This window comes from Lampetra planeri, unplaced genomic scaffold (genome assembly GCF_965212315.1).
Source record: "Lampetra planeri unplaced genomic scaffold, kcLamPlan1.2.h2 scaffold_321, whole genome shotgun sequence".
In the NCBI taxonomy this organism is placed as follows: domain Eukaryota; kingdom Metazoa; phylum Chordata; class Hyperoartia; order Petromyzontiformes; family Petromyzontidae; genus Lampetra; species Lampetra planeri.
The window spans coordinates 9,550-77,160 of record NW_027615144.1 but is presented as its reverse complement, the minus strand read 5'-3'; the positions used below and the strand labels follow the sequence as shown (position 1 = coordinate 77,160).

The window sequence follows — 67,611 nt, the reverse complement described above, 5'->3', positions numbered from 1 at the left end:
CCTGTCGCCAATGCAGCCGGGATCTGTGAGTGGCACCGCGATAAACGCGGGCCACGTGGGCAGAGGGCGGGAGGGAGGGGAGGAGAGCCGCGGGGTTTCGCGGTCGTGTGAAACAAACAGCAGAGTGCGCCCACACCACTTTGTGTCCCTGTAAACACGGGAGGGAGGGGTGGGAGGGGAGGGGTGGAGGGGAGGGAGGGGAGGTGAGGGGGGAGGGGAGGGACGAGAGGAGATGGAGGGGAGGGAAGGGATGGAGGGGGAGGGAGGGGAGGGGATTGGAGGGGAGAGGACGGGGGGAGGGGAGGGATTGGAGGGGAGGGAGGGGAGGGGGAGGGATTGGAGGGGAGGAGGGGGGAGGGAGCGGAGGGACGAGAGGGGGGGAGGGAGGGGACATGTCAACGTCTCGCCAGCTCAAGAACAAACGAAGGGAAACCCCGAGCACAGCGCCCGTGCAGTGGCTGGTCACCGCGCCGCTCACCCCCAACAACCTCAACTTTACAGTCATCAATAACCTACTCGTCGTCGTCATCGATTTCCAATTCATCGTCATCAATGTCATCATCGATGCCAATCAACCATCATCGTCAATCATAATTGTCATCATCGCCATCGATGTCTCGATCAGTTTCCAACATCAGCAGCGATATATAATGTCACCGGCACAATCATTCACTTTCATCCACGTCAGCAGTCACCCGTGGACCGTCAACCTTCTCGTTTAGAAACCAATGACAGGCGACCCCTGCCCCCAATCCAACTCACGGGGAATGATTTTTCCGGAACTCAGCCCCGAACAGCGTCATCTGACATTAAACCCCCGCTCTACGGCCGCATTGTTAGTATATTATTATACTCGTAGGAACCTCCTGGTTACACCACAGTCCACAGGGGATTATTGTGTCCGCCGTCGTGCAGGGAGGGGCTGGGTGGGGAAGGAGGGGCTGGGTGGGGAAGGGAGAATGGGGAGGGGCTGGGTGGGAGAGGGTGGGGAGGGGCTGGGTGGGGAGGGGCTGGGGTGGGGTGAGTGGGGAGGGGCTGGGTGGGGAGGGTGGGGGCTGGGGTGGGGGGTGGGATGGGTGGGGCTGGGTGGGGAGGGGAGGGGGAGGGTGGGGAGGGGCTGGGTGGGGCTGGGTGAGGAGGGTGTTGTTGGGTGGGGGGTGGGAGGGGTGGGGATGGGTTGGAGGGGCTGGTCACCCCGTGGTGCCCTTATTAAACTCAACGTTTAACCTACTCACGCCCGGCTTGTGCCCGCCCTCACAGTCGGGCATATTTGCGGAATACACCACGCCGCCGTTGACCCTGCAGGCCATTGACCGAGCAACCCAACGTTCCTACCAGCTCCCTCCGTAGGAATGCGTTATTCTGGTGATGGTGAAGGTGATGATGATGCGGATTCTGACCGGGCTCATCATTGTAATCTTCAACATTATCCATTATCTTCATGATCGACGTCGTGATTTTTCTGTGATCGTCATCCATGTCCTAATCATCTCGCAATCAGCACGAATTTCCTCTACCATCTGACGAACCATCATGGATTATAACGATGGTTATCATATCCACAATACAGCAATCACGATCATCATCATAATTTCTGTGTTGTTATCCCCAGTGACTTACACAATTTTAATCAACATCATTGAAAACTAATTTCTTTAGCGCTGCTTGTTGTGTTTTAGTTTGTTGTCCTTCCCCCACACCTCCCATTAGCACGGCTGCCTACGTGCGGTGCGAAAGAAGTTCAACGTACATCACCGATATCCGATACATCTTAGCCATGATCATCTTCCTTGTTGTTATCATCATCATCAGTTTCTTATCGAATAGAATCGATCATCATCAATGTCCGTCTCGACAGTCACCACCGTCGTCACAGTCGACATCTCATGCAATTTCGATTTTATCTTTCGTGACTGCAGGGGTTCATATTCTTGGTTCTTTCGGTAAAGTCACGTAGAAGGGAAATAATCAAATAATAAAAATATAAAACATAATAAAATACAATTCTCACGGACGTTTCGACTCGCAACACAAGCAATCGTCATCAGGTGTGAAATCCACACAAAGAAAATTGAAAAAATTAATTTTCCACTATTTGTTTTTCTACTATTTTGTAGAAATAACCAAGAATATCTCTTCGCAATGTGAAGTATCGTCACGATCACCGCTGCCTCTCTCTCGTGCCACTCCGGAGGGCTCGAGGCGAGTTCACCGCAGGCCACGAACCCGCCCGGGACCCCCCAGAGGTTCTCAGCGCAGCGCGCGGACCCGGAGGCGGCGTTAGCGAGCGCCTATTGAGGACATCGCGGACGAAATCGAATCTCAATCCCCCCCATCCCCCTCCCCTATGATACCCCCCCTCCCCCCCACAGTCTCCCCCCCCCCCCCGTCTCCCCCCCCTCCCCCCACAGTCCCCCCCCCCTGCCTCCCCTCCCCCGTCTTCCCACAGTCTCCCCCCCCTCCCCCCAGGTCTCCCCCCTCCCCCCAGTCTCCCCCTCCGTCTCCAACCCACCCCCCACAGTCTCCCCCCCCTCCCCCCCACAATCTCCCCCCCCCCCCCGTCTCCCCCCAGCCCCCATCTCCCCCCCCCGTCTCCCCCCCTCCCCCACCCAGGTCTCCCCCCCCCCAACCCCCCCCCCCGTCTCTCCCCCCTCCCCCCACAGTCTCCCCCTCCGTCTCCAACCCACCCCCCACAGTCTCCCCCCCTCCCCCCACAATCTCCCCCCCCCCGTCTCCCCCCTGCCCCCAGTCTCCCCCCCCCGTCTCCCCCCTCCCCCCAGTCTCCCCCCCCCCCGTATCCCCCCTCCCCCCACAGTCTCTCCCCCTCCGTCTCCAACCCACCCCCCCACAGTCTCCCCCCCTCCCCCCCACAATCTCCCCCCCCGTCTCCCCCCTGCCCCCGTCTCCCCACAATCCCCCCCCCGTCTCCCCCTCCCCCCGCGTCTCCCCACAATCTCCCCCCCTCCCCCCCACAGTCTCCCCACCTACCTCCCCCCCCCCCCCCCCCCGCGTTTACCCCCCCCCCCCCACTCCTCCCTACCCCCACCCCCTCGCTCCCCCGGTCTCACCTCCCCCCGGTTAATTCCATGACCACCCAACCCCCCCCCCCCCCACTGTGGGTCCCCCCGCCCCTCCCGTCCACTCAGCCCGAGGTCTGCCCGGCAACAGCGGACGGTACACCGAGGTCAGAGTTCAGTTGAACTTCTTTGTGTGTGATGTGTGTGTGTGTGATGTGTGTGTGTCTGCTGTGTGTGTGCTTTGTGTGTGCTGTGTGTGTGCGTGCTGTGTGTGCTGTGTGTGTGCGTGTGTGTTCTGTGTGTGTTGTATATGTGTGTGCTGTGTGTGTGTGTGTGTTCTGTGTGTGTGCTGTGTGTGTGTGTGTGTGCTGTGTGTGTGGTGTGTGTGTGTGCTGTGGTGTGTGGTGTGTGTGTGTGTTCTGTGTGTGTTGTGTGTGTGCTGTGTGTGTGTGCTGTGTGTGTGTGCTGTGTGTGTGTGTGCTGTGTGTGTGGTGTGTGTGTGTGTTCTGTGTGTGTTGTGTGTGTGCTGTGTGTGTGTGCTGTGTGTGTGTGTGCTGTGCGTGTGTGATGCTGTTTTTCTGCCCATCAACAAGCCGGGCTGGACAGCGCGTGACGTCACCGATCGGGGATCGTAGCGAGAAATTCCGTGCGTGCGTGCGTATGAGTGTGTGTGTCCGTGCGTATGTGTGTGTGCACATAGCCTGGCACAAGCGTCGTGGTGACGTCACCGCCACTTAGTGGCGAATGGCGGTTGTTGTTGTTGTTTGCGCCTGCATTATGTGTTTGTGCATGTGTTTGTGTGAGTTTGTGTGTATGTGTTTGAACATGTATGTATGTGTGTGTGAGCTTGTGTGTATGTGTTTGGACATGTATGTATGTGTGAGCGTGTGTGCATATGTGTATATGCACATATATGCATGTGTGTGTGTGGGGGAGCGGTGGCGCAGTGGGTAACGCTCTGCGCTACGAAGCCGGCGACCTGAGTTCGATTATCTGAACCGGTCCTGGGCTGGGCCTCCTCTAAGTCTACTCAGCCTCAAATGAGAGACAAAGGCGGCCGGCCTGATGCTGGCCACCCACCCCCTCGTGTGCCGTGCCGACCTTCATAGGTGCTTGCCCCAACAGTATGTTAAGGCTATACGGGGGATCTTTGCCTTTTATGTGCGCGTGGGGGCAAGTGAGTGGGGTGAGGGTGCGTGATTGCATGTCAAATTAATGATGATAATAGTGTGGTAATGATTAAATAAAAATGTAATGATTATTACGTTTGCTATTACCCATCATGTTTTTGGGTTTGTGTATCTGGTAATTGAGGGACTGTTGTTGTTGTTGTTGTCTTGGTGTTAGCTGGGAGTGTTGTTGTTGTTGTCTTGGTGTGGTGTGGGGCTGTTGTTGTTGTTGTCTTGGTGTGGTGTGGGATTGTTGTTGTTGTCTTGGTGTGGTCTGGGACTGTTGTTGTTGTTGTCTTGGTGTGGTCTGGGACTGTTGTTGTTGTTTTGGTGTGGTCTGGGACTGTTGTTGTTGTTGTCTTGGTGTGGTGTGGGAGTGTTGTTGTTGTCTTGGTGTGGTCCTTGGAATGTTGTATTCTGCTGCCTTGCCCCATAGCTTGCATTTGGTGTTGGCAAATTCGACAGGCATGTCTATGTTCTTGTTGCAATGTGCACGTCTATACTTTATTATACTTTGTTTATATCGACGACTTGGCTCTCCAACACACAACCGGGGTAGTGCTGTACTAGTAACAAATTGCCACGTTCCGTTTCCGTGACAAAGCTTACTAATTAGCTGTGTCGGGTGGTGGCGGGTTTAACGACACATTCAAATTTACGCAATCTATCCCAAAACACCTCTATTATGGGTTATATTGGTCGCGAAAGCCTACGTGTTAAACGGACTAAAACATTTCTACGTATTGACTTTAGTTCTGCTCATACGTTCATTTATCGGTGGTCGTTGTGGTGGTGATGATTGCATGGTTTTCAGGCAAACGTAACCACACACAATGCAAGTAGTATTGTCCCAAACATTCCATATTTGACGCGAAAAATATATATTCCTGCAGATTACTCAACTGGCATTACACACGGCCGCAAAGCCCTTTCCGCCCCCCTTACTTAATAATGATAACTATACTAATTACGATTATAAATAAATACACGAGTAGATGATGCTAGTGCTGCTGCTGCTGACGCCGATCACGTGATAATAATGCACAGCAGTGCTCGGAGTCAAACCCTAGGTAGGAGGTAATTTCTATTGTTCGAGGAGTCATCAACATCCCAGCTGGCTTGTACAGATGGCCTGCGATGGGTGAGGCATGTAGAGGGAGGGGAGGGAGGGGAGGGAGGGGGTGGGAGGGGGAGGGAGGGGTGAGGGATACGTGAGAAGCGATGGGATCAGGGAGGGGGGTGGAGAACAGGTCCTGAGGCCAGACCTATGACCCTGGGTTGTTGTTTTGCTCCGTTGCAAACCCTTTCTTAGAGTTTCAGCTTTTCAGTTTCATTTATTTGGTATAACCCTGTGAGCCATTCGGCTCTTGAATCGGGTGCAACCGCAGCAAACAAAAAACATGAAAAAAACATGAACAAGAAAACATTTTGGAGTGACTATGTGACTAAGTGCAAACAGAAAATACAGGAAAAGACGCCAAAATATTCTACAAAAAGCACCGTACACCAACGCTGGTGCAAGTCAAACAACAACAACAACAACCACAAGACAACTTAGATTAAGGCCATCAGTCTAACTGCGTACTACAACAAACAAACATGGCCAAACCAAAAAACGTTTCGAAATCACCAAAATGAGAGAGCATGGCGCATGAAACTGAACTAAAACTATTCAACTATTCTTATTTCACCAAGTAAGACCCACTGAGCTGAAGAGCTATTTTTCAGAAGCGTCCTGGCTATCACAAATGAGACCTCAACGAAGAGGGCCTTATCAACGCGTGGGCATTTATAGCAGTAGCCCAATACTCTAAACGCAACGTTGACGTTTAAATGTGGAGGGAAAAATCGGAGGACCGGAAGAAATATCCACGCGACCGCAGGAAAAACGTGCAAACTCACAAATATACAGGATTCAGAGTCGGACTCGAACTCACGGCGATGGAGTTAGCATCGGCCACCGTGGCATCCTTAGCTTGCCTCTTACGAGTTTGATCATGGCTGCTACATCATCATCATCATCCTCCTCTTCTGATCGTTCACTGCCTTCTGCTGTTGTCATTGTTGTCATCATCATCAGACATCTGCCACGATCAATCCTGCGATGCAACAATCGGACCCAGTGATTGGTGCACAACCTGGTCCTGCACCTACCCAGCTGAAGCCACGCGGAGATCCACAGACTTACAAAGTCCCACACACTCACAAAGACACACAAAGAGACCCACACCCTCACAAAGAGACCCACACACTCACAAAGAGACCCACGCGCACACAAAGACACACACAGAGACCCACACCCTCACAAAGAGACCCACACCCTCACAAAGAGACCCACACACTCACAAAGAGACCCACACACTCACAAAGAGACCCACACACTCACAAAGAGACCCACACACTCACAAAGAGACCCACACACTCACAAACAGACCCACACACTCACAAAGAGACCCACACACTCACAAACAGACCCACACACTCACAAAGAGACCCACACACTCACAAAGAGACCCACACGCACACAAAGACACACACAGAGACCCACACCCTCACAAAGAGACCCACACCCTCACAAAGAGACCCACACACTCACAAAGAGACCCACACCCTCACAAAGAGACCCACACACTCACTAAGAGACCCACACACTCACAAAGAGACCCACACCCTCACAAAGAGACCCACACACTCACAAAGAGACCCACACACTCACAAAGAGACCCACACACTCACAAAGAGACCCACACACTCACAAAGAGACCCACACACTCACAAAGAGACCCACCCACTCACAAAGAGACTCACACACTCACAAAGAGACCCACACACTCACAAAGAGACCCACACGCACACAAAGACACACACAGAGACCCACACCCTCACAAAGAGACCCACACCCTCACAAAGAGACCCACACACTCACAAAGAGACCCACACCCTCACAAAGAGACCCACACACTCACAAAGAGACCCACACACTCACAAAGAGACCCACACACTCACAAAGAGACCCACACACTCACAAAGAGACCCACACCCTCACAAATAGACCCACCCACTCACAAAGAGACTCACACACTCACAAAGAGACCCACACACTCACAAAGAGACCCACACCCTCACAAAGAGACCCACACCCTCACAAAGAGACCCACACCCTCACAAAGAGACCCACACCCTCACAAAGAGACCCACACTCTCACAAAGAGACTCACACACTCACAAAGAGACCCACACCCTCACAAAGAGACCCACACTCTCACAAAGAGACTCACACACTCACAAAGAGACCCACACACTCACAAAGAGACCCACACCCTCACAAAGAGACCCACACGCACACAAAGACACACAAAGAGACCCACACCCTCACAAAGAGACCCACACCCTCACAAAGAGACCCACACGCACACAAAGGCACACACAGAGACCCACACCCTCACAAAGAGACCCACACGCACACAAAGACACACAAAGAGACTCACACCATCACAAAGAGACTCACACACTCACAAAGAGACTCACACACTCACAAAGAGACTCACACACTCACAAAGAGACCCACACCCTCACAAAGAGACCCACACTCTCACAAAGAGACTCACACACTCACAAAGAGACTCACACACTCACAAAGAGACTCACACACTCACAAAGAGACCAACACCCTCACAAAGAGACCCACACCCTCACAAAGAGACTCACACACTCACAAAGAGACTCACACACTCACAAAGAGACTCACACTCTCACAAAGAGACCCACACCCTCACAAAGAGACCCACACACTCACAAAGAGACCCACACGCACACAAAGAGACCCACACACTCACAAAGAGACCCACACACTCACAAAGAGACCCACACACTCACAAAGAGACCCACACCCTCACAAAGAGACCCACACGCACACAAAGACACACAAAGAGACCCACACCCTCACAAAGAGACCCACACCCTCACAAAGAGACCCACACGCACACAAAGACACACACAGAGACCCACACCCTCACAAAGAGACCCACACGCACACAAAGACACACAAAGAGACCCACACCATCACAAAGAGACCCACACCCTCACAAAGAGACCCACACCCTCACAAAGAGACCCACACCCTCACAAAGAGACCCACACTCTCACAAAGAGACTCATACACTCACAAAGAGACCCACACCCTCACAAAGAGACCCACACCCTCACAAAGAGACCCACACCCTCACAAAGAGACCCACACCCTCACAAAGAGACCCACACTCTCACAAAGAGACTCACACACTCACAAAGAGACCCACACCCTCACAAAGAGACCCACACCCTCACAAAGAGACCCACACCCTCACAAAGAGACCCACACTCTCACAAAGAGACTCACACACTCACAAAGAGACTCACACACTCACAAAGAGACCCACACACTCACAAAGAGACCCACACGCACACACAGAGACCCACACGCACACACAGAGACCCACACTCTCACAAAGAGACTCACACACTCACAAAGACACGCACACAAAGAGACCCACACACTCACAAAGAGACCCACACGCACACACAGAGACCCACACGCACACACAGAGACCCACACCCTCACAAAGAGACTCACACACTCACAAAGACACGCACACAAAGAGACCCACACACTCACAAAGAGACCCACACCCTCACAAAGAGACCCACACCCTCACAAAGAGACCCACACGCACACAAAGAGACTCACACACTCACAAAGACACCCACCCACTCACACAGAGACCCACACACTCACAAAGAGACCCACACACTCACACAGAGACCCACACACTCACACAGAGACCCACACCCTCACACAGAGACCCACACACTCACAAAGAGACCCACACTCTCACAAAGAGACTCACACACTCACAAAGAGACCCACACGCACACACAGAGACCCACACACTCACACAGAGACCCACAGACTCACACAGAGACCCACACACTCACACAGAGACCCACAGACTCACACAGAGACCCACACCCTCACAAAGACACGCACACAAAGAGACTCACACACTCACAAAGAGACTCACACACTCGCAAAGAGACCCACACCCTCACAAAGACACGCACACAAAGAGACTCACACACTCACAAAGAGACCCACACGCACACAAAGAGACCCACACACTCACAAAGAGACCCACACGCACACAAAGAGACCCACACACTCACAAAGAGACCCACACCCTCACAAAGAGACCCACACACTCACAAAGAGACCCACACGCACACAAAGAGACCCACACACTCACAAAGAGACCCACACGCTCACAAAGAGACCCACACACTCACAAAGAGACCCACACGCACACAAAGAGACCCACACTCTCACAAAGAGACCCACACGCACACAAAGAGACCCACACACTCACAAAGAGACCCACACGCACACAAAGAGACCCACACACTCACAAAGAGACCCACACCATCACAAAGAGACCCACACACTCACAAAGAGACCCACACACTCACAAAGAGACCCACACACTCACAAAGAGACCCACACCCTCACAAAGAGACCCACACACTCACACAGAGACCCACACGCACACACAGAGACCCACACACTCACAAAGAGACCCACAGACTCACACAGAGACCCACACACTCACAAAGAGACCCACACACTCACAAAGAGACCCACACACTCACAAAGAGACCCACACCCTCACAAAGAGACCCACACACTCACACAGAGACCCACACGCACACACAGAGACCCACACACTCACAAAGAGACCCACAGACTCACACAGAGACTCACCCACTCACACAGAGACCCACAGAATCACACAGAGACCCACAAACTCGCACAGAGACCCACAGACAAAGATCCCCCGTATAGCCTCAACAGACTGTTGGGGCAAGTGCTGTTAGCGAGCACCAATGAAGGCCGGCACGGCACATGAGGGGGTAGGTGGCCAGCACCACGCCCGGCCGCCTTTGTCTCCCCAGTGGCGATGTTTACACACCGCACCAGGTACTGATTTGAGGCTGAGTCCACATAAGGTGCGGTGGAAGGACAACAGATTAAACACCCAAAAAGCTAATTTTGATTTAAAGCTTTCGTGACTGCAGGGATTCATCTTCTTGGTTCTTTCGGTAAAGTCACGTAGAAGGGAAACAATAAAATAATAGAAATATAAAACAAAAGCAGTTGGAGAGAATTGAGTTTTCACCTGATGACGGACGCTTGTGTTGCGCCCTAAACGTCGTGATTTATTTTATTTTCTACCCACGTGACTTTACCGAAAGAACCAAAGAGTTTTGATTCCTGCAGTCACGAAAGCCCCAAATCAAGAATGAATTATTTATATGATGCCGCTGCTGCTGTTGGTTCAATGAAGGACACTGAACGTGGTGGCCTGTGTACGTGCCAATTCGTGTTTAAACCCTCCCGATGGAGGTGACGCTGGTGAACGCCGTCATCTCGGCGAGATATGATAACTTGGGTAGCAAAAACCCTTTCAGAGTCTTAGATCCACAACAACAACTACGTCCACGCAATCTGGTACCAGATAAAGCTGCCCCGAGTGAAGGCGGCTTGTGTTGTGGCCACCGAGAACACGCGGACATCACGGCGGCATTGTTTGTGTTGTGTTGTTTGTGAGGGATTATTAAGTCTTCGTTATTCAAATTGTGTGGTTTGTGTCGCTTGGTTTTGGCGGGATTGTTCGTGTTGTTTGTGTTGGTTGTGAGCGATTATTAAGTTGTTATTCAAATTGTGTTGTTTGTGTCTCGGTTTTGGCGGGATTGTTTGTGTTCTTTGTGAGGGATTATTAAGTCTTCGTTATTAAAATTGTGTGGTTTGTGTCGCTTGGTTTTGGCGGGATTGTTTGTGTTGTTTGTGAGGGATAATTAAGTTGTTATTCAAATTGTGTTGTTTGTGTCTAGGTTTTGGCGGGATTGTTTGTGTTGTTTGTGTTGGTTGTGAGCGATTATTAAGTTGTTATTCAAATTGTGTTGTTTGTGTCTCGGTTTTGGCGGGATTGTTTGTGTTGTTTGTGAGGGATAATTAAGTTGTTATTCAAATTGTGTTGTTTGTGTCTCGGTTTTGGCGGGATTGTTTGTGTTGTTTGTGTTGTTTGTGAGGGATAATTAAGTTGTTATTCAAATTGTGTTGTTTGTGTCTCGGTTTTGGCGGGATTGTTCGTGTTGTTTGTGTTGGTTGTGAGCGATTATTAAGTTGTTATTCAAATTGTGTTGTTTGTCTCTTGGTTTTGGCGGGATTGTTTGTGTTGTTTGTGAGGGATTATTAAGTCTTCGTTATTAAAATTGTGTGGTTTGTGTCGCTTGGTTTTGGCGGGATTGTTCGTGTTGGTTGTGAGCGATTATTAAGTTGTTATTCAAATTGTGTTGTTTGTCTCTTGGTTTTGGCGGGATTGTTTGTGTTGTTTGTGAGGGATTATTAAGTCTTCGTTTTTAAAATTGTGTGGTTTGTGTTGCTTGGTTTTGGCGGGATTGTTTGTGTTGTTTGTGAGGGATAATTAAGTCGTTATTCAAATTGTGTTGTTTGTCTCTCGGTTTTGGCGGGTATTGCTCGTGTTGTTTGTGAGGAATTGTCTCTTTGTTATTCAAATTACATTGTTCGCGTCTCGTGTTTTTGACGGGATTATTTCAAGTTTTGTGAGGTAATATATCACGTTACCTTTGCGTCGCTTGCAATCCTGAGGGTTGGGTAATATTGTGTGCGGTGTGCCTTGTGTTCACGATGGATTCGTTCATTTGTGTTGTCCGTGTGTCCCGTGTTTTTTTAAGATCTTCGTTACGTGCGGTGTCAGTGCCGTGATATTTGGCGGGGATTGTTGTTCCCCCCGTGTTCTCGCTATAATTCCGTGTGTTCTACGAGCCCCCCCAATTTAGCTTGTTGTTTGCGTCCTCCGTGTTTGTTTGGCATTGCATTGTTTTCATATTCTTAGGTTGTTCGGTAAAGTCACGTAGGTAAAAAATTCAAATTAATAAAAGTAAAATAAAAAAAAGCTTGTGTTGCCTCCGAAACGTCGTGATTTTTATTTTATTTTTATTTTACTTTTATTAATTTTAATTTTTTACCTACGTGACTTTACCGAAAAAAACTAAGAATATGAATCCTTGCAGTCACGAAAGCCTCAAATCTAGAATTGCATTGTTTTGTTTTTAACCCGGGAAGGAGCGGTGGCGCAGCGGTTAGCGCTACGCTGCGCTACGAACCCCGCGTCCCGAGTTCGATTCCCGACCACGGTCACCAACATCGTAAAACCGGTCCCGGGCATCCCCTAGGTCGACTCAGCCCCAAAACGAGCACCTGATGCGGTTCGTGTAAACACCGCCCCTTTTGGGAGACAAAGGCGGCCGGGCGTGGTTGCTGTCCCACCCACCCCCCCTCGTGTGCCGTGCCGGCCTTCATAGGCGCCCCAACAGTCTGTGAAGGCCGGCACGATGGTGGTGGGGGGGGTTATTTGTCCGTGTTCCCGTGAGGTCCCGAGTTGTTTGTGTCGCCGTGTTGTTTTTGGCCGTATTGTTGTCGCCCTGCGTGCTTGTGTCTCTCCCCCCTCTCCCCTCTCCCTCCCTCCCTCTCTCTCTCGCTCTCTCGGACATCAGTTCATCATTAACTCGGACACGCCGCCGCGTTCTTCGGCGCTCATCCGCGGGTCGGCGTTAACTTGCACAAACATCAGCACGGCGGTCCGGGGTGGGTGGGGAGGGACGGCGAATTATTCCACTCCCGCCGCCGCCTCCTCCTCTCCCCCCGTGTCTCTCCATTGATGATCATCACTCACTCCCCCTTCCCTCCTCCTCCTCCTCTGTATCTCTCTTCTCTTACTTTATCTCTTTTTTTATTTTTTTAAATATTTTTTTTCCATGCACTCCCTCCTTGTGGCTCCCCGTTGACTCCCCCCCCCTTCACTCCCTCCCCTGTGACTCTCCATTCACCACCCCCGCCCCCGCCTTTACATCCCTGCCGTCTTTGTCTCACCGTCCCATCCCTCTGCTCTCGCCTCTCCACGTGTCTAACTTAACGCCGATTCTCCCTCCTCTGCCCCCATCGCTCCCTCCCCTCTCCACCTCCATTTAATCAAATCTCCATTCACCCCCCCCCACCCACCCTCACCTGTCTCTCTTCCCCCTGTCCCCACGTCTCGTGTCACTCCATCCTCTCCCTAGCCTCCATCTCCCCGCTCCCTGTGTCTCACTTAATTCCCTCCGCTCATGCCTCCCCGTTTGACCTCTCTCTATTCAATCTTGATTTGAAGCTTTCGTGACTGCAGCAATCCATACTCTTTGGTTCTTTCGGTAAAGTCACGTGGGTAAGAAAAGAAAATAAATCACGACGTTTCGGGCGCAACACAAGCGTCCGTCATCAGGTGGGAAAGCGTGGTCATGCTCTCTCTCTCTATCCCTTCACCACCTCTCCCCTCCGTCAGTGTCTCCCCGTGAACTCCCTCCTCTTGCTACCTTCACTCCCCATCCTTTCTGCCCGTCTCCCCATGCCAGCGACCTTCTGCCCCTCCCCGCTCTCACCTCATCCCCTCATCCTCCCTCCCTCCCCACCACCACCCCCCTCCGCTCACCCCACAGTCACCCCCCCCCATCTCCCCACCACCACCACTTAGCGCTCCCCTCCCTCTCCCCTTTCGCCCTCTCGTCGTCGTCAACACGGCTCCTATATAAAGGGCTCTGTGCTCTCAGTCGGGCAGAGGTCTGTGTGCACAGAGCCACAGCTGGAATCAACCCACAGGACGAGTCGACGGCCGTCAAAGTCTTAGCGCTTCAGAGTTCCATCACTGCGCGTAGCGAGGACATTCTGCAGTGGTTCCTGAATTAGGCGCCTCGTCGGAAACGTCGGGTTTTTTTGTTTTTTTGTGTCATTATTGTAAGTGGTGTATTGGGTAGAGCAGCGGCAGCGTCAACAACATCAATATCACATCTGGTGCCGCGAAAGGGTGAGTTGTGTTCGCTTGCACACACCTCATGGGGCTATTGATGATGGTGGTGGTGGTCGTGATTTCGTGTTCCCGTTTATGACTTCCTCTGAGAGATTCAGTTCTGAGCGATTTCGCCATTCAGTTGCTTCGTCTGAGAGTTGGTGAATTGCAGATCCATCCATCACACCCACCTCGCTCACCCACGCGCCTCCAAATGCACGGTTGGGACAGTTGCCACGTTATATGGTCCATTGGATTTGTATCGGCAGCCGCACAGAGTCGAGGTCGATCGAGAGCGCTGTTTGCGAGCGCCTATTAAGGTGGGCATTGTGCGCAACACGTGCAGTGTTGTGTGCAGAGGCGCAGTCCTGCAACTGATTGCTCACGCCACTGCTGTCGGAAGGGTTCCTCCTATAGGGACCCTCTGCAGTTAATCGGGCTTCGTGCCCACAACTTTACCCTAACAAAAGCGACTTGCCGATCCTCTTGACTGCTGATGCACCCATTCTAATACCGCTGGGGAGATAATTAACATAAATTATGTAGTCATTCTGCTGCGTCGGCAGTGGCGCATAAGCGCGATTTAAACAGCGCATGTGCTCGCCATGAAGCAGGGCCATTGTTCGAAACGTCGCCTATTTTTTTGTTGTTTTACCTGTTTTGAACACCGCGCCACGGTGCTGTTTCTCATCGCCGAATGTGTCCGAGTGTCATCATGGATAACGTAACAAGCGGAGCACGATAACGGTGGGGAATTATTTCCGACTTCTGCCCATGATAAGACGCAATCCCTTCCCCCCCCCCCCCCACCGTATATTGTTTTATTACAAAACATTTATTTTCTTATTCCACATTCTCACGTCGCTGACATTCTGGACGGTATTACCAGTCTGCATCGACGGTATCAGGCACACAGGACTCATCAGAGCAGGCGGGGGTTGAGCTCGGGTATTTAAAACTGTTCTAAGGTTTAGGATGGACCCCCTATGTACGTGTTGTATTCTTCTTATAATCCGGTGTGCGTTATTTGACACCCACCGGGCACAAGATTTCGGATGCGTCTTCCTTTACGGAGCGTCTTAGACGAACACCCTTTGTTTGAGAACGTTTGATTTTACTTTGAATATAAAAAACAGTTTCGTTTGTAGTACTGTGTAAATGACGGTGTTGAATGGTTTGCCTCGTATGTTACCAATGGCGTTACGAGTCACATGCCGTTTGTAAAAACTGGTCATTAGACCTTCTTGGTTCTTTCGGTAAAGTCACGTAGAAGGGAAGTAATAAAATAATAAAAATAAAACATAATAAAACAATTCTCACGACGTTTCGGCCACAACGCAAGCAGCCATCCTCAGGCCTGTTTTATTATGTTTTATTTTTATTATTTTATTACTTCCCTTCTACGTGACTTTACCGAAAGAACCAAGAAGATGAATCCCTGCAGTCACGAAAGCTTTAAATCGAAAAATGGTCATTAGACATTTAATGTTTTTTTTTGTTATCCGGCTCCATGGTGTAAAACAAGTGCAGTCTCCAACTCGTGTCACCCACTCCCCCTCTGACCGATTTACAATGAAGGGTCATTGCCCGAACCGTTGCCAATTATATATTTACGAATTTTTAGGCCACACGCAGTGCTAATGACTATTTCGTTATTCATTCGTAATCGGGAGAATACGGTATATGCCACGTAGGCTATTGTAGAAATACAAACATCTATAAAGGTTTTGTTTGGGGTGAGATCGCGTATATACATATAAATGTGCCGTTAAACCCGCCACCACCCGACACAGTCAGTCAGTAATGTTTAGTGTCACGTAAGCAGAACGTGGACAATTCGTCACTCGTACAGCACCACCGGTTGTGTGTTGGAGAGTAAATCCACAACATTCACAATCCGAGTTCCGACGTTTCGCCAGTAATCACAACCGGCAGCATCAGGCGACAGCCACATTAGTGGAGACATCCTCCTCCTGTTTCGTTCTTAAATAGACAGCGGATAAATGTGATGTCGTCACCTGAGCCCTTCAGGTGAGAAGGCCAGGGGGGTGGGGGGAGGTTAATGAGTGTATATACATTACAATGGGTATCCATTACCGGTTGGATTATTCAACAAACCCTCTTATGGATATTGGTCGCGAACGCCTACGTGTTATATATATATACATCTATCGGTATAGATATTCAGCTCTTTGCCAATCCGCTGCGTGGATGAAGGTCACCCCACGCCGTGTTGGTCGTGACGTGTGTTTGACCATTCTTCAAGAATCGGTTCAGACATCATCATCATCGCTCGCCGCTGACGTTACACGCCGCGTCCATAGCGCAGTGCGCTATAGAGGAGATCAAGCCCACAATTCAGCAACGTCGCATACACGCAACGAACGTACTCATTTCCCTTCTTGCCCTCCCCCCTCACCCCCGCCCCTGTGTGTGACGGTGCAGGTCTTTGTCCCGTGTCAGGTCTCACAACTCATCAGTGGCCACGTGTGGTGTCGCTGTTGTTGGCAGCACAGCCCAGCCAATCCCAAACCACCGCAGAACAGACCCAAATCTATCTCAGCAAAGTCCAGTCTGAACTCATCTCCAACCCGGACCAGTCCTATTCCAAGCCTCTAGCGGTCTAGCCTAACCAAGAAGCCGAGTGCAATCCTCACTCAATCCCCAGCTCGATCTCAACTTCAGCCCAGGCTCTCTAGCTCAGCTCCCCACATCCTTCCTTAGCCATGGAACGCCTCCACGGCGGAGAGGTGTCCGTGATCCAGCACGTGCAGAGCGTCTTCAGCGGGCAGCAGCACACCCTCGACTTCATGTCCAACGTGGGAGACATCCGCACAGCCTTCCTCGTCTACTTCCCCATCTGCTTCTATCTGCGCCGCGACGTGGGCATCAGGATGGTGTGGGCGGCCGTGCTGGGAGACTGGGTCAACCTCATGTCCAAGTGGTGAGATCCTGCGGGTGGCGAGCGGTGGCTAACGCTCGCGACTCGCCACGTTTAGAATGAACGTCACGCGTTGAGTGCTTGGATGCTGGACGTTTTCCACGCGAGTATAAGCCGCTTAATGTCGGCTATTGTTTGTGGCCAGGTCGCTTCTGAAAAAAGAGCGAAATAGCTCAGTGGGACTTACCTGGTAACAATAAAAAAACTGTTCATAGTTTAAATGTTGACTTAAAGCTTTCGTGACGGCAGAAATTCATATTCTTTGGGTGTTTCGGTGAAGTCACGTAGATAGGTTCAAATCAATAAAAATAAACAAAAAACTACAAGCGATCGTCGTCATCCTGGCGACCGCTTGTGTTGCGATCGAAGCGTCGTAGTTTTTTGTTTAATTTTTATTAATTTTAGCCTATCTACGTGACTTTACTGAAAGACCCGAAGAATATAGTTTGTAGTTTAGTTTATAGGGTCGGCAGTCAGGCAGTGCCGCGGGAACAATCCTGCCTCACAGCAACAAGCACCTGGGTTCGATTCTTGGAGTTTGTGCATTCTCGCCCTGTTCCCGATGGGTTTCCTCTGGGCTCTGCGATTTCCTCCCATGGCCTAAACAACGTACCAACTGGTATTGGCCATAACATCCCAATGCTAAAAATGTACCAACAAATGATTGAATCGGGATCGAACACACACAGAAGCGTGTCTCCCGCGTCGTGTCACCTTCATGCCGCGTGTCACCATGTCACTTGTGAAGGATCCTGTTCGGACATCGGCCCTACTGGTGGGTTCACGAGACGACTTTCTACGTGAACAGCACCGTGCCCTACCTGCAGCAGTTCCCCATCACCTGCGAGACGGGCCCAGGTGAGCAAGCCTCCACCTCCCCCCACACCGGTAAAGTCACGTAGGGAAAAATAAATAAAGAAATAAAAATACATTATAATAAAAAATAGGAAAAAATAATAGAAATTAAATAATAATAAATCACTATTATTTTATTTCTATTATTTATTCTTATTTATTTTCCTACGTGACTTTACCGAAAAAACCTAAGAGTACAGCACTTGCCCGAACAGCCTGCCAAGGCTATACAGGGGATCTTTGTCTCTAGGGAGCCTCTTTGCATTGTTTGACGTTGCAACTCGCTGACCCGCCCACACTGGACAACTGTGGAAAAGATGTCGATGTAAAGCTTCTTTCGTGACTGCAGGGATTCATCTTCTTGGTTCTTTCGGTAAAGTCACGTAGAAGGGAAGTAATAAAATAATAAAAATAAAACATAATAAAATATTATTAAATTTCGATGTAAAGTTTTCGTGACTGCAGGGATTCATCTTCTTGGTTCTTTCGGTAAAGTCACGTAGAATGGAAATAATAAAATAATAAAAATAAAACAATAAAATATTATTAAATTTCGATTTAAAGCTTTCGTGACTGCAGGGATTCATCTTCTTGGTTCTTTCGGTAAAGTCACGTAGAAGGGAAGTAATAAAATAATAAAAATCAAACATAATAAAATAATTCTCACGACGTTTCGGCCACAACGCAAGCAGCCGTCCTCAGGTGAAGACATTCAGACGCTGTCTCCCCGACAGACCTGGTCTTCACCTGAGGACGGCTGCTTGCGTTGTGGCCGAAACGTCGTGATAATTATTTTATTGTTCTATTTTTATTATTTTATTATTTCCCTTCTACGTGACTTTACCGAAAGAACCAAGAAAATGTGGAAAAGATCTTCAGAGCTCATCGGATTCCTCCAGTCTACATTTCTAAATCCTTTATATTAAGTTCACTTGCTTGCTTGCTTAGGACCGTGCAAATCTTTCGGTCGTTTTTTAACCCACTTCCCGTGATCCAATCGAGCTGACATTTTCCACACAGACTCGTTGTGCGTGACAATTAATGTTCGTGAAATTTTTTTCCCAAAATATTACATTTTTTAGGACAAAAAATTATATTTAATTACCAATTGCTTAATGCTGCCATGCAATCATCTGACCCATAGGTGGCAGCCATCTCAAGCCAGAGGACGAGAAGACTCTAGCCGCCACGCATATAAAGGATTTATAGTGAAAAACTTTGTTTTTACGGGTTATACTTGTTCAGATTCAGTATCTCACGTGTGCACGCGTGTCCCACCCCACCCGCCCCGCGCGAGGCAGGCAGCCCGTCGGGCCACGCGATGGGCTCGGCGTGCGTGTGGTACGTGATGGTGAGGGCCCTCCTGGACTCGCGCGCCGTGGTGGCCCGCGGGCCCGCGACCCGCCGCTGGCTCGGCGCGGCGCTCTGGAGCGCCTTCGCCGTCGTGCAGCTCGGAGTCGGCATCTCCCGGCTCTTCGTCGCCGCGCACTTCCCACACCAAGTCCTGCTGGGAGCGCTCGCCGGTACGTGCGGAAACTCATCCTCCGCCTCCTCCTCCTCTTCATCGCCCTCATCGAAACCCTCATCGAAACCCTCCTCCACCGCGTCGGCACCCTTATCGCTTCATCCGACTCATCGTCATCTTCCACATCGTCATTCTCGTCTTCATCCTTCTCTCTTCATCTTCCACATCGTCATCCTCGTCTTCACTCGACTCATCTCATTTCCCCGCTACCTCCTCATCCTCCACCCAATCGTCCTCCTTTCTCCTCTTCCTCCACCTATGCCTGTTCCTCCTTCGTCATCCCCATCTTTCTCATCCTTCTCGCCCTCCAAAAAAACTTGAGATGTCGTGAGTTCAGAGTAGAGAGATGCAGGCCACGTAAGCGATGCAGTGAAATGTGGAGAACTGTAGACAAGAGGTCGATGTAGTGAGATGACGGGAGAGATACACGAGATTAAAATAAGACTACTTACTTTGTAATCTTATCATGCTATTATGCGCAATAGAATTTGAGCGAGCGCAATTTTGACGCAACCTATTTTTCTGTAACATGAATCCAGAGAACACCTCTAAGGTTTTCCTCCGATTCACTTACGCCAAGCGTGCTCTCGCACAGACAGCTTTCCAATATACACTTAACAGTTTGTGGGGGCAAGTGGCACAGCACACGAGTGGGTGGCCAGCACCACGCCTGGCCGCATTTATTTCCCTAGCGGTGCCATTTACACATCGCGCCAGGTACTTATTTGAGGCCGAGACGACCTACGGGAGGGCAAGGACCAGTTCAGACAATCGTCATCGGTGTTGGTAGCGGCCGTGATCGGGAATCCAACTCGGCTCGCCGGGTTCGTAGCGCGGCGTGCTAACCGCCGCATCACCAAAGATCCCCCGTGTAGCCTTAACAGACTGTTGGGGGCAAGCGGTGTCATAGCGAGCTCACGTTCTGCTCCCCCACAACACACGCGCGCAGGCATGGCGGTGGCCCACCTCTTCGGCTCCGTCTCCTGCATCCACGACGCGCCGCTCTCGCGCTACGTGGGCACCAGCGCGGCGCTCTTCGCGCTGGCGCTGGGCTTCTACCTGGCGCTGCTCGCCGTCGGCGTCGACCTGCTGTGGACCGTCGCCTTCGCCAAGAAGTGGTGCCTGCACCCCGAGTGGGTGCACCTGGACAGCACGCCCTTCGCAGGCCTCGTGCGCAACCTCGGCGTGCTGGCGGGCACGGGGCTGGCGCTCAACTCGGGGCTGCACCGCGACGCGCTGGCGGGGGCCCGCGGCGAGGCGCCGGCGTTCCGCGCCGCCTGCGCCGTCGCCGCCGTGGTGACGCTGCGGCTGTACGACGGGGTCAAGGTGCCGAGCGACGACGAGCTGGCGTTCTACGTGCTTACGTTCTGCAAGAGCCTGCTGGTGCCGCTCAGTGCGCTGGCGCTGCTGCCGTACACGCTGCGCCACCTGCTCGACGCGGGAACGCGCCACCACAAGCTGGCCTAAGCCCCCGCGGGTGAGCGGGGGCGGCTTTGCAGGCGGTAGAGTTGCCTGCGCTCTCTAAATGTCGGATAAAAAAAGAAACGGGACTTATTATATAGGAAGGAGTACGTGCGGCAATGCCGGAGAGAGAGAGGGGGGGGGGGAGAAGGTAAACGCATTGTCTCCGGGTGTACCGTTGTCAGACAGCTGACAGAAGCCAGGACTTTTTAGTGTTAGTTTTTTGTTGTTCTGGAAAGAGCGACAGAGAACCCCGGACAGCTTGTCTCAAAGGGAAAAAAAAGAGGGGGTGATCCTGGGAAAACCAGGACGGGTGGCAACCCTAGCGGGCAGGCCTAAAGCTTCTCTCGCCCTCGACGGCTTGGGCAGGGCTTAAAGTTCCTCACCGAATATATTCCCGGTCCTGGTCTGTTGAAGTGGCCAGTGACGAGTCTAGACATAGCCATAGCACGAGGTGTGCCGGATCGCCGCTAAGTTGAAGTATTGAAGGAGGCTGCACGAGACTGATAGTCGCCATCGCGGCAGGAGGTATATTGGACTCGGTGTGCCGACTGAACGTAATCCCCGAGCGCGGGAGATCTTTAGGGTGGCATCAGGGGTGGGTGGTTGAGAGAGGACGTCTCCGCTCAAGACCGATCGGAGAGGGGACACGGGGAGTTGAGATGCGGGGAGTTGAGATGCGTGGAATTTCCCCCCCTCCCCTTTGTTTTGTAACCAAACACCCACGCCATCGCCCTCCGGCCATGCCACCACCCTCCGGCCGGGCCCCCCTATGGGGGCCCTAGCGGAGTTGCACCGCCTGCACACTCGACAAACGGCCACGGCCGCCGTCGGGGGCGGGTGGAAAAGAAACGGAGCGAGCGAGGCAAAGACGACGGAACGGGAAAAAAGGAGAAAGCGGCAATCGATTGACACGGTCGCAGGGTGCAGGGTGACGCAACGGACGAACTCCGAGGACGGTGGCCATGGAACTTTGCCGACTCGAGGGCACGTGCATGTGCTCGTGCACGCGACGCAGGGTGCCCGCGCGTGTCCAGCGTTCTTCGTTTCTCTCCCCGTCGAGCAAAGCGTCTGGGAGCTGTGGCAGGGCGGTTATCGCACTGTTGCTGAGGACCCGGTCCCGGCCCCCTCCCTCGAAGTCGACTCGGCCTTGAGCGAGTACCCCGGTGTGATGTGAAATCATCAGCGCTGCGGAAAGGCAAAAGATTGCCGGGCATGGTGGTCGCCATATTGCCCACCGGTGGGCCTTGTCATACTCACAGTGGTGTTCGCTCACAGCGCTTGCCCCAACAAGTCTGTTCAAAGGCTACATGGGGAGGAGAGGGGGGGGATATTTGTCTTTGTGTGGCATTGGTTCAAGAGACCAAGATGAGCGAGAGAGACGGAGAGAGGGGGTTAAATGCGTGTCCCCGACACTGTTTAGTTAAGCTAGAACGTATCTCAGTGAAACCCGGGTAAGTGCCGGGCTCGTGTGTTGATGCGATACGTTACCTATACTCGTGTTTTTGCGACGTTGCCTTATTAAGTTAAGTTATTGCGGTGTAATGCAAAAGCAGCTATCGAATGTACTACACGACTTTGCGATTCCAGGACAATGCACAAAAAACATGCGTTTTAAAATCGTGTCGAATTATTTCAAAACGTACTAAATAAAAAAAAATGTTCTACATTTACGACGGTTTATAAGCCTACACCTTCACGACACAGTCCCATCATTTGCAATCAATATTATCGGCCCGGATACAAAGCTGACTTTTACAAAATAATATTTGGCCAAATATCACAACCAGAAACCCTATTGAAAGCGAGTCTTAATACAAGCACAGCATCGCTTAACCGGCCGTCACATATCCGCCCTGACCAATTAACCGACCACACTCAGAGCAGCATTGGTACGTGGTTGTTCACCAATCTGACCTCTTTCACCACCGGCTCTGGGATGTCAACGGGAGATGAGCAGCACCAATGCATAGATGCTCGTTTGAGCAGGGAAATCAATATTAGCCATGATCATTCCACTGCTGGATGAAGTCTTCTCCCAAGCCACCAACAGGTCTCAGTCCTCTTGAGCAATGCAAAGTGATTATACTAGTCCTGTGCTTTACTGAATCGATTGTGCTGTTTGTGTTAACGAATTTTGTTGTCGTTGTTGAGCATTGAGAGTTAAGGACACGCTACATCGAGCGTGTTAGGTCATCGCGGACGGTTCATAATGAGTTCTTTGCCACCACTCGCATATAGCGCACAGTAGGCATCGGCCGTCTTTCAATTGTTTGCGATCTCTTCGTATTTCAGATGCGAGTCTAAAAACTCACTCAAGCGTAACGGCAATAATTCTTCCCCGCAAGCGCTTCCAGCATTCGATTTGTCCGTGCCATGGTGTCGCGGCGAGTCCGCCGGAAATGCAAATCCAGGGGTCGCCAGTTTTACCCGATCTACCGGCACGGAAGCTGTAGCTTTTGTACGTTCAACTGCTTTCGCACCGTACGTAGCCCAAACGCACTAATCGTACACGACAGTTTATTTGGTCAGCAGGTGCTGGGGTAAAGTGTGGGTTGTTGGGTTGTTGCTCCTACCTTCTCCGAGATCTGACCGGTGCATAAAAACTTGGGGACGCAAATATCCTCGCGTTTGAGTGCCCTAGATCTTCCCTCTACTCGGAGGCCCTTCCGCCAGCAGCAGCGTGAGGGAGCAATTGCGGGGGATGCACCTTAACCCAAATCAAAACAAGCAAGGATTTGTCTGCCATTTGCGGTTGCAACTGGCAGCTCAAGTGGATATTTGCCGCGTAGAAATTAAATTAGAGCACTAACACACTTAGGGACTTCCAGATTGAACGAAATCTAGCAAATGCAGTTGTTGTCGTCGTTGCCCCACGTGCCGTTTGTACAATGGTCGTTGTGGCGTTGTTGCCTCTGCTGCTGCTGCTGTTGTTGTTGCTGACTTCACGGAGATGCACTTCGTTGCCAATTTCATTCAAATAAAAAACACAAATCCTCGTCTTGTTTACTCACGCACCCCGGGTGCTCTTTTCAGTGCTTAAGTGCATACGCGGGTCAACTGAAGCCAACATACACTGTGACAAGTTAACTGAGAGGAAAATAATTTGCCAGTAACTCTCAACCCAGTAATTGATTACAGAGACAAGCCTGTGGGAGCAGACCAATGGGAGCACATACGAAACTCCTCCGTTCACCGGCATATTGGTTCAAGCAAGCTGAACTCTGCTGAAGAGACACTGAATTCAAAGTTTTGCTTGTGTTGAACCATTTCTGCTGAAATTGTATGCACTCTCAGAAGGCCGTGCTACTGATGCGATATGTGAAACAATCTTAGTTGTTTTTTATGTGGAGACACATGGGAAGGATACCTTGCCTGCTTAGTCCGATTCTGTTCACCTAGACAAAGTGAACCGTGGGCAGGGGTGGAAGTGCAGTGTTCCTCACAGCGAGAAGCACCTGGGTTTGATTCCCGACGCAGGTACCTGCAGGTACCTTTCAGCGTGGAATTTGTACGTTCCCCACTCTGTGTGGGTTTCCTTTGGGTTCCCCAGTTTCCTTCCCAGAGCTAAGAACATTCAAAGTCGTTGGTGTTGGCCAAACAAACCCCCAAATACAGGAGCCCTCCTGGAATAGGGGTCCTCAGATTCAGCATGACATTCCTGGGTAAATGAGTAATTATTGTTGTAACGGTAGCACCAAAGTAATTCAATCTAGCACGGCAAAAGAACGTAGACAATTCAAAAACACTTGTTGCCTTTCCAAAAAATAATTTACTTATCTCTGCGAGGCGCCATACGACAGCAAACGAAGAGGCAGAATGATTATCCAGTTACTTATTATACAGTGACCGATTATGGAGACCTGAGACTCCATACAACTTCTGCCCAACTAATAATGACTGTGCATGCTTCCGAGGTTGGCATTATCCACGTGTTGGCAGGAAGAGAAATTCTTGGGCAATATTTAGCAAAAAAAAAAGTTAAATGGCCTAGAAAAAACTGCGGATTTTCAGAAAATCCGACGGCATCACTGACAATCGGCACAAAGTTTCAAAGTTGATTTTGCGTAACCCGGGAGTGAGAAATCAAGAGACCAGGGCTTAGTGTCCCATTTGCAAAGAGTGACCTTTGAGTCACTAAAATGACAAAAGCCAGACAGAACCAAAACACATTGAAGTAAAGCAAAGAAAGAGGTATTATATCATTATAATTTACAACCGTTGGGCCGAGCCACTGCTAGATTAAAGGCATGTTTGTGTGCTGGTCACAAGGGATTTGTGGTCAGAAACCGTGTGGTCAAGCTTCAACCCGCCAAGGCTGCAACATGGCCTGAATGTGGCAGTGCAGATATAAAGTAGGTTGCTGACCTATCTATACAGATTGTTTAAAGCTTTGTGTCCTATCTAAAGTACTTGTCTCCTACGCAAGAGAAAAACAAAACACAGGACGAGAAAATAAACATCCCACAGAAGACCCCTTCGTGAAAATACAAAAGAGTCCTGAGATTTATTCAGCCCTCTGCTGGTCACAAAAATCAAATGTTAGCATTATAAATTAAAGAAAGCAACAACAACAAAAAAACCCACTTAAGGTTAATATACAACACGCACATTCAAGTGAAGGAAAGAGTGGGATAACACCCCTGGGTATAGAGGCAGGGCACACATGACGACAGCTTCCACCATCGCACCGTACACGAATGACCGTGGTGATTTTCCCACAGGTCAGCAGGCACTCTCTCGCGAACTATCGGCACGACCTGCCGTCCTACCGACACGTGAAACACGGCTCCCGGCGTTACAAGCAGAACTTAAAACTTTCAGCTCCGTTTGTCTGAACACAAAATACACCTGGACCCAGCACACCAACATCTAGTATACCTCTGGTGATGGCTGTGGCTACCACGATTAACGTGGACGTCCACTCCCATCGATACCGGGAAACCCGGAAAAAATTCAGCGAGAAAAAAAATTGGCCCAGGACGTTACCGTTAATCCTTCGGTCTGGTGGCGGGCAACCAGGGTGAGAAGGCTACGACTACCAATTGCGTAGCTCCAAAGGAAATATCGATCGAACGGACGGACAGGAGGAGAGGGGACGGGAGTGCAGTCGTCGCTGGGGGTCGACGGACAGCATCCTCGGGATGGCAGCGGTGCGGTGGGGGAGGGGCGGCACGGTTTGGCACACGGGGCGGCTATGGGGACTCCCGACGAGGCGCGGTGTGAGGGGACAGGAGGTATGTGTCGAGAAGACGCACACGGTGCGTGGCGATGCAGTCCAGAACCCACTCGCGCGTCACGATCTGGGCGCTGTACAGGCGGTGCAGGGCTGTGGGGGCGGGGTCACAGGGGGTCAGGGGGTCAGGGGCGGCACAGGGAGATCAAGGACGGCACCGCTGAGTCAAGGCAGTACACAGAGTTAAGAGTCGGCACAAGGAGATAACGAGAGACGTTGCACCAAGAGAGACGACACAGCAGGGCTGGGATGAAACGTTGATCGATTCCTAGGATGCGTGGGTCAAGCTTGAATGGCTCTCGATTCGTATACATTGCACGTAATGGGTTCGTGTCACACCTGCAGCTGCTCGAGGTGCTAACCCGGTCACTGCAATGCTGAAATATAGAATGGATTCTTGAATGGAATCTCAAGCGTGAATGGCGGCGATTTTCTTACGAATCACCAGAGCATGCTGTCTGGGGAGGTTAGGGGGGCAATAGCACACAGTGGTCAGGAGAGCACGCGGAGTCCAGGGGAGACGGTACGTGGATGTGACGGACGGCACGCGGCATGTACGCAAGGAGCAGGAATGGAACACGGAGGCACACAGCAGGCAGCGTCACGGCACGAGAGGCTCAGTCAGACTTCTACCGAAGCGTCAACGAGGATGCACGGGAGCGGCCTGACGTCGCAGTGCGAGTCAAGCGCAGGAGCCCCAAGGGCGTGACGTCTCTGGGTTGGTGCTGTGGGTTCCGCGCTGCAGCGGAATGTGTGGCCTGCTTGCTTACCTCTTCTTGGTTCTTTCGGTAAAGTCACGTAGAAGGGAAGTAATAAAATAATAAAACATAATAAAATAATTCTCACGACGTTTCGGCCACAACGCAAGCAGCCGTCCTCAGGTGAAGACCAGGTCTGTCGGGGAGACAGCGTCTGAATGAAACACCACCACGCTTGGAGTTTATATTTAAGCTGGGTTGGAAGGGCGCCTTGACAAAAGAATTTGCATGTCAAGAGGAATTTAGCTCTTGATATGCAAATTCTTTTGTCAAGGCGCCCTTCCCCCCTTCCAACCCAGCTTAAATATACGCTCCAAGCTGTCTCCCCGACAGACCTGGTCTTCACCTGAGGACGGCTGCTTGCGTTGTGGCCGAAACGTCGTGAGAATTATTTTATTATGTTTTATTATTTGATTCCTTACCTTCTACGTGACTTTACCGAAAGAACCAAGAAGATGAATCCCTGCAGTCACGAAAGAAGCTTTAAATCGAAAAATGCTCGCTTACCTGTGAAGTCCATGCTGGCCGCGTTGGCGTCGGGCTGCATGACCAGCAGCGGCACAAAGTTCTGCACATACATAAAAAACACGCGTGTACACACACGTGTACACACGCGTGTACAGGCAACTTGCACACACACACACATATATCCCCCATATAGCCTTTAACAGACTGTTGGGGCAAGAGCTGGTAGCAAGCACTTGCGAAGGCTGGCACAGCACATTGTGGGATGGGTGGCCAATACCACGCCCGGATGCCTTTGTCTCCCCAGTGCTGATGTGGACGCACTGCACCAAGTACTTATTTAAGGCTGAGTCTACCTAGGGGAGGCCCGGGACCGATCCAGATATTCGCCGCTGTTATTAGGTGCAGAGTAACACAATGAAACCAAGATTATAGTGTTCGTCAGGGGACCGGTGAAATGGAATTCTCGATGCGGGATACGTCAGATGGGAGAGGACTGACTAAACGGGGGAACGAGAGACAATTCGCCATTTCAGCCGACACACCGCAAACCGCCCACCAGTAAAGCGGAAAATATAAAAACGTCGCGGTCGTGCGTGGAACACACGTGGTTCTAAAGCCTTAAGAACGCACATGCGTGTATATGCACGTGTGTGCGGGTGTGTGTGCGTGTGTGCTCTAAAATCACAGCAAATTGGCAGAGTAGGGGGCACAGGTGGTGCATCTGCCAGTCATCTCAGTCAGTCAACCTACAACGCCTGGGTCTGTCCCAGCACCCCCTGCCGGCATAGCCAGCCAGCCTTCTGCACTTCACGTGAAAGCCTCGAAGAGCACCTAGCCTGGCATAAGCCCCGTGGTGACATCACTGCCACTCGGCCGCAAATTGGTGGCTGTTCTGTGCACGTAGAAAGGCTGCCAAGCGTTGTTGTTGTCGCAGATTCAACTTCCGCGCTACAATCCCAGCCCTCCCAGGTTCGATTCCTGATCCTGATGCGCAGCAGCCGTAGTAAGCGGTATATACGAGCGTGGCAGAGCCTTCCCCCCTATGTTGACTTGGCCCTAAATGATCGGCTGGCGAGGCAGCGAGGTGATGAACAGTGGCTACAATGGGGAGGAAAATGGGGCCAGGGCACGCGCGGTACCGGTCACTTCAACCGCTCACACACCCGTCCCACCTCAGTAGATGCTCATTAGGGGCACAACAGAGACACGGGTTGTGCTTTGTCCAGCATAGAGCAATAGCAATATAATTAATGTACTAAGGAGAGAGCCTAACTGAGTTTGGAGAATGCGGTTGTGAAGAGGGTTTGGCCCAAGTCCTCTTTGTTAATGGCAAGAGCTTTATTTCACGTGGGAGGCAATGGGAGTGCCTGGAGGAAACCCACCAAACATATGAGGAACTCATGCCGCTGTTGCTGATGAGGTAAACCATGATGATGACGATCAGGAAAGCTGCTTGCTGTTAAGGATCAAATTTGCTTCAGGTACTGATGGTGGTGATGGTGTAGTTTCTACTGCTGCAAATGATGGTGACGACGGAGATGATGTTAACAATTATGAAGGTGTTGCCAATGATGCTCCTGCTGCCTATGACGATTATGACAATGCTACAGCTGCCAATAACAATGTCACTGCGGCTAATAATGACAATGAACGATGTTACCGCTGCTGCTCTCGATGATGATGATGATGCTACAGCTTCTGGAGGGAAGGCAGAGAGTCAGGAACACTCACCGGATGGAAGGAGAAAGCACTCGGATCCTTCACAAGCACGGCTCCGCTCATCTGAACCAGACACTCAAGTTCCGCTGTGCGACACACAAACACACAGGTCCTCGCCCGTCATTCGGCATTCATTACGCACAAAGTGCTTGCCACAAATGAGCCACAAATGAACCACAATACCTTGCTGTTCTCGTCAAGGAGCATAAACCATCACACAAACTCCGGTCATCCTCGCAGCAGTGGATAGATATTGGCTACGCCATCGGACAAAGACAGTCAAGCGCATCGCTCAGCTCTTTCAGATGCGCTTCTGCGGCTGTCTGGAATGCTGTTTCTTCCGATATTACTGGAGCTATGCACTTTTAAATCTAGATTAAAAAGAATTTCTTTAGAACTGCTTTTTTGTGTTTAGTTTGTTACCTTCCCCCGCACCTCTGATTAGCACCGTTTGCTACGTACGGTGCAAAACAACTTCAACATACACACATAGATGTATCTCGATTATTGATGATGACAGTGGTGGTGGTATGTCAAACGCCTTTCACACCGTACATAGCCAACTGTGCAAATCAGAGGTGCGAATCGGAGGTGGTGGTCGTTTTACTTTTCCAGCCTGTGGCTTTCACGGAGGTTAAAACTCAGCACTGCGATCCATTTTGGTGGCTCTCAAGCGGCTCATGATAAGCCAAAAAGCTCTGACCAACAATTAACCGAATGGCATTGACCATGTAATATACAAGGCGCCATCTACTGGTAGAAGCAATTTTTTTAATCTATTAATTCTCAGTCGGGGATTTTTGTCATCAGCCGCTCACAAAAAATGTTGTATTGTCTGCTCATGTCAGTGATTGTTCTGATTTGTGTTGAATTCCACAAAACAAATATTTTGCAAGCCACCCACGGATCGTGAACCACACGTTGGCCACCGCTCAATTAGATGAACCTCTGCCAACATAAATAATTGACAGCCCTTTGTCAATCCACCGCTGGATGAATGCCTCCCAGTACCCGTGTTGAGATCACTGTCTCCATAAATCTCAAACGAGGCCTGAGGAACATGTGATACCCGGTTCTGTGAGCTGTTCTCCAACACGGCGTGGTCTTATGTGTGAATTCAGACCGTTTTTCGTTGTTTTGCTGCCTTGCTTAAGCTTGTATTTAAATCCGCAGGGATTTATTTCCTTGTCCAATTTGCACTTATATATTTTATTTATTTATTCGCAGCGACTTCATCACCTTTTCTCTATTTTGCTCTTATAAAGTTTTTTTACACTCTCTGTTGACGTATCTCACTGACACGTCCCTACTGGACATCTGTGAAAAATAGCTTCATAGCTCATCAGATTCCACCTCCAAGATACACGAAGATTCAGATTCTGAACATGATGGGTCGCACTGCTCTGCGAGAGATCTCAACGGATACTCCGTCTCAAGATGAGACCCCGATAGCACAGTCTAAGGAGAGGGGCGGGGAAAGAACTCAAACTTAAAAACGCCGTGGTCTTTGGGGCTACTGCCTCGCCTACTCGCGACGCATTCCGGATTCTAAGACTCATCTGAAAAATCTGAAAATGAGACCAAATATACGGAATGTGGGATGATCCAAATCAAACCTGTTTTAATGCTCAGTCACACGACAACACCAACAAGTGGCACCGTTAACACGATGTCAGATCAATCTTTTTTTTCCCTGCCAACAGTGGTGGTCTCACGCGGCGTGTCGGCGGGCGACGTCGCCTCTCCGTTAAGGCACGTTCAGTCGTCACGCGACGTTCCCAAACTCCGAGTGAGATGATAATTTGCGAAATGTGTGAAGCTCATCCCCCCCCTCCCCGCACCAAAACCTACCTTTAGTCATGTCCTTGAAGGCACCGTAGCAGCAGATCTCATACTCTCGCAGAAGCTGGGACGGGAAAACAAGAGCACAAATGTGTGTCACCGTGTGCCCTCGCCACAGCACAACGGCCCTTCCCTCATCCCGCACCTCCGATTAGCACGGTTGGCTACGTACGGTGCAAAAGAAGTTCAACACACATACATAGACTCGCACAGAGACCAATAGACTCACACAAAGACCGATAGACTCACACAGAGACCAATAGACTCACACAGAGACCAATAGACGCACACAGAGACCCATAGACTCACACAGACCCATAGACTCACACAGAGACCAATAGACTCACACAGAGACCCATACTCACACAGAGACCCATAGACTCACACAGACCCATAGACACACACAGAGACCCATAGACTCACACAGACCCATAGACTCACACAGAGACCAATAGACTCACACAGAGACCCACAGACTCACAGAGAGACCAATAGTTTGTTGTCCTTCCCCCGCACCTCCGATTAGCACGGTAGGCTACGTATGGCGCGAAAGAAGTTCAATGTACATGCACACAACCTCCCCGCACAAAGCTGACAACCGCGCGGTACCAGAGTTGATAACCAACACCAACAATCACCCACTACTGACACACAGGCCGGCGCTGCGTTCGCCTTGTGCAGCACAGGGACAGCTGCCATCAGGGGGGGGGGGGTCCCCCTAGGCTGAAACAGAAACTACTCCCGACGCCTGGGCATTGAAATGATTGAGGTGTGATGCGATGCAAGGCGCGATGAAATGCCGCGGCATTTAAGTGCCCAACAAATGCTAATTCTTCATGTTAGTGTAAAGTATAAGTAAACTAACGCATCATCCTAGGGGAGGTGAATCATTATTTAGTTATTTAACAACAACAGCGCTCCGTGCTACATGCAAGTGGCATGGGTCAGAGGAGACGCACAGCTCGGCTTATCGGTTAAGAGAATAGGGTTGGTGGTTAGTTTGGGTGACTAGCACGGCTTTGTGTATTTGGAGCATGAGGAAGGTAAGAAGTTCAAGTTGATTTAGTTTAATATTTAAGAGTGACCCGGAGCATTCATCTTGCCGGACTATACCGCGCGTAGAATACGCACGGCTGATTAATGGCGTAACTTTCCAAGCTGGCAAATTTAGATCCCCGACGCCGGCACGCATTCTTGCCTTGCTCTTGCGAATGACGAAGCGGGAGATGTTTAACATCCACTGTGAAGTGGAGGGCGCGTAGTATCACCATGGTCATTATTACACGCCGCAGAAATAATAAGGGGCGGCCGCTGGTTTCCAACTGCGAACCTCTTGCAACAAACGGCGAATGCGCTACCGCTAGGCCAGTGGTTCTTCACCTTCACTACAGCCTTGCACCCCTTTGGTTTGCAATCGTTAAAAAAACATGTATAATTTTTAGATTTGAAGCTTTCGTGACTGCAAGGATTCATATTCTTAGGTTTATTCGGTAAAGTCACGTAGGTAAAAAATTGTAATTAATAAAATTAAAATAAAATTAAAATCACGACGTTTCGGAGGCAACACAAGCTTCCGTCTTCAGGTGGAACCGTCACAGCACGATTGCTGTATCAAGTAAGTATTTTTATTTTATTTCACTTTTATTAATTTTAATTTTTTACCTACGTGACTTTACCGAAAAAACCTAAGAATATGTATAATTTTAATAAGTACATGGGGTTTGATGAAACAAAGTGGTTGGACTTGCGTGCCGTGCTTAATTTGGGCTTCAATGATTTACCTTCGAAAAAAATCTGGCCATCTCTCTCACCCCCCGAAAGGTCACCTTGCACCCCCAGGGGGTACGTGCACCCCAGGTTAAGAACCACTGCGCTAGACCGTGTCACCGCCCAGGTCCACGCGTGAGGCGAGCTTGAATTAGGACCAGGTACAAGGGCAAAGGTCGGCAAGCTGCAGCTCAGGAGCCGCACGCTGCACTTTACGGTCTGCTTTCGTCACGTAACATATGCAGGAATTCACATTGCGGCTCTTACATTTTTTTTTACCGAATTCGAAAAAAAATTGCTCCTATTGTTATTTTTGGTTGACAACCCCTGTACTCAGGGTTAGAATCTATGGCTAGCAGCCACGGCTAGCGGTTGGGGGGCAGAAGCTAGGATAATGGATAGGTGTCTAACGTCAGACATCAGGTCCCACCTTCAGGGTTGCAAGCCGTGACCGACGGGGCCCCAGGTGTTCGCGACCATTCACTACGTCGCCCTGAATCTCAAACGGGACCTGCGGTGAATCGCACAGAACAGAGAGCAAAGGGTTATATCATGAAACATCTGTAGACTCTCTGGGTTCCCACGCACTCAAAGACATGGTTATATCCATAGTTGTCACAAAAAATCCTTCATATAGCCTTCGCCAACTTTTGGGGCAAGTGCTGTTCACGAGCACCTATCAAGGCCGGAATGGCACACGGGGGGATGGATGGCCAGCACCATGCCCAGCCGCCTTTGTCTTCTGAGTAGCGATGTTTATGCACAGTACTAAGTACTAATTTTAGGCTCAGTCGACTGAGGGGAGGCCCAGGACCAGTTCAGAAAATTGTCACTGGTATTGGCCGTAAGCGGGAATCGAACTTGGGTCACCGGATTCATAGCGTAGCACGCTAACCGCTACACTACGGCTCCTCACACATTGACAGACACACTACGACCAGCGAAACATGCTTATTTCCATAGACTCAAAGTATTCAAACACTCAAAGAAACACTCATAAATACACAAAGACCAAAGGCTTACACAACGACAACAACCGCCATTCGCCACTATGTGGCGGTGACGTCAACATGGCGCTTGTGCCAGGCTATATGCACATTCAGGCCACGTGAAGTGTCGAACACCCGCTGTCAGGAAGTCACGGAACAGACCCAGGTGCCATGGGTCAACTGAGATGACTGACCGATGCACCACCTGTGCCCCTTACTGTGCCACACACACACACACACGGCTAGACCCCCAAGACGAGAGGCCCACACATGTCTCTCTATACTCCCAGGGTATTAATAAACACACACAAGCAAAGGTCAAATATTTTGAACCTTGACCCACAAACACCACATACCCATGCTTATGTATATAGACTCACAGGGTATTCAGAATCTTTCAGTATCATTATTAATCCGGAAGGATGAGCTATGAAGCTCTTTTTCACAGATGTCCAACTCGCACACACAGCTGAGCTGCACCAAACGCCTCACACTCACCTCATCCACGACGCAGCCTTGACGCAGACATTCTTCCACCCCTGCAACAGCACGAGAGACGACAGCCTGATGAAGCTAGTTGTAATTACCGGCAAAACGTCGTACTCAGATTGCAAATGTTATGGATTTGCTCTCAAACATTACCGGCGTGCTGTTACTAGTAACGAATTGGCACGTTCTGTTTACGTGACGAACCTGACTAATTGGCTGCATACTAGGGCGGGAAGATTCAAGTTCAAATCAAGGTCGCGGGTCGACTCAGCCGATCACTCCTCCAGGGTGAATCAATAATGCAGCGGCTCTCCGCGTGCTGTTCAAAATTATGTCCGACGATTCGCGCCACGTGCTAGGAGCTTCAAGAACTCGGAGCGGAACGTCGGACATCGTGCTGGAAAAACACACGGCACGACCCAAAAACGCATCGAAGCTCTGTATGGCATAACCGCGAAAACAAAGGCAGAGAGAGGTAACACATTCTCTGGATCATAAGACACACTTTTTTCTCTGTAATTACAAAAAAAAGTTAGGAGTGTGACTTACAATCCGGTAGGTGTGTGCGTGTGTGCGACTTGATTTGTAACAACTTTAAAGACACCAGGCACAGGTTTTGGTGTGCGTCTTACTTCTCCAGAGCATTTTATAATCCAAAAAAACCAGCAACATTTGGTGGAATATCCATCCGTGCCATAATGTGTCAACATGACAAGAATGGCTCCTGCCATGTTAATGTGGAGTTTTTACCTCTGGCTCAATTGAGACAAGTGCTCGTTTGAGAATGGATAAACTTTAGTCTCGACTCTGACTGGACGAGATGTGAGCTATGGCATGGGCAAACATTGGCGCACACTTGCCAATTGCTTTTCCACCACCCTGCGATCCAGGCACTAAGTCTGGCTGAACAACAACACTCGTCTCTCACGAGGTCAGAGACCCATGGTCAGGATTTCAGAGCGCGTGGAGGGGTCATAGGTGAGGCGGCGTGCTTGCTTACAAGAGAAGGTGAGGACCCAGCAATGTCCTGCGTTGCCCAGAAAATACTTCAACGTGCGCTCGCAAACAAGGCTGCCACCTAGCGACGAGGACAAGAACGCAGCTTTTTACTGTGGCGCCTGAACACACATGGTGATCCACACACCGTCATACAAACGCAATCGCACACGATCAGATAATCACAACGACAACAACAACGAACGTCCGCCACCGAGTGGCAGGTGGTGACGTCACCACAATCACACACTGTCAAACAAACGCAATCGCAACACTGTCACAGAATAACAATCACACACTCTTGATACAAACACACAAAGATCCCTGCAGCCACAAGAGGCGCTACAATGCAGCACGATGTTGAAAAAGAACCACTTTTTGAATCGAATTGCAGTCCCTAATCTTGGGTTGATGGATAACACCAATTGACGAAACTCCCTCCCCCCCCTACCCATGTGCGTCAAGGTCACCATATCTCCCGGCTTGCCAAGGTACGATGGCGGCAGAGCAAGCGGATGCATTTCCGGGGGATTGAGCACGTGTGGGTTTTCTCCGGCCACTCCGGTTTCCTCCCACATGCATAAAGCGAATCATCGATGAAGGTGACCAAACGTCCCAATGTAGGACCAAAGAACTTGGACAAACGTTGTCACCGGTTCTGGTTGGCCTCCCCCTCGTCTCGGGTTTCCCGCGCCTATGAACCATCCTCTCTCTCTTCTCTCTCGGGGCGAATGAAAACTGTGCACGTCGCCAAGTCACCGGTTCTGGTTGGCCTCCCCCTCGTCTCGGGTTTCCCGCGCCTATGAACCATCCTCTCTCTCTTCTCTCTCGGGGCGAATGAAAACTGTGCACGTCGCCAATTCTAAATAGTTCACCGTTTACATTATGAGACAATTCGTCTAAATCCCGAGTGAGCAGAGCGAGCCGTTACAGCTTTACCCAACGGTGGCCAGAGAATGGCTGGCGGGCGGTGAGCCGTGTGTGCGTAGTGCGGGGGGGGGGGGGCCTGTCGAAGGCTGGCACCTGTCTGCATGAGCACGTGAGTCGTTTCAGGAGAGAAGTGCGACTGGAAGGAACCGCCGGTCTTATGCACAAACTGCTTGACCACCAGCTGTTGGACAAAGACACACACACACTATTTACTATTTAAACTTTTTTTTTATTTTAGCAGCTAAGGCCCGCTGGAGCTATGTAGCTCTTTTTCAGAATCGACCAAATGATAGCTCAACTAAGTGGCTTATCACGCGGTAATTTACAGGAGCCAAATAAACCTAAACTCACGTCGATTCTAAACGTGGAGGTAAAAACCGGAGGACACGGAGAGAAATCCACGCGACCACTGGGAGAACATGCAAAATCCAAATATACAGGCGTCGGGGTCCGGTTGGAACCCACGACCTCCTGTATATCAGCCAAAGTACTTAACATCTCTCCACCGTAGAGAGTTTAAAACAAGGAACAACAATCTGGCTTCTGGCGTAGCTAGATTGTGCGAAAAGTGAAGCTTGGATATCGAGGCGTTGCGAGCCTTGTAATCAACATCGGCTGGTGGTGTCGTTGGCACATTCGAGGTCTGCTGAAGTGTCGCTTCGGGCAAGAGTTGACGACGATCGCACGTAATGACGTCGTGAGGTGAGAAGAGACACATGCATGACATCATCTTGCGACATCACGCGTTACGACATCATCATCATCGCCTTGGCTGACAAGGCTTAGGTTGTCAAATCGGACGGTTTCCAGTACAGGGCGAGTCCCTACGAACAACACGTTACACTAAAATGTTGTGTATATTGGATCATCATTTAGGAAAGATATCGTGACCCCTGTTACAGGCAGAGAGACACGGACAGAGAGATTAAAATAATGCGCTATTTGTAGCCACACAAAGAGATGACGCAATAGCGCATGACGCGACACGTCATGCGCTATGGCGACAACACTTTGAAACTTAGTTGGAATGCGTTGATATTAAATTTAAAGTCAAGAGGTGAGGCAGGAAGAGATGTAGCAAGAGAGCTACTGCAACCAAAGGTTACATGCGTTTGTGGTGGGTACAACCCAAGGGTAAGATCGCAGAGCTCGTCAAGATCAAATTATATAATTTAACTGGAGTTAAATACTGGACCAACGTGTTTTGGCTCAACTCTAAGAATTAAAAAAATTAACCCGTAAAAACAAAGTTTTTCACTATAAATCCTTTATATGCGTGGCATCGGGGCGGCTAGAGTCCTCTCGTCCTCTGGCTTGAGATGGCTGCCACCTATGGGTCAGATGATTGTCTGCCACCATTAAGCAATTGGTAATTAAATATTTAAAAAATTTTCCCTAAACAGTGTAAAATTTTGGAAAAACATTTTCACGAACATTAATTGTCACGCACAACGAGTCTGTGTGCAAAATGTCAGCTCGATTGGATCACGGGAAGTGGGTTAAAAAACGACCGAAAGATTTGCACGGTCCTAAGCAAGCAAGCAAGTGCGCAAGTGAACTTAATAAAAAGGATTTAAAAAGGGGGTTGAACCATCAGTAGAGGAGGGCTTAGCGTTAGGGGGGCTCAGCCACCCTCACGACATGGCGCTGACTCACCGCATCCTGCTTGCTCAGCCCAGACGCGACGAGGCACAAGCGCCGAGGATTCCCGCTGGATTCTTCCGCGCTGCTCACGCCAACGAGCCTCTCCGCATGCTGAGCGACACCGGGAAAAGTAACGCTACCGCCGCCGCCTGAGGCAGCAGTGTCTACGTAGCACCGGGCGTCCGAGAGCGTGTCGGAGCGCTCGGTCTCCCACGACGAGGAGGCGGCTGCCCGACCGCAACCGCCGTGTCCTGCAGATCCACGGTCGACGGCGCCGACCGACACGCGGCGCGACAAAGCGCCGGCCAATTCGCCGTTTCCGTCATCCCGGTGCAAGGTCTGGGCGGCCGTCTGTCCGCGCGCGCCGACTTTCCAACGAGGGCAAAGCGAGGGAGGTGTGGGAGGTAAGGGGAGGCAGTCGTCTTGGTCCTCCAGGGCGGCCTCCAGAGCGGCGATCTCGTCCCCCATCTCGTGCAGGTTCCGCATCAGCTCCTGCTTCATCTGCAGCGGGAGGAGACGGGAAGGAACGGGTTTGGAGGCAGCGTTAGTTTAGTGAGACTTTTTATTTTACTTTTGTCGTAGTCTTAATCTAGTCGACAACAACAACACGTGGTGGTTGAGTCGATTCTTAGTTGTGTGGATTTCATGTACGGGCAGTCCCCGACTGACCAACGGGTTCCATTCCTGAGACCCGTTCGTAAGTCGAACGGTTCGCAAGTCGGAACACAATAACGTACTGTATTTAAATGCACATACACGGTGAGTGTTATAAAATGTGTTACGCTTCAACAAAAAAGGGAAGCATTGTTCAAATCACAATTTGTAACTTTCCCGAACCAAAATAGTTGCCGCGGTTCGGTTCTGAAGTGCGTTTTCACGTTTGCAAGTCGGATGGTTAAAGATATAAATATGATGGAATCTCGTTCGTAAGTGCGGATGTTCGCAAGTCAGCGACTGCCTGTCGTTATTTTTTACATCTGGTAAACTAAATCAGTCAGCCAATCAATGAAGTGAGTAAATCTTACTATATTTTGCCACTGGTAAAAGAGGTCTCATAGTGTAAATGCTTCACCTCGAGCTCTCATACTCTGATGGTGCATTGTCTTTGAGTTGTGCGCCTTTTGGCGTCATCTGGTCCAACACCAATGGAGACTAGGCTCTAAGAAAAGCTGTCTCGGGTGTGGACCAATCAACTTCAAGGACAGTGCATATCATTATCATCATCAGAGTTGTTTCTTTTTGTTTGCATTTTGACTGCTTGTGTTGTGGTTATTGCAAACATGATGCCAGTTGAAAGGGTAAAAACCTATTACTGAGTAAATCTTGTTAGAAACATTTATAGCCAATTACCTTTACTTTTTTTGGCCTTTCTCAGTATACCGGCGGTGTCTAACTTTAGCAATAATATATTCTCAGTCTGTGTTCTCATGCACGGATGTGCAAAAGAAACGTTGTGTGAAGTGATTGTAGACTGGCACAGACGCCGTGACGATGTCACCGCCACTCTGCGGCGAATGGCGGGTATTGTATTGTGTAGACTTACCAGATGTCCTTGACGGATGATTATGGATAAGCGCACCTTGCACTCTGGCAGTAGTGTAGTGCCTTATGCCGGTAATAATAATAATAATGACAAATTGTCATGCACACAAATCCCACAAACCGGGCCGAAGTTCGCGCGCATGACTTGGCGTTCTGGAAAATGTGCGTGAGAATTGATCTCCGGGTGCGTGAAAGCGCTCTTCTTGGTGTACTGCCGCAGCACCAGCCCGCCATTTGAGGCGAGGCTTATTGTAGGCTGAGTCAACCTAGGTGGCGGGGCCAAGCCACGGCTGCCCCTGGCCTGAGTGGCTTAGACTCACCTCGGAGTCGACGTCCTGAGATGCCCAGATGACGGTCGACTCGCTCTCGTTCTCCAAAATGCCGTCTGACGCGCACACGAACGCACGAGCAAACACAAAGATCACACGTGTAACCGAGCACAGACCGTCGGGGCAAGTGTTGTTAGCGAGCACCTATTAAGGCTAGATTTAAAGCTTTCGTGACTGCAAGGATTCATACTCTTAGGTTTTTTCGGTAAAGGCACGTAGGTAAAAAATAATAGAATAATAATACATGGAAAAATAACTAAATTAAATCACGACGTTTCAGAGGCAACACAAGTCTCCGTCTTCAGGTGAGACCGTCACAGCTAAATTTACTTATTGATACAGTAAATTTAGCTGTGACGGTCCCACCTGAAGACAGCGGGCACTAGTTTTGGGGTGCGTGTTACTTTTCAGAGGTTTTAGCATCCAAAGAATATACAGTCATCTCAAACTACGAAAGCTCAAATAATAATAATAAATCCTTGCCTCTCCTTGACCTTGGCTCTGCTGCGCTGTCGCCCTCCCCACCTGACTCAGGATCTCCGTTCAAAGGTCGCCGACGACCGGCAGAGGTCGTCAACCCCGTGGCCTCTGCGACCTCCGCGCGCCCCTCGGCGCCGTCTCGATCGCCAGGGCTGCTTGGCCCATGCCGGCCCCACACGGAGCCCTCCGACTCAAACAGATCCATGGACGCAGTCGAGCATTGACTGAGCGGAGGGGACGACGCGGGGAGGGTGCTGCCGGTGGGGGGGGACGTGCGGGGTCCTCCTTTGTCACGCGGGCTCGCCAACATGCCCCCCTGCTGCTGCCACTTCACCTTTACACCAAGGCTGGGCAACTTCACCTCGCAGTCGCTGTCCGACGATGACGATGATACAATGACTCTAATCCGCCGCCGCCGCCACCGCTGCTTCCGGTCTCGCGCAGCAGCTACGTGCGGCGAGTTGCTCACGGCCGCGACCGCCAAGTCACTGACACCGATGTCAACATCTATGGACGGCGAGCTGTTGACCACTTTCACCTCCGGCTGTCCGCGAGATGCAATGAGCGACCGCCGCTGCCCAAGACCCGCACCGCTGCCAACCAGCATATCGGACTGACCGCAGGTGAGCAGCTGCGAGCTGCCGATTACTTTCTTCGGCTGGCTGTCGGCCATTGTCGAGATGGACGGTCGACCACTGGAATCTTCCTGGCTGCTGGTGATTGCGCTGGTATGGCTACGCGCAGCCAACGAACCGGGCCGATGGTCGGTTGTATTTCGCTGGGTGGGCATGATGATGTCAGGAGTGCTGTCTGTGCCACTCGGACTAAGCAGCGCCTTTCCGTGCTGAAGTTGGAGCGTGTCGGTTGACTCGTCGCCACTGCCGGCGCCCCCCCGAAGCGTGTCGTCCCGGCCGGGCGACGTTGGGGATGAGCGCCAGGAGGAGCCGGAGCGTCGCGCGCATCTGCCGGCACGGGTTCTCTTCGTCAGCCGGTTACCGTGGACGATTTCATCAGCGCTAAGTGATGGCAAGCTTGCCAGGTGAGCGTTGTTCTGGCTAGCAACAGGTTTGTGACTGTCGGTTTGTTCATGACCGGTCAAGTGAATGCTGGTTTTAATATCACTGGTCTGAGAAGTGCTGATTGGGTCGTCACTAATTTGGTGAATGATGGTTTGGTTATCACCGCTCTGGTAAGTGCTGGTTTGGCTATCACCAGTTTGACTATCACTGGCCGAGTGAGTGATGGTTTGATTAACATCAGTCTGCTGATTACTAGTTTGGTTATCACCAGTCTGGCGACAAATGGTTTGGTGATCTCCAGTTTGATTATCACAGGTTGGGTTGGTGATGGTTTGGTTATCACCAGTTTGGAGAGAAATGATTTGGTGCTTGCTAGTCTGGTGAATGGTAGTTTGGTTATCACCAGTTTGATTATCACCAGTTTGATTATCACCATTTGGGGGAATAATAGTTTGGTTATCACCAGTCTGACGAGAGATGGTTTGTTTTTCATCAGCTCCGCGAGTCTCGGCTTGGTTACCACCGCCCCGGTGGGTGCTGGTCTGGTGCTCTCCCGTCCGGTGGGTCTCGGATTGGTGAGAGGCGCCGGGACTCACCAAGCGGAACGAGCGTCTCTTGGAGGGCAGGAAAGAGAGGAGTGCCACCTGTGTGTCCACCTCGCTATCCTCCATGCTCACCACGCCATCCTCCACGCTCCCCACGCCCTTACTTACATCTTTCACCTCACGTGGAAAATTTGCAGCTTCGTTTAGCTGCTGCAGGTCATTGCCCATTGTTTCTTGCCGAGGGATCAATGTAGTCGCAATTGGTTCCTGGTGCGGAGGCAATGAATCAGGCATTGGTTCCTGTTGTGCGCTTAAATCAGGTGGTGTTAGTTCCTGATGAGTGTTTGATTTATATTGCGTTAGGTCCCGTTGTGGGCATAACTCATCTTGCGTTCGCTCCTGCTGCTGGTTTAACTTGTACGGTGTTATTTCCTGGTGCGTGTCGAACTTATCTTGCGTTCGTACCTCCTGCGGGTCGAAATTCTCTTGCGTTGATTCCAGCTGCAAGTCTGACTTATTTAGAGTTGGTTCCTGCTGCAAATTTAACATGCTGCGCGTCAGCCCCTTCTGCATCTGCGATGCAATGGAAACGTCCACCAGCGACAAGGCCTCGCCAGCACCTTTCGCTCTCTCCTCCGTCCCCGAGCGCTCTAGCCGAGAGTGCAGCAGCGACTGGCTGTTCTCGACCACACTGCCATTGCTGCCGCTTGCCTCTTCCGGGCCACCTCTTCGCTCCACAAGAGTTTCCGCCGGGGTCAGTGTCACCGCCATCACCCCCGTGCAATCGCCGCCATGTTCTCGGCCGCCCTCCGAGACCCTGCCGTCTTGCTCCGCACCTTCCTCCGGCAGCACCAGCAGGCCATCCGGCGTGTCGTTCGGCGAGACCTCGGCACCGCAACAGTCAGCGTCCTTGCTGCCCGGCTTGTGCTCTGGTTCGGTGGTGGCGGTTCCATGGAGAGCGTGGCGGGCGCGGTGAGCTTCTTGCGGGGAAGCCACAGTCGACCCCGCGGTAACCGCGCCGGGGGGCATCCTCTCTAGGCAGACGTCGCACCTCCTCGCCAGCGCCGGTGCCGTGACGACACAACCACCGGCAGCACCGGCAGCAACGAGGAGGAGAGGCGCGGGCGTGCACGGTGTCTCTGGCACGACCGACGGGGAACCATGGCACTTGTGGTCACACAGCCACGGCAATTTCTGGCCCGGCGAAACGCTCCGGTTCTCGTGCAGGCCCCCTGCACCGTCGTCGGCGGATGGAGGAGTCACTCGCGGGCGAGCGAAGCCCTCGTCGTTGTCAGCCAGCCGCACGTCCTTCCCCAGAATCCCCAGCGAGCGGCGGCGCTTGTTGGCCTGCAGCGGGGAGTTCCGCAGGGCGTCCTCGCTGCTGCTGAAGCTCTCGATGGTGGCCGGCACCCAGCTGACATGGCTTGGGCCACCAATCTGCAGCTCCAAACGCCGCCGGCTCTTGCTGCCGTCCCCCACTGAGTGATACCGGTGAACCTTAGCGGCCAAACGCTTTTGTGCCGACGTGCTTTTTCTGAGCGGTCGTGGCTGCTGCTGCTGTGGCTGCAGCGGCGTCTCGTTCACTGCCTGCTGCAGGGGAGAAGTGTTTATATCCTGTGGTAGGGATGGGCCGTTCTCTCCTCCCTGCTTCGGAGATGCATCTGGCTGAAGGGCAAAACCATTCTCTCTTTGCTGTAGGGGTACCCCATTATTCTCCCTTTGTTCTTGGGGCAAACCATTATTCCCTTGGTGCGGGGGAGCTTCAACCTTCGTGTGAGAGGATGCCTCATTTTTAAGTTTTCGCCTTTTGGGTCTTGTCGTGCCTCCCCGCATGCCGCCATCCTCACGGACAGCGTGCACGGAGCCGGTGGTCAACGCTACGGCGCTTGGAGGTTCCCTCCGTATGAAGTCCTCCGGAGACAGCTCCGTGGATCGGCGAGGCCGGCGCTTCCCCACAGCCTTGCCGGTGCTCGGAGGGCGCGTGCTCGCCGCAACCTGGCTCATCTCCACCGCGATGGTATCGTCAGGCGCGCCAGCAGTACCAACCACACGAACAACGCCACCAGAACCACCAGCACCAATAACAGCGACGTCTATAGAAGCACAGACTGGCGCCGAAGCCCCACGACTGCGCTTTGCCGCCCGTACCCGTGCCCGCGGTAGCAGCTTGTGCTGTCGGCCGTAGCGCTTGCCGAAAAGCCGGTCCCCGGGATTCATAGTCAGCAGTGGCTTCTCCAGCTCCATCAACGGCACAACCACCGGCACCGGGGACACCTCCATTGAATGATCCTCCAGTAGTGTCGTGCGCTCTGAGCCTCCAGAGATGCTGTCTGCAGCGCCATCACCGCCACCATCAGCCATGTCACCACCACCACCGCCACCCTCATCGTCGTCTTTATCAGCGCCGTCCACATGGTCTGGGGACGCGGATTTGGGTTCACCAGCAACATCCATCTTCTGCAGCCACTCCTTCACCTTCCGGATGCCTATGCGCTTCGATTTCTTGGCTGGTGGCGCCGCGACTTTGACCTCTTCGGTGACTTCGCCATTCACAGTTGCCGGTGCCGGTGAGCTTGCATCATCTTGCCGAGCCATGGCAGCCGCGTTCCCCGACGGTGCGGCAGAAGTGGGCGAGGGTTTCATGTTGGGATTGGCGTCGCCAGCGACGCTCGTTAAGTCACGTGACCACTCGCCAGCGAGTGGGGGCGGCGCTGATGGCGCTTCACCCCGCTGCCGTGCGCCGTCACTCGTCGTGTCCCCACCAAGCTGCGCTCGAGACCGCCGGAACGATGAACTGCATGCATAGACGAGCGGGCGATATCATTACTAAACTAACTCAACTATTTGTATTTTACCAGGTATGGCTCACTGAGTTATGTAGCTCTTTTTCAGAGGCGAACTTTTATTTATCGTGGCCAAAAACTCTAAATGCACGTTTCTAAATGTGGAAGGAAAAAGAGGAGGACCCGGAGGAAAAAGCCACGCGAACACGGGGAGAACATGCAAACTCAGGGTCGGGATCAAACCCACAACCTCCTGTGTACCAGGCGAGGTTGTTAACATCTCGCCACCACGGCTCCCCATCATGATGGTATCATCCAGATTTTATCAAGGCCAAAAGCATTGATGCCACCACACCTTGCCAAATCTTTCTTAATATTTAGCAACGCCAACGATACAAGCAGCAGCCTCACGATTTTCAAACTAATTTACTATTCTGGCAAATCGCCCGATGATGCTGGATGTAATTACCAGCGAAACGTCGCACTACTCAAATTGTAAATGTTGTGGATTTACTCTCCAACACACCGGTGGGCTGAAGTAGTAACTAATTGGCGCGTGCTCTTTACGTGACAAACCTTACTGGCTGTGGTCGGGTGGTTGGAGGGTTACGACACGTTTATACTTACGCGATTTAACCAAAAAACCTTTATTATTAACAATTTACCATGTAATTATATGAGAGGGTGGGTAGCCAACACCACGCCCGGCCACCTTTATCTCTCCAGTAATTGTGTTTACACACTGCACCAACCACTCATTTAAGGCCAAATTGACTTAGATGAGCCCAGAACGTGTACAAATGTTTCCCACTGTTATTTGTCGAAAGCGGGAATCGAACTTAGGTTGCCGGGTGCACAGAACAGCACCCTAACCACTACACTACCGCCCCCGCTCGTGTACACACACACACAGATACTGCATCAGAACACCACAACTTACCTGTGCAGTAAAACCTTGGATTGCGAGCATAATTCGTTCCGGAAACGTGCTTGTAATCCAAAGCACTCGTACATCAGTTGTGATCACGTGATGCTCGGCAGACAAAGCGTATACACGTACTACTCGTATTGCAAGACCTCGTTCGTTTATCAAGTTAATATTTATAAAAAAAAATTTGCTCGTCTTGCAAAACACTCGCAGACCAAGTTACTCGCAATCCAAGGTTTTACTGTACATTCCTGAAAAATGTTCACTCACTAAGCCCTTACCTCTTCAACCCATCCTCTGCCGCAAGAGCAATGATCCAAGGCTCACCATCATCCGACAACGAGTCCAGGTCTGGAACACAACAAACGACAATCAATCGGAACGAGAGGCGGGGGTACTGCAGGGATGTAACGGTTAAGGAGACTATAAGCGTGAACGCTACGCCGTCGTATGCACAACGTGCGAGCCGAGAGTAGCCTCCCCTCATATGTGTTGAACTTCTTTTGAACCGTACGTAGCCAACCATGTTAATTGAGAGGTTGACCATGTTGCGTGTTGTGTTGTAATGCAGTGCATTGTGATGCTGTGCAGTGCGCGGTGCAGTGCAATACGGTGAGGTGCAATCGGAAGCATTGCAATGTGTGTAATGCTATGCGATGCGTAGCAGCGTGATGTAGTTTCCAATGTGGTGTGGTGAATTCTGCTGTGCAATATGCATTGGGGTCCAATGCAGTACAATGCAGTACGGTGCAGGGTGCAGTGTAGTGTGGGTGCAGTGTGTAGTGCAGTGTGCAGTGCAGTGTGCAGTGCAGTGTGGGTGCAGTGTGGGTGCAGGGCGCCATGCGATGCATTCCACTGCTGCGTGAGATGCCATGTGGTGCAGTGTGCGGCGCAATGCATGATGGTGCACTGCAGCCCAGTGCAGTGCATTGCGGCGCAGTGCGGCATCACACACCTAACTCTACGTAGCTCAGCTGAGCCCTCTGTCTCTTCGGACGGGAGGAGACAGTCTCCGAAAGACTGTTGGCGCCAGCGCGAGACTGATCCAGCGTACGCGGGCGTCTGGAGCCGCGCGGACGCCTGTTGGGTTCCGAGGACCCCCACACCGACACCTCCGGTGGCCCAGGCGCTGCAGTGACTGGTGACATGAAGAATTCGAAACGTTTTTTTTCTTTGACCGGACGATGGCGAAGATTAACGACTTTTACTCTCGCTCGCGATACCACGCATCCACTTGTGCGTGTGAAAATCACCTGCAATACCGTGTGCCAGCAACATCTTATAACTTTTAAAATATGCTAGTAGGTAACTATTCATGTGCTAATACAAACGAAGTGGTCATCTGAAAAAAAAAAATTGTAATATATTCTCATCGCGCTCCCAACTCTTTATTATCCACCATATCCCTCTGACCTATTATGTGGTATGAAGAAGGGCCATGCCCCAAAACTTCCGCTATATATTTATTTATTTTAAGTGCACAGTGTTGACAAATATATTTCGTTATTTTACTGGTAGGAACCTCCTGGTTACACCAGCCCACAGGGGATTATTGTGTCCGTTGTGCAGGGAGGGGCTGGGTGGGGAGGGTGGGGAGGGGCTGGGTGGGGAGGGTGGGGAGGGGCTGGGTGGGGAGGGTGGGGCTGGGTGGGGGGGGTGGGGCGGGGCTGGTTACCCCGTGGTGCCCTTATAAAACTCAACGTTTAACCTACTCACGTCGGCTTGTGCCCGCCCTCACAGTCGGCCATATTTGCGGAATACACCACGTCGCCGTTGACCCTGCAGGCCATTGACCGAGCAACCCAACGTTTCTTACCAGCTCGCTCCGCAGGATTGTGTTTACTTACAACAGGGACGGTAACATTTTTGTTTTTGAGTGCCGTCTCGTAAAAAATTCCAAGCGACTTTCTGTTCATATGAGCACTGAGGTGGTGGCTCCGCTCCTGTTTACAGTCCTGAGCTGGCGGTTGAAATTACACATTACATGGTAGGGGCGGGTCTATCCATAGGACCACCACTCGTTTTATCAAATCACTCGGGACAAAGGGCCGAGTCAACCCCCAAAACAGGATTTGAACTCTCAACCTTCCGATTACAATTATGAAGCTGACATGATTTTCGTTTTACTTTTACTTTTCCGTGTTGTATGTGCGTAGCCAGCACCAAGACGATGACACGGCCGAGCGGTATCGTCTTCACCGTTTGTTGCAGAGGTTCGTGGTTTACATCCATCAGCCACCTCGGTTAATACTATAGCGGCGGACATTAAAGATCCCACGTCGCTTTTCAAAAGAAAGTCGGACGTGTGGTTTTTTTGGTCACGGTCCAAATTTGCTCTTAAATTAATTAACTGCCAAAAGCCAAATAGCAACATTGCCTCCCGCTACTGGCAAAAAACCTGTGCTGCACAGGGAAGCTGCCACTGGGGGTCCCGTGCGTCAGGGTGCCACGAAACATACTGCATGGCAGGTGCGGTATACATAACAAGTGATGATGATGGGGTGGTGTGCGGGGAGATAAACTCACACTGGAGGCCTGTGTCCTCCTGAAACGCCTGCATCGTACGCTGCACCCCGGCCACAATCTGCTTAAACATGGGGTTCTCCCGCAAGCTCCTTGGGTTGGGATGTGGGGGAGGGGCGGTCGGCACAGGCAGACATAATCTCATTCGTCAATCGAACAGCGGGCGAGCAAGCCGGTGAATGAGGTCGGAGAGCAGGTGGTAGAGCGGGTAGGCAAAACGGGTGATGGTGATGGTGTCTGTGGCGATGGGAGTGGCGATGGGTGGAAAAGAATAGTCTTTCACATTTCTGAAGTTGATCGGCAACGTTTACACGTTTGCGTCGAGGTTGGCGAGTGAGCCAGGTGACGGCTTCAGGAGTATCCTTATGATGAAGATCTGAAATTCTGCCGAACAATGATTGACGCGGGCGGTGGTGGTTAATATGCGGTCCACGGTTTGAGATGGGTGACCGTGGCTTCACTCTGGGCTAGTCTTATGTATCCATCGGTGTAGGAGATAGTCACATCTGCCAAGTGAGGGGTCCATAACATCAGTGGTGAATATATGAACTGGTCCTATTCTAGGTCTTACAATGAGAATATGGTGTGGTGTGTATACATCAGTAATGGGAAGACCAAGGCACCGATTGCGGTGCAAATGATGTAACATATGCAGGGGTAGGCCTCAGGCACCTCCGATTATCACGGTTGGCTACGTATGGTGCGAAAGAAGGTCAACACACATACACCGCACCTCTGATGAGCACGGTTGGCTATGTACGGTGCGAAAGAAGTTCAACATACATACGTACAACAGGATGTTTTACATTCATTGTGCAGCAGACGGCGTATAGTATTTTTCTGGTTAGTACACCGGCAGTATTAATCACGGCACTTGCCATATTCGAACTGTGAACCTCAGCAACAAGCAGAAAATGCGCGACTGCCAGATCACGATCGTGTAATGGCACAATGGTGTATTTATTCTGAACTTCTTTCACACCGTACGTAGCCAACTGTGCTAAATGGAGGTGCGGGGGAAGGACAACAGAAATTGCGCTTCGTGTGATGGGTGACCGCTTAAAGTTGCACGCAGCTGCTGTGAGTGGCCTGCAGCTTCTGCACGTGCACAGTCGCCGAACAGTTTGTAGTTTTGATACGCCTTTCCGCAAGATGTTAATTCAAAACTGTTCACTGTCGAACGTAAACATTACATAACCTGGTGTGATGACAGAGACCGACAGGGTGAGCGAGCAGGCGAGCGGGTGAACGAGCAATCAAGTGGATGGTCGGGCAAACAGATGGGGTGGGTGAGTGGCTGAGCGAACAGGGGAGCAGCCTCGTGAGCCGGCGGGTGAGCACGTACCTCCGGGTGACTGTTTCCTTGCACATCGGGCACAGTGCAGGGCCTTTGCTTTTTTCCAGCAGCTCCAGAATGCAGAAGCTGCAGGCACAGGGAACGGGGAGGAAACCCTTGTTCGGCTTGCGTGGGTGTGTTCCAAATACACTGGTTTTACACCAAATATACAGGTATACTCATAAGATAATTGGATAAATCTAGTGTTGTGGAAAAACTTGATATCCCACGTGTGAGAGCCACAAACACGGTGACCCGAGTATGATTCCCACTCACAGCCACCACCAGTGACAATTATCTGAATCGTGCCTGGGCCTCCTCTAGGTCGACTCAGCCTCAAATAAGTACCTGGTGCAGTGTGTACGCCACTGCGTGGTGCTGGCCACCCTCCTCCTTGTGTGCCGTGCCGGCCTTCACAGGTGATCGCTAAAAGCACTTGCCCCAACAGTCTGTTCAGGCTGTACAGGGATCTTTGTCTTTATATTGTATAAAACATGCTAGTTTAATTGGAACACTTAACAATGTGCTCTTGATAAATTTTTTTATTGTATCATCTGCGCCACAAAGGCTGCGAAATTAACTTAACAAATCATGTTGACCACCCATTTAATCTGCCTAATCTCTACCATTGGCAAGCTGTGGTCGCTGGTTTGTGGCCAGAGCCGACGTTTATCCTCAACTCCCTGGCTCACCGGCAAAATTGGTGATCGCACTTGGTTGAGATGGGCTCCTTCATGATGTCCAGGCTGCCGAAAAGCCAAACGTCATACAGTAAAGATTTTTTCGAAAACACACTCGTGAGACACGTGCGTTTCATAGAACGAGTTGTTAAACGTTTGATGTTAAACTCGCGTCATACTTTTGTTAAAGTTTACATTACCAATGAGACTCTGATATGTCCAGACCATTTTCTAGAGACCTCAGCAAAGGCATGTCTGTCAGTACATCATTGTCTAGAGACCACGTCGGAGATCGGTCTGCCATTCTATCATTGTCTAGAGTCCCCAATGCAGACTAGTCTGCCGGTCTACTATTATCCAAACACCCCCATCAGAGACCAGTTTGTCTGCATCATTGTGAGGAGACCAGAGTAGAGACTGGTGTGTGTGTGTGTCCGCTCACCAGATGGGGCACTCCAGCGTCTGCTCCATCAGGGTTAGCACCTGCCGCACACGCAGAATGCGCGCCTCCATGCCGGCGGTTCCCGTCCCGTCCGTGCCACCGCTCACCTTGCCCACGCCGGCGCGGCTTCGCACGATCACCGGTCACTCACCAGTCACTCACCGGATGGCCTAACGCATCCAGTGGCTAGTGTCCGTGGCGCACCCGGCTAAAAAAAAATGTCAGAGGGGGAAAAAATTATTGAGAATTTTTTAAATTGCATATTAATAACATTTTCACTATTTTTCTGGTTGGCGTACTCTGCTATAAACTCAACGATTCGAGTTTGATGCCCGGCCGTGGCAAACATCAGTGGCAAGAAATATAAGAGCAGGTCCTGCCCCAATCTTCACCAACCGGCACTGACCAATGTGAAGCATGGTAAAGAAAACCCATGACCAACATAGCATGGGGAAACCTAAATCCATGAGAGGATTGAGAGTCGCTGGATGTATTTATTATACGAGATATATCTAAAATTTGTTATAATTTTATACCTCCAGTTATTTCGATATCATCACAATTTTAGACACACTAATAGAGTACAGTACTAAAAGGGGGCCATTTTCAACCTGGCAACACATAGCTTCTAATCTTGGCACACTCAGTCACCTGAAAACGTGAACCATCATCATTTTTTGCATTATTATTAGATAAAACCAATGCGTGTATTAATGTGTAGTTTCCCACCAAAAGCATTTGGAAGTCCTACTTAGCCCTCAGCAAGGAAAATGTTCACAACTCCTGCTTTACACGACCTCTCACCAATTCCACAGTTTCCCATGCGCCAACTCTTGAGTGAAACTTCCTACCACAAGGCTGACCACAGTTTCCGTCATAATAACGTATAACAATAACAGACATTTTAAAATATAAATTAACAGTTGTTTTTCAACTTTACACACTCTACCTCTCCCCTCTCATTTCAGTCTAATCCCCTCCAATCACTCTCCTACCTCTCCTGTCCCATTTCATTACTCTTCTCCGTGCACTCTCCACTCCAGTAACTAAGCCTTCTATTGAATTCCCAGTCTACCTTCACCCAGTGGGAGGTCGCCCATTCCCCTCTGCTGCCCTCCCTTCCACCAGTCACACATGCTACCTGCCATTGATCATGTCCAGGATCAAAACTTTCCATTTGTCCTCTGCCTAAGACTGACTGCCTCTTTATAATAAATAAATGAGCTCGCTGTTCCTGTACAGCAGCTTGAGAGGTGGTCGCATCTGTACCCTATATAAATCTACATTTTCTTGGTTCTTTCGGTAAAGTCACGTAGAATGGAAGTAATAAAATAATAAAAATGAAACATAACAAAATAATTATTTTATTATGTTTTATTATTTATTATTTATAATAAATTGCATTATTTATAATATTATTTATAATAAAAATAAAACATAATAAAGTAATTATTGTATTCTGTTTAATTTTTATTATTTTATTATTTCCATTCTACGTGACTTTACCAAAAGAACCAAGAAGATGAATCCCTGCAGTCACGAAAGCTTTAAATCGAAATTTAAATCTAAATTGTGCAAGCGTATTGTTTGTAAATGGGTCATGCGAGCCCTGCAGCTACTAGAGGTGCTTATTTAATTCCTGTAAAAACAAAAACAAATAGAGAAGATTCTTTCAGAAAATCGCAGCCCCAACTTTGTGACACTTTATTCAATTGCAAGGCAAATCGTTGCACACTCGCCAATCCAAGCCCTCAGGGTATGCAGTAGACATTTTGTAAAAGGCCACACCTGACTGAAAAAGCCTCGATAAAGGTGAAACAGGCCCAGTTATTGCGTTCGGCCAAATGCTAAAACAGCTATTGATATGGAATCTGAATGCATCAGTATATTTAACTGCAGAGACTGAGCGATTTCAGTACATTTTAAGCGCAGTGCAACATCACATATCTGACAGTGAAAATCGAGGCATAGGCAGAGATGTGAAAGGGTCAAATACGTGAACATTTTTAAAATAAAATGACAGTTATCCCATTCTCCAACACTGCCCTGGGTAGTTAATGGCTCAGTGAGCCCGTCATATTCAACTCTCTAGAGCAGTGGTTCTAACCTGGGCTCCACGCACCCAATGTGGGTGTGACATGCCATTTCTGGGGGTGCAAGACATGCCAGCTTTTATTAGAAGGTAAACAATCATTGAAACACGGGCACGCACGTACAACTACTTTGTTTCATCAAACCTATGTATTAATTAACATTTTTTTTTACGATTGAGAGCCAAAGGGGTGCACGTCTGCAGTAAAACCTAAGAACCACTGCTCTAGAACTCCCTCGAGTGGCAACTCTTCCTCGAGCAGTGTCATAGGCGAGCAGTTGCAGGGCTGCACCTTTACAGCATAATCGACGTTTTTGGGTTTAGATCGCGTTATTTATAAATGTGTCGTAACCCTCCACCACCCGACACGGCCAATCAGTAAAAATGTGTCACGTTGACAAAAGACAAATAGTTCACTGCTTTAGCCCACCGGTGTGTTGAAGCCACAAAATTTACAATTTGAGTACGACGTTTCGCTGGTAATTGCATCCAGCATCATCGGGCAATTCGCCAGAATAGTGAGGCTCTGCTGTGTCTCCCGTTCTTATAACATTGGTCGCAAAAGCCTACGTGTTAAACCTTTACAGCAATTACACAACTGATTTAAATCATATTTAAAACCGATTACTACACTGCTGAAGCGCACTGAAAATCACTAAACTGGTTATGCCAAGGTTTCGTCTGAATAATCAACAAAACTTTACATTTTCATCGCTGTTTAAGTTTTCTTTCAAGAGCCTTCAACTATGCATTCATTCTCCATAGCTTATCGTCCGATAGGAAATGAAAATTATCTTCCGATAAGCTCTGTACCAGATGTAACTGTAATCTGTTAGGAACCTACTTGATGTACTGCTCCCACAGCTCGTTGCTATGACCTGTAGCTACATATACTCTACTGCATTAGATGTTCCATCTTTGCATTGTTCACCAACCTTATCTACAGGTCGCCAGATTAGATCATTTGGTATAAGACTTTTATATGTATTAAGGAAGTGACAAGCTGTAAAATGCTTTACTTGCTTGTGCGCTACGACCGACGCAATCCGTCTCCTTTTCAATGATCAAAGTTTGCATAAAATACTCACGTATCTCCAAATCCCTTTTTGACCTACGATAAACATCCCCTTGCTAATCGACTGCTGGACGAAGGCCTACCCGCGCCATGTCCGTCATACTGTAACAATACTTAACTCAGCTGGTCATAGCGGGTTGTTGAAATGGTTGCCAAGGACCGGAGCCACCGCTTCACTCTCTAAACATGTTGTGGTTATACTTGTACCCGTCACAGTAACATGGAGTTTCCATCACTGGTTTAACACGTTACGACTGTTATGTCTTGCGCCAGGTTAATTTGAGAAACAAAAAACGTACATTTTGATTTAAAGCTTTCGTGACTGCAGGGATTCGAAACGTCGTGAGAATTATGTTATTTTATTACGTTTTGTTTTTTATTATTTTATTACTTCCCTTCTACGTGACTTTACCGAAAGAACCAAGAAGAAAAAAACGTACACTTTTTAAAAGTGTTTAACCCCGATAAGAGGACCCCCTGCGTCCGTCCCAACCCTGCGGACCAAAGCTGCCCTTCCTCGGTACCCAGAGCAGGAAATACCGAGGCTCCCGCGTAGGCCTACCAATTCTCGAAACAGACATAACCAAAGTGTATGCGAGTACTTAAATGCGCTGTGGGTGCATCGCCCACCTATGCGACGACGTCCACGACCTCCGATGTTGTAGTTGTCGCTGTTTTATTTGTTTTTGTTAATTCACTCGCTACACAAAAACGTAAACATTGCGGACGCCGCCATGTTCAGGTTTCCCGCGAAAACGAGCGTTCGGTCACGTGGGCGAGTCCAAGTTTATATATTTTTTAAAAAGTTAATTCCGTTAACCCTCTTTAAAAATAAACTAATATTTATGTTATACAGTAGACACACATCTAAAGTCTACATTTTTCCTCAGTGTTTTCATTTCAGGAGTATAAAATTACTTTAAAAAATTATAGCGTTTTGCGTCGGCCAAATTCACGCAATAATGGGGGGCATGGACTTGTAACCGGCGTCAATAAATTTGTATCGATCTGATCACACACACGCCTTTATAACGGCAATACAGATTAACCATTGCCCGAAACGTCACCATATCTGTATTTACATCAGTGTCGTGCCATCACAGTTAAGCAGACGTGCCTCTGAGTGGTCCTGAGTTATGCATAAGTTTGAGTTAAAAGAATCAAGTTTAAAACTCGCGTTACTTATATCCCCGATTCACATTGTTCATACTTTTACATAACTGTATATCATACCTGTCAACGACTTATCATCACCTTATTACAGATCAATTCACACCTCATTGGTCATCCCGTGCCCTTATAAATCTCAACGTTCATCCGACAAAGTCCCCTCACCACAAGGCAGAAACACAAAAAGTTATTTGTTATATTTTTTATTTTTGTCGCCCCGTATTGAAACGGCTGTACGCCGTATGGACCTGAAGACTCAATTTGCTTGTACACAGATACGAGGTTAAACCGAATGGATTGACACGTACGAGTGACTAAATAATAATATATCACGACGTTTCTGATCTATTATTACACAAAGTTGCTTGTGTGGCGATCGAAACGTCGTGATCCATTATAATTGTTCTACCTACGTGACTTTAACGAAATAACCAAGGAGTGTGGTAGATTCCTGCAATCACGAAATTTTAAAATCAAGAGCGACTTTCTAATTTAAATCACATTTGTTCAGCCCATCCAGACCCTTTGAGTTGTTGTCATTCAGCCCACGTGAGCCTTTAAAGTTGTTAATTTGAGAAATTCACGTTGTAATTCTCGTTGCGACGAGTTAAGTATAAATGTTGCGTCGAAACCCTCCACCACCCGACCACAGCCATCAATAATGGATCTGCCACGTAAATAAAACTCGACAATTAGTCGAGAACTTCAGCCCACCGGTGTGTTTGTAGAGTAAATCAACAACTTCTTGGTTCTTTCGGTAAAGTCACGTAGAAGGTAAATAATAAAATATATAAAGTTTTTATTTTATTATTTCCCTTCTACGTGACTTTATTTTTATTTTATTATTTCCCTTCTACGTGCCTTCACCGAAAGAACCAAGAAGATGAATCCCTGCAGTCACGAAAGCTTTACATCGAAATTTAAATCAACAACGTTCACCGTTTGATTACCGTGATGTGTCGCTGCTACTTACATTAACCAGCATCTTCATCATCGGGCGTTTTGCCGCAATAGTGAAGCCATCCACCTGCTGCTGGTGTTAATTAGAGCCCCAGGATGACGTCATATAATAGTAATTAATTAGTTACCAGTTTAGTAATTAATGAATTAGTAATTAATTAATCCCGCGCGTGACGTCACTCCACATGAGGACCACCCCCACCCGCGTGACGTCACTCCACATGAGGCCCACCCCCCCCGCGTGACGTCAATCCACATGAGCCCACCCCCACCCGCGTGACGTCACTCTACATGAGGCCCACCCCCCCGCGTGACGTCAATCCACATGAGCCCACCCCTCCCCCACGTGACGTCACTCCACATGAGGACCACCCTTACCCGCGTGACGTCACTCTACATGAGGACCACCCCCCTCATTAATATTCATGAGTGGGTGGATTTTCACACGAACGGCAGAGGAAGGTTTTGCTGAATTAAATAATTTATTACGGAAAGCCGCTTCAAATATGGCGACGTTTCTTTACAGAAAGTGACGGTAAAAAATAAATCTACGCAGCACAGTGCTACATCGTGCATGACGTCACTGCAAAAGAGCCCCCCCCCCCTTCATTAATATTCATACCCGCGTGGAAATTTCCACTACTCTTAGGTTTTTTCGGTAAAGTCACGTAGGTTAAAAATAAACAAAAATATAAATCAAAATAAATCAATTAAATTACGACGTTTCGGAGGCAACACAAGCTGCCTTCTTCTTGGTTCTTTCGGTAAAGTAACGTAGAATGGAAATAATAAAATAATAAAAATAAACCAATTAAATTATTCTCACGACGTTTCGGCCACAACGCAAGCAGCCGTCCTCAGGTGGAGAACAGGTCTGTCGAGCAGACAACATGGTTAATCACATCTTTCCAATGATTGCTCAATTTTAATCCATCTTTGTTGTCATTCAGCCCACGTGAGCCTTTAAAGTTGTTAATTTGAGTACTTCACGTTGGAATTCTCGTTGCGACTTGTTAGATCGCGTAAGTATAAATGTTGTGTCGAACCCCTCCACCACCCGACCACAGCCAATCAGTAAGGGGTTTGTCACGTAAACAAAACTCGCCAATTAGTCGAGAACTTCAGCCCACCGGTGTGTTTGTAGAGTAAATCAACAACTTCTTGGCTCTTTCGGTAAAGTCACGTAGAAGGTAAATAATAAAGTAATACAAATATAAAGTTTAATGTTTATTATTTTATTATTTCCCTTCTACGTGACTTTATTTTTATATTATTATTTCCCTTCTACGTGACTTTACCGAAAGAACCAAGAAGATGAATCCTTGCAGTCACGAAAGCTTTAAATCGAAATTTAAATCAACAACGTTCACCATTTGATTACCGTGATGTGTCGCTGCTACTTACATTAACCAGCATCTTCATCATCGGGCGATTTGCCGCAATAGCGAAGCCATCCACCTGCTTACGATGTTAATTAGAGCCCCAGGATGACGTCATATAATAGTAATTAATTAGTTAACAGTTTAGTAATTAGTAATTAATTAGTAATTAATTAATTAGTAATGAATTAATTAGTATGTGTCCCCTCTATTATACCGACTAGAATCAGCCAATGTCTGTCCGTCCCGCGCGTGACGTCACTCCACATGAGGCCCACCCCCCCTGCGTGACGTCACTCCACATGAGGCCCACCCCCCCTGCGTGACGTCACTCTACATGAGGACCACCCCCCTCATTAATATTCATGAGTGAGTGGATTTTTACACGAACGGCAGAGGAAGGTTTTGCTGAATTAAATAATTTATTACGCAAAGCCGCTTCAAATATGGCGACGTTTCTTTACAGAAAGTGACGGTGAAACATAAATCTACGCAGCACAGTGCTACATCCGTGCATGACGTCACTGCAAAAGAGGGACCCCCCCCCCCTTCATTAATATTCATACCCGCGTGGAAATTTCCACTACTCTTAGGTTTTTTCGGTAAAGTCACGTAGGTTAAAAATAAAAAAATAATAAATGAAAATAAATTAAATTACGACGTTTCGGAGGCAACACAAGCTTCCTTCATCAGGTGTAAAAAAGAGCACAGCAAAATAACTGTAGCGAGAGTTATTTGCGGTGAGACATTGTTATATAAGAAGAGGGGGAGGAGCCAAGGAGGACGGATGTTGGATAGGGGGAGTGTGGGTGGAGCCAGGAAGGTGAAGGTGGTACGCAGAGCGGGGGAGAGTGGCGGTTGAGGTTTAACATGTCATTAACATGTCATTAACATGGTTAATCACATCTTGCCAATGATGGCTCAATTTGAATCCATCTTCTCGGTTGATGTTATGTCTGTGTTTGTATATCTGTATGGCCTCATGGACAAATCTTTGGTGGTATCCAGACGTTCTAGATTTGAAGCTTTCGTGATTGCAAGGATTCATATTCTTAGGTTTTTTTCGGTAAAGTCACGTAGGTAAAAAATAAAAATTCATAAAAGTAAAATTAAAATAAAATAAAAATCACGACGTTTCGGAGGCAACACAAGCTTCCGTCTTCAGGTGGAACAGTCACAGCACGATAGCTGTATCACAAATATGGCCGACTGTGAGGGCGGGCACAAGCCGGCGTGAGTAGGTTAAACGTTGAGTTTTATAAGGGCACTACGGGGTGACCAGCCCCTCCCCACCCAGCCCCACCCCCCACCCAGCCCCTCCCCACCCTCCCCTCCCCACCCAGCCCCTCCCCACCCTCCCCACCCAGCCCCTCCCCACCCTCCCCTCTCCACCGAGCCCCACCGCTCCCATTTTTTGGATGCACGACGGACGGACACAATAATCCCCTGTGGGCTGGTGTAACCAGGAAGTTCCTACCAGTATAAATAGTAGTATAAATACTATAACTACTGATGATGCTGCAAAGCGCGTGCATGTTTGTGTGTGTCGCGTGTGTTGAAGTCGATAGCTACTCACTATTCGGTGACCTTTTTCTGCAATATTTTGCTGTCTTTTCTTGGATTTTCTGTTTGCACATAGTCACATTAAGATGTTTTCTTGTTCATGTTTTTGTTTTTTGTTTGTTGCGGTTGCACCCGATTCAAGAGCCGAATGGCTCACAGAGCTATACCTAATAAATGAACTTGAACTTTGACCTACGGTGCTGCGTTGCCTCCCTCGGTAAACGGTCGGGGTCAGGGAGAGGTGAGAGCGGATCGAAATCACAGATTCCCGCCAGACAAACGGCCAAGGGTCACGTGAGGTGAAAGAGGATCATGACGACAGATTGGCAAGAACCAATCAGAAGGGTCCACAAAGTAGCATGTGATTGGACAAGCCCAGCCACGAACCGGTATAAAAGCCAGAGCGCTGAGAGCTCTGGTTCAGTTCTGCACACACGAAGACCGAAGTCCGCGCTGAAGAAGATAGGACCCTGGACCAAGCCTTCCAGCCCTTCTGAGGGCTGAGGCTCAGTGTTCCAGTGGTCAGGGGAGAATAGGTCCTGGGTAGGCAGGACCCTGGACCAAGCCTTCTAGCCCTTCTGAGGGCTGAGGCTCTGCGTGACCAGAGGTCGGGGACCCACCAAGTCAGCGGTGGGTCAGTTAGCCTCACCTAGGTCCCAGCCGGAGGATGCTCGGTTAAGCGGGTAGACTCGTGTGTAGTTCCCGCCAAGGCCGGAGGCTGTACCTCCTTAGGTTAGCAGGTCGGCTGTGTGTAGGTCCTGCCAAGCCAGAGGCTGTACCTCCTTAGGTTAGCAGGTAAGGGGACCGTATACCCCCTTGTGTGTTCGGGACCGTGTCGGTGAAAGACAATAAACTGTGTGCCTCAAAGGAGTTTATTCGTCCGTGATTCAAGATACTACGCATGTTTGTGTGTGTTGCATGTCTGTGTGTGTGCATGTTTGTGTGCATGCTTGTGTGTGTTGCATGTTTGTGTGTGTTGCATGTCTGTGTGCATGTTTGTGTGTGTTGCATGTCTGTGTGCATGTTTGTGTGTGTTGCATGTCTGTGTGTGTGTGTGCATGTCTGTGTGTGTGCATGTTTGTGTGTTTGTTGCATGTTTGTCAGTGAGTGGGGAGCGGTAGTGTAGAAGCGGTTCGTGCACTGCGCTCTGATCCCGACGTCCCGAGTTCGATCCCTGCTCACAGTCGGCACCAAGTGACGAATTGTCTGAACCGGCGTGGTGTTGGCCACCCACCCCCTCGTGTGCCGTGCCGGCCTTCATAGGTGCTGCTTGCTGACGGCACTTGCCCCGACAGTCTGTTGTTTTTACACGCTTGCTATGAACTCACTCTGTCTGTTGTTGTCGTATCCTCAAATCTTGTAACTCAATTTTAACCCACTGCCCAATGTGGTATCGACTGTAAACTTGGTATACGTATGTCATACTGATGACAATACTATATTCTATCATAATAAATAAATACAATATTTTAAAACATTTTTCTTCTGTTATGTTTCGCCTTGGGTCTAATTGTCCACGCTCAACTCACGTTGGCTGTAATTGGCCACGGTCCCTGACGTTATGGCAAGCTTCGGGGCCACTTCCTGGAGTCGTGGAGTTCTTCCATTACTAGTAGGGTACATTTCATTAAAGCGTGTTTAAAAAAAAGTTTTTTTTATTTTACTTATTTATGGCTAATTCGGCTGCTTCGTTTGCATCGTCGAGCGCGGTAAACCCGTCGATTCCAATCGCTCAGCAATCTGCGCACTTTGAACTTCTTTCGCGCCGTACGTAGCCAACCATGCTGAATCGGAGTTGCGGGTTCGAACAATCATTCCTACCGCACACAGCGATGCCGAGATACACGACTCGCAAGCAAGAGATTGAATCATGATGTATTTTTTTTATTGTTATCCATCATCATCAATCTTTACTGAACCAGCACATCATGGTCACAGGCTATAACGCATGGGATGAACTAACGGCTACCGGGGGGTGGGGGGATATAGGCTTGTCCATTATCCATCATCAAGCATGGGCTACATGCAGTGCTATACAGAACAGTAGTTAGTAGTAGTAGTACGTGTACTCTGGGCAGGCCTCTCTCTCTCTCGTCTCAGCGCATCGACGCGTCTCGCCGCGACGATGATCCATGATGATGATCCCACGATGATCCATGATGATGATCCATCACGATGATCCATGATGATGGTCCCACGTCCGCAACGTCGGACGTGGGACCATCATCATGGATTATTGCGTCTCGCCGCGATGATCCATGATGATGACCCCAACGACCGCAACGTCGGACGCGTAGCAGCGGCGTTCGTTTCTGTCGACAGAGCGGGTTTCGCTGTCGCTCACGCGTCCTGCGACACCTCCCGGCGACAGACAGGGGATGAGTCCATCGGAGGCGACTCCCTCATCCACCCACCTTCTCGCTCGATCCTCCACCGCCCCCCCCCCTCCCCCCCGTGCATGCCTTTAAATATTCAGCGCATTGCCAACTCGGCGAGTTTTGATGTTGTTTGTTTGTGCCACTAGATGTTGTTGTTGCGACTTTTTTGGTCTCGATGTTTCTATCAATGCGACCGAAGAGAATTTCGCGACATTTCTCGGGAACGAAGACGACGGCGGAGGTTTGTTTTTTTGTTAGGAATGATTCCAGGTGCATTCAGGATCCCGTTCATGGGTTTGCTGCTCAGGTATCAACGATCGCCTTCGATTGTCAAGTGACGATTAATGGGTGACATCTACCCAGTCAACATGGAACGTTGGTTGTAACACGGAGGCTTTCGCGACCAATATCATCCATAATATAGTTTTTTGGGATTTTATTGTAAATGTTGTGGATTTTCTCTGCAACACACAACCGGTGTGCTGTACTAGTAACGAATTGGCACGTTCTGTTTACGTGACAAACCCATTACTAATTGGCCGTGTCAGGTGGTAGCGGGTTTAACGACACATTAATATCTACACGATCTAACCCAAAAAAAACTATATTATGGATGGAACGTTGGATCAGCGTCGATCCAGCGGTTCTAACCACGTGCGAACGTCGACATGTAGCGACTTGAGGTGTCGTTTGGAGACTTGTCGCTTTAAGGAGCTGGCAACACCGATCTTCCTTTTATTCCATCAGTGGGCGACGTCGCGCATCGGGCAACGTCGCAGGCCGGATTGTAGTCGCACGCTGTCTCTCTGTGAACTCGCCCAGACATTGCGGCTGGAGGAACCTATGGCCAGTGACTTCATTAACTGCGGCCACGTGAGACCTTACCACTTAAAAGTTTTCGTTATCAGTCACTGCCAGCGTCGTAATCCCAACTGATCGGGTACTGGGGGGAAAAGATTTTTAGACCTGGCAACAACATTACATTTCTCATGTTGGCACGCTCAAGTCAAATTTGTGTGCCTGTGTGCGTGCGTTAATGTGCACCTAGCATGGCACAAGCGCCGTGGTGACGTCACCGCCACTTCGTGGTAAAAGGCGGTTGTTGTTGTAATGCGTGATTGCCTGCCAAAGATATTTGAAAGTCCTCTCCCACCCCTGTTTTCGGGAGGACCGTGATTGGAGAATGATGTGTTGGTGGCTGTGGGTAGATGGTAGGAAAACGGCTGAGGATGAGACGCAGGGTAGAGGCCACTACTGCAGCATTTACTCCCAAGTCCTTTGTTACTTTTTTATAATTTTACCAGGTAAGACCCACTGAACTATGTCGCTCTTTTTCAGAAACGACCTCGCCACAATTTGATAGCCCAACGAAGTGACTTACCATCACGTGGACATGTATAGCAGCCAAACACTCGAAACTCGTGATTCCAAATGTGGAGGGAAAAACCTGAGGACCCGGAGAAAAATCCACGCGACCACGGGGAGAACGTGCAAACTCCAAATATACAGCAGGCGTCAGGGTCGGGATCGAACCCACGACCTCCTGTATACCAGGCGGGGAAGTTAACATCTCCTAGCCACTGTGGCGCCCACACTGCCCCTACCACCACACCACTACGAGGCCACATCAGACCAACATCGCAAATGCACACAGAAGTCTTCACCAAAGATAAGCTTGGTGAAGTGGCTTACACTTCATCACCACAACTTTCGAGGGATAACCTTCGTAAAGTTGATCCGATACGACACTAAACTTGAGTGTAAAAGTTGCGTTGTTGGGGACCAACCAGCTTCAGAGAAGAATGAAGCCAACTTGAATGAAAGGGTTGTCCAACATTTAGATACAGCTACCAAAGCATAAAGGACTTCACAAATGTGAAAAATGCATTTAGCGCCAAGTGTTATCCGTCGGCTTCTCGACTGCCAATTCAACGCTTCCGAAGGCAAACGAACGTTGGAAAGGTTTGGGCAATCCATGCATATCCGTGACATTTCCTAACTTTATGATCGCAATTCAATAACATCGCATTGCCAGCGATGAGACAAAGATCCCCCATATGTTGCCTTAACAGACTGTTGGGGCAAGTGCTGTTATCGAGCACCTATGAAGGCCGGTACGGTATACGAAGGAGGTGTGTGGCCAGCACCACGCCCAGCCGCCTTTGTATCCCGAATCGCGATGTTAACACACCGCACTGGGTACTCATTTGAGGCTGAGTCAATCTAGGGGAGGCCCAGGACCGGTTCAGATAATCGTCACTGGTGTTGGCCGTGAGCGGGAATCGAACCCGGGTGGCCGGGTTCACAGGGCAGCGATTAGAACCCCCGAATGTCAAACGCAGAGCAGCTCACCGATTGGCTGATCGGCCGCTGCCAGGCTGCCGCCGATTGGTCGATCGCAGCCACACGAGCGGTCTCCCCTCCCCCCCCTCCAACCCCCCCGGAGCGGGCGGCTCAAAGCCTGATTGGAGAATCGACTGGTTTCCGAAGCTCCCTGATTGGTTGGTCAGGTGCCGTCGGAAGAACGGCTGCCAATGAGGAGACGCGCGCTCCGGGGAGGGGGAGAAATGCGGGGTGGTGGGGGGGGGGACCCCTAGGATAGACACGTGGCACGTGCGTTTAGACCGCCAGCCGTCGACGACAAATCGGCTGGCAAATGCTGCGATACGATGTGAAAGAAGGGCAAAGGTGCAGCCCTGCAATATCGCTGCTGGTGGATGGGCCTCCGCTAGAGTGAGCTCGAGGGTGCTTTAGAGATACACTCTCTAGAGAGTCGTAGCTTATGGAACTTAGATTCGAAACGAATTGTATTTTAAATCTTGATTTTAAAGCTTTCGTGACTGCAGGAATTCATACTAATCGTCTTCAGATTGCCTGCATTGCGATCAAAATGTCGTGATCTATTATTTTTCTATCTACGTGACTTTACGGAAAGACCCAAAGAGTTTTAATTGTGTTTTGTTTAGCGTTATGGCCTTGTTTAGCCTCGTTACGTAACGATTAAACCCTTCCCCCGCGGCAAGTTGCAGCTTAACTGAGTTGCAATTGAGTTGCAATTTGGTGAGGGGGGAGGGGGGGTACGATTGAATTTAACAGTCAAATATTTTCCGTCGAATTTTGGTTTGCATCACTCATCGTTTGTCTCATCTGCATAGTTTTTGTTCGTTCCATTACCCTCAATAGAACATGTTTCACCTTATATTTTAAAACAGCCTCATTGCACGCACAGTTAAGGATATGCATACGTATCACGAGTGTAGGGGGTGTCAGGGGAAGGATTCCCACCAATAGGAGGGGGGTTAGTGGGAGGGGTTATCGAGGAGATATAAGGGGAGAACGGGCGGGAAGAAGGGGTTTTTGGCGGGAACGAGATTGGGACGGCTGGGGACAGGTGTGGATGGGAGGAAAGGATTAAAAGACGAACCCCCCTGCAATCTTGTGTCGGCTCTCCTTTACACGAGTGTAAGATTAAATTTTTAGCTGTGGTTGCATTATGACGTGCCTTACGTTTGATAATTGTGATATACTCGAGCAAGTTGAGATCGCCTGAGCTCGCTTATTTCCTACCATCCTGTGTTTTTGACCCTGGATTGCGAGTAACTTGGTCTGCGCGTGTTTTACAAGACGAGCACAATTTTTTAATAAATATTAACTTGATAAACGAGCGAGGTCTTGCAATACGAGTAGTAAGTGTATACTCTTTGTCTGCCGAGCGTCACGTGATCACAACTAATATACGAGTGCTTTGATAAACGAGTGCTTTGGATTACAAGCACGTTTCCGGAACGAATTATGCTCGCAATCCAAGGTTTTACTGTATGGAATGGGGTAACATTTCCAATGCGATAACATCGGTCCCTGGCAATCGTAACGATCGGCTAAAGTGAAATCGCACTCCGGCCAAAAATGTATTTCGCCAAGTTTCGGAGTTCAGCCCAATTCAACCGTAATCGACGCCTCTATAAATCAAATTCAATGTCGCACACAAATTACTGACAGCAACCGGCTCGTCGCTGCAGCGTCAAAATTCAAGACTCTACATATTTGGTCTAGGCCTCAAAGATGAGGGTCTCGTTTCAAAATCAAAGTTGATTGGACAACCTAAAGTAGGCGTGGCTGTCTTTTTCCCCACCGGCCAATCAAACCCGAGCACACGAGTGGGGGTGGCAGCACCCATGACACCCTTTGAGTGCACTTTGCAAAAACTCACCCACGGTTGACTCGGGCATCGAAGCGCGCGTCTACAAGGGCTCACGGTTCGGCTCCGGTTACTGAGATGACGCCAGATCATGTCAATGCGATAAGGCAGTTTTGCCATCAGTCCGATGTGGTCATTCATTCTGCCTTGCAATCCTCTCTCACCTGCCAACGCACTCCCCTCGCCGAAATCTAAAAGCGGATCACCTGCTCCGAAACGGAATCGTGTCGACCATTTAAGCCTGGTCCTCGCCGATGCAATGAGTTGCACGCAATTGAATCCCTTAAATGCGGACGACCCTGCAACCGGTTGTGAGCGGTGCGGGCAACCGGTTGCCCGCTCGCAGTCGAGACGAGACGAGCGTCGATTCACTCGGCGGTTTCGCAGCGACGCGTTCGTTACGCAATCCGTTATGCAATCCGTTTCGCAATCCTCGGAACAGCGCCGTTGCAATTTCCGTGCTGCGACCCCTCGGTCAGACGTGGACAAAGCAGTCGTGCGGCAATCGATGTTTGAGTTGCGCGGTGACTCCGAGAACGGTTCGGTTCGCGCGACCGACGGCTCAACGGGGGGGGGGGGAGGGGGGGCGTGTGCGTGCGGTGTGTGTCTGTGAGCGGCGCTGCCTTTGGATTTGAAATCGTGGGGGGTGGTGAAGGGTGGTTTGAAATGTTCTCGGTTCGAGACGGACCCCTCTTGAGTAGACGCACGCCTGCCAGCGACACGGTTAATATCATACACAACAGCAGCGGTGGCCGGGCGGTGGTCGCGACGGCCAACACACACGAATAATATTCACCGTTGTTGTTCTTCATAATAATAATATCATTATTATCGGTATGTACTGTGTTTATGTATAAGCTATACCTGAAGCTACCCGTCCTGTAATGACACAATTAGAGGGAGGGATGGAGGGGCGGGCGGGCGGCAGAGATAAAATTAATGGTGACATCGACAATTACGACAGCGATAGCCGAACAACGTAACGTCACAAACGGTGCACGCGCACACACACAAACGTCCGTTCCACCGACGTTTCACAAACGCGCGTGCTGCGTGCGTGTCTACGTATGTGCGTGCGTGCGCATGAGTGTTTTGGCTTTTGCCGTCTTTGTTGGGCAAGTGCCGTTAGCGAGCGCCTATTAAGGCCGGAACAACGCGCGAGCAAAGGCCATCACCGTGCCCGGCCGGCTTTGTCTCCCCCGGTGCCGATGTCTTTACACACCTCACCAGGTACTCGATTTGACGACGAGTCGACTTAGGGGGAAGGCCCAGGACTGAGTTCGGATAATAATCGCCACCCGATTTTTGGCCATCGATGGGAATCGAACTCGGGTCACCGGGTCCGGAGCGCAGCGCCACGAGCTGCTGCGTTGTGGTTGTTGACGCACACAAAGTCAAATCCCCCCTAGAGACTTTACAGACTTTGTCGGGCAAGTGCTGTTAGCGAGCAGCACCTATGAAGGCCGGCACGGCACACGAGGGGGATGGACGGCCAGCACCAACGCTAGGCCACCTTTGTCTCCCCAGTGGCGATGTTTACACATCGCAGCAGGTACACATTTGAGGCCGAGTCGACCCAGGGGAGGTCCAGAACCGGTTACGCACACGCATACACACACACATATACACACACACGCTCACTACGTGTTAAATACCATTAACAGCTATCCATATATGTACAGAGGGCAGAATTTGGAGGGGGGGGGGTGGGTCAGAGGTGGCGCTGTTTGGGTCATCATCGTTAACAATCCTAGTAAACAGGCAACGTTGGCCCGACGTCGCACATGTTACTGGGATGTCGCTCACCGGCGATGCGAACGAATGGGCGTTCTCCCGCTGCAATACCGAGAGACGGCACCGATCGCTGCTGTGAATGTGTCGCTGTTCGCTCCGATTGGCACGGTTGGCTACGTACGGTGCGAAAGAAGTTCAACATGCACACGTCACGTAGCTCTGTAGCAGGCGTGTACCGATTCGACTTCCTGGGGCGATTCGATGAAATTGTTGCAAATCGCAAGGGCCAGAATTCGATTGAAGAATCGATTTTTTTTGTTATTTTTACTCAACACATTCATCGATAACACTGTGGCTTTCATCTATACAGTAGACTCTCGATTATTGGCGTGCGGTTTATCCGATTTACGGATTAACTGTGCACCTGAGATTTTGAAATAAATTAATAACCCGCGGATTTTCCCTAAAGCCCAGATTAATAATCTAAAAACAGTTCATGCAACGTTGTTATTCTTGGAAATGTTTTTCACAAGTCAAGTGCTTAAGCCGAACAAATATTGACTTAAAGCTTTCGTGACTGCAGGGATTCATATTCTTTGGGTCTTTCGGTAAAGTCACGTGGATAGGTTCAGAGAAAATAATAAAAAACTACGACGTTTCGATCGCAACACAACGAAACGTCGTAGTTTTTTATTATTTTGTTATTTTCTTTGA

General features: G+C 49.8%; 3 protein-coding genes across 4 annotated transcripts; 2 read left to right on the top strand and 1 right to left on the bottom strand.

The window, feature by feature from the left end:
* Positions 1-7,238: 7,238 nt before the first annotated feature.
* Positions 7,239-12,336, top strand: LOC144740863 (uncharacterized; the record flags this gene model as incomplete). The annotated part of the gene is made up of 2 exons (XM_078623575.1): positions 7,239-11,036; positions 11,111-12,336. A coding segment is annotated over one exon (2,823 nt), but the record flags the coding sequence as incomplete, so codon positions are not given.
* Positions 12,337-13,833: 1,497 nt separating this feature from the next.
* Positions 13,834-23,902, top strand: LOC144740865 (glucose-6-phosphatase 2-like). Its single transcript, XM_078623578.1, has 5 exons — positions 13,834-14,139; positions 16,567-17,065; positions 17,811-17,920; positions 19,219-19,440; positions 20,392-23,902. Exons 2-5 carry the CDS (start codon positions 16,848-16,850, stop codon positions 20,907-20,909), a joined length of 1,068 nt encoding a protein of 355 aa, XP_078479704.1. The 5' UTR covers positions 13,834-14,139; positions 16,567-16,847; the 3' UTR covers positions 20,910-23,902.
* Positions 23,903-25,359: 1,457 nt separating this feature from the next.
* Positions 25,360-55,767, bottom strand: LOC144740864 (uncharacterized). 2 transcript variants are annotated; one of them, XM_078623577.1, is made up of 18 exons: positions 55,659-55,767; positions 50,349-50,556; positions 49,919-49,972; positions 49,236-49,313; positions 47,894-47,982; positions 46,323-46,505; positions 45,649-45,718; positions 40,096-44,450; positions 39,604-39,668; positions 37,754-38,242; positions 36,191-36,278; positions 35,172-35,249; positions 34,181-34,221; positions 33,124-33,204; positions 30,936-30,990; positions 29,097-29,170; positions 27,405-27,465; positions 25,360-26,232 (listed from the first exon to the last, which is right to left on the bottom strand). In XM_078623577.1, exons 2-18 carry the CDS (start codon positions 50,417-50,419, stop codon positions 26,099-26,101), a joined length of 6,066 nt encoding a protein of 2,021 aa, XP_078479703.1. In that variant the 5' UTR covers positions 50,420-50,556; positions 55,659-55,767; the 3' UTR covers positions 25,360-26,098. The 2 variants fall into 2 exon arrangements, with proteins under 2 accessions (XP_078479703.1, XP_078479702.1); XM_078623576.1 differs by lacking the exon at positions 55,659-55,767 and adding an exon at positions 54,146-54,475.
* Positions 55,768-67,611: the final 11,844 nt, after the last annotated feature.

Coding starts and splice junctions, on each gene's coding strand:
- LOC144740865 (XM_078623578.1), top strand. CDS start 16,848: ATGGAACGCCTCCACGGCGGAGAGGTGTCCGTGATCCAGCACGTGCAG. Junction 17,921..19,218: donor CACCTGCGAGACGGGCCCAG/GTGAGCAAGCCT, acceptor CGCGCGAGGCAG/GCAGCCCGTCGGGCCACGCG. Junction 19,441..20,391: donor CCTGCTGGGAGCGCTCGCCG/GTACGTGCGGAA, acceptor ACACGCGCGCAG/GCATGGCGGTGGCCCACCTC.
- LOC144740864 (XM_078623577.1), bottom strand. CDS start 50,419: ATGGAGGCGCGCATTCTGCGTGTGCGGCAGGTGCTAACCCTGATGGAG. Junction 35,250..36,190: donor TCACGTGCTCATGCAGACAG/GTGCCAGCCTTC, acceptor CCTCGTCGCTAG/GTGGCAGCCTTGTTTGCGAG. Junction 33,205..34,180: donor AAGGCTGCGTCGTGGATGAG/GTGAGTGTGAGG, acceptor GATTCACCGCAG/GTCCCGTTTGAGATTCAGGG.